Source organism: Azolla caroliniana, unplaced genomic scaffold (assembly GCF_043228905.1).
Source record: "Azolla caroliniana isolate FFs.n. ecotype wild unplaced genomic scaffold, voAzoCaro1.0.p SCAF_2, whole genome shotgun sequence".
NCBI lineage: Eukaryota > Viridiplantae > Streptophyta > Polypodiopsida > Salviniales > Salviniaceae > Azolla > Azolla caroliniana.
Window position 1 is genome coordinate 28137508 of NW_028230437.1, and position 72089 is coordinate 28209596.

Sequence of the window (72089 nt, forward strand, 5' to 3'; positions counted from 1 at the left end):
AAATTAATGAAGTTGCAGTGATCATTTAGAGAAGGGGAGAGTAAAACCATGATTACTAGTAGGTTAGGTGTAGGAATCCCATTTCTGGTACTTCACAACGAAAGGAAGTTTTGTAAGCGGTGAATAGATAGATACTTTGCACGCGATAAATAAACACGCATTGTAGGTTTGGTGCAGGGATCCAATTTCTGGTGCTTCACAAAAGGAAGTTTTGTATGCGGTGAATAGATCGATACTTTGTAAGCGATAAATGAACACGCATGTCAAAAACACTGATGACCGGCCCTGTCTGTTATATACGATCTAATGATCAGGCACAGTGACCAAATAATCAGATACTGAGACTGGCTTTCGGGCAATAGGTAACAAGCACTATATGGTTCCCACAATCAACTACAGTCGCTCCCACTATAAGTCCAGACAACCAGTGAGATTGGCGATCAGGCGGTCATCATCAATCTGCCAATACTGTCGATAGATTTATCGTAATCATTCATGTGTAAAAAGTGCCCAGCGAGACACATCACCACAGTAAAATCATGGAGCTTCTGCGAAGCATGCACCATTTCCTAATATTGGCTCACAGGACAGAATTATGATACATGACATGGCAGGACAGGGGAGGGCAGTTCTTAAACTCTCATCCCATGAAATTCCTGTTTTAGTCTCCACTGCCACTGCCTTCAAGACACCATTAATGATAAACTACTCCGACTTTTATTTTACGACCCTGCCACGAACCCTAAACCTAAATACGCAGGAGTCGAAACATTGTTACACCCCCTGAATACACAGTAGACACATCATTATGCTTGAAACACGCTATTATATCTTTAAAACACCCAAAAAACTCACAAGTGTCTACATATACAGAATCCAGACCCTCCCATTAACCCTAAATATCCAGCAGACACAGCATTATTATTCTGAGGGAAATGGAACTGTAAGATCTCGTGTAGAAGGAGACAAAGAAAAAGCAGAATCTCCATGGATCTGTTGAGATCTGTGAATAGATTACTCGCTATTGGCCTATCATGAAACCAAAAGAACCCATGACTGTACAGAAGAATCCTGGTCAATCTAGTAGGCCATTATTACGTCGAAGAACACATCAAAACCCTAAATTGATCCCCAGATCATGTCTGCTTCCTTCCATATCTCTAACTTCATCGGTTTATATTTTGAAGAACTGCGTCGATTAGGGCTTGACACTCTTGTTTGGTTTCACACGCATTCGCATGTCCCCAACTCTCCTGATACCAATCCCAAACCCTTCTCGCTGATGTTTCTGTCGGAGGATACGTGTTTGTCATTGACTCACTTCTCAAATCCCACATGTTTAGTGCATTGCAATCCAATCCTTATATCAATAGCAACAGAGTACATTATCGGGCTCATTGGCTATTGTGTTAATAGTCAAAGGTCGTTTGGGGGCTTCATTGCCATCTGATCCTTATATTGATAGCGGTAGTGTACATTTTCGGGCTCATTGGCTATTGTAGTGATGGTTGTTATTGGGCTCATTGGCTACTTCCCTTGACATTGCCCTTGACCTCGTGTTGGCTAACTTGGTTGTTTGATCCCTTTTTGGAGCCAATAATAAATAGTAAGGTTGTTTGTGGGCTTCCAAAGCCAGGGAACCATGTATCCCTACTCAATTGGATGTTTATTCTTGAACATGTTTTTGTATAGAGCTTTCATCACATGAAATATAAGTTGTTTCATTAAACAATTTTCAATGGCTTGTTTCCGCATCCCCGATGCTTGGCCTCTTTCGCCCTAAAACTGATTGAAAATAACTTCACCCAAATTATGAAGAACATTCGAGTTTCTCCTAGAGCTTCCCATTTATGTGTAGCATGAAGTCGCATATACAAATGATGATTTTGACCTTCTATATGAACTTATAAAACACATTGATATTATTATTAGTGTACGATAAGTTGGACATAATCAATGAAATAACACTTTGGGGCTCCAACTTTCATCCATGTGGAGCATGACATGTGACATGTTGTATGTAAGGATTTCGACAAAGCTCTTTTTCTAAGGAGAGGGCATCTCCCTTGGAATGGAAAAATATGATGATGATCCTCACTCGGGGATAGAAACATCTATCAAAATTTCGATGCAAACAAATTGGTGACGAAGAATAATTATTTGATATGGGAAACTCTTGGATGGAACTTCATGTTGGAATATGAAACTAGCATTATGTGCAAAGGATTGAGTTCACTTTAGAAGGAGACATCTTTGCATGTGTTCGATGCATAGCTAAAGAAGTTTACATAATGTACCATCGTGGTACTGCTTTTAATTGAAATCAACTACGTAGAAATATTTGAAGCAAAAGTTTTCAGTAGGTTAAGAACTACTTCACTTGATGGGAGGGCATCTTCTCGCATGGTATGATCTTTATATGTCTCAACAACTTCTTATCCTTTATATTTGTAATGGGTGTGCAATGTCATCCAAAAGTTGGAAATATAGGAAAACAAGGAGCCTCGATAGTGAATACCCTCAACTTTAGGTCATGGATTCAACTATGGTAACCAAAAACATACATAGCCCCTCTACTTTAGGTCTCCCATATTGGCAACTCTCAACTCTGGTCATATTTTTTTACATCACGTGTGTAATCACTCTATTTATAGCTACCCTCGCTCGTTGTTGTGAATACATATCAATTCACAATTCCACTACACACGTGTCACCACCTCTCCCACCATTCTCTGTTGGACGTGTTGATGTTAATTGCCTCACTCCTTGTTCACGTGTCAATAGCTCGCTATCTTCAAATTGTCATGGAAATATTTCCCTAGTCATCCATCCTGGTGATAAACATGCTTTGGCATGCAATAAACCTATACACCAAGTTTGATTACTACTTTCCATGTATGTTCACTTCACATATAACCTAGACTTGCCTTATGGTTTGTGATTATATTGAGTTGTATGTGCCTTATTATTGTTTTATTCCATTTGAATATGATTTTGGGGTGCATGTTCATGGAACACACACACACACCTTTTGAGTTATTCAAAAACAAATTTCCCATTGATGTTGATTTATCAATTTGATCTATAGTTTTGGAGCATTCGTAAAAAAAAATGTTGATTCATTTCTCTCTCAAATGACTACCAATTAATGTCGATTGTTTTTAGCACTGAGGTTTGAACAAATTTTTGTGGAAATTGGTTTGAAAAATTATATTTGTTTGGACAAATTGTTGTGCATTATCTCAAACTAGAAATATGAAATAAATTTTGCAATAAAAACTATACTTTAGTACTTGTTATACACTTAATTGCCATGGACATTTTCATGACGAACCATTGTAATGGAAGTAAGAGAACATGTAGAACCGAAGAAAGGGTCTTGTGAACCGATCATGTGAAAGGATATAAAAGTTAAACGATAAGATCGTCGCAAGCTTATCCTTCACATTCTCAACTTAGGCTAGAACATGCATGGACTCTCTTTGTCTCTGTCTCTCTCTGTCTCTCTCCATTGATCACTATCGTGAGTGGTACCCTAAGCACAACATTAATTGTCATAATGAGCAAAGTAAGCCTTATTGCATAACCTCTTATATAAACTTAGTTGTGTAGATCATTTTTTGAAGCTTGCTATATACTAATGATCATGGATAATTCAATGATGGCCCAAGGACAATGCCATTCATACTCCTACCTAGGATGCTTCAAAAGGAAGTTGAGTCATGCAACAAGACAGGATATATGATGCCCCAAACACCTAAAGCGCTACATAAGTCACAAGTGCCGATACTCAAATTCATGCATGTCATGATATCACTAAGAGAGCAAGGCCTTTGTCATGCAAAATCCAAGCAATTTTGGGTCCACTAAAATGTTTGGGCAAGGGCCTTTAGTAGAGCACCCTAAGTCACCACTAGCCCATCCCCCCACCAACCATTTCACCTCATCAACGCCCACTTCCTTGCATAAGAACTTGCTTTGTTGGGTTAAAATATGACCATCGAATTGATATTCAGGCTATGAGGGTCACCCACTCCACCAACCCAAGGAATCACAAAGCCATTGAGAGTGAGAAAAACACCCCCAAGTTTTCTCTCAATATACATTGGTAGATACTAAAATTTCTCGATGTACGGGTTGTGAAGTGAACAAAGGGAAACCAATATGTCAAAGACCACAAGGACCCCATGTTTGTTCTAAAAAAAGAGCAACTACAATGGACAATAGCAGCAATCATATATACTAGCAATTATCAATCAAAGTTTCACTCTCGATTGGTTAGGCATAGATTGCAAGTGTTTGTCGTAGCTAGGGATTGGAATTGTTTGTCACGGTGACCAAACAACTATCAAAGGTTCATTCCAACATATCATGCATTGATTGAGAAATTAAAAGATAGTTCGAGGCATGAATAAACACCCGAAACCATTAAACGTAATAGCAACAATAATTGATGAATGAAGGAACACATCAATAATCAAATCAAAGTTTTGCTTGTAGAGTCAAGAGCCTCTAAATGGAACAACAAGAAGAATGGATGAACCTCCACATCAATATTCGAATTGAATTAAAGTTTTGCTTGTTGAGACACTGGCCACCATTCACTCAGGTAGAATAAGTAGACACTACTCTTTGATTTTTTTCAAATAAATTTGGTGTTCGGAGGATTGTTTCTCTGTGCATTTAAACCTATGTATTCCAAAGATATGGATTTGCTCTGGGAAGAATTCTTCAGAGACCCGTCCCAGTTTTGGGACAATCGAGTCAACAAGGTATTGATAGTCTTATTACATTATTCTTGACTTTGACTTTTCGACCTTGACCTTGGACTTGACTCAGAAAAATGTTTTGTCCCCCACCCCCCCTTCAAACAGAGAAGTCCAAAATCCCCTGATTTTACACACAGATTGACCAGGAAGGCTTTGTGGGTCAATGGAAAGCAAAACCCACCTTGGGTCCCTGTCAAATTACGATTTAAACAACCCAATTGGAGAGGAAAGGTCAAAGAAGACCGAGTTTCTGTTTTGAAACTTATTAAAACGTGTGGAAAAGAGAAGGATCTATGCAAAGCAAGAAGAGTTCATGCCAACATTGTGAAGAAAAATCTCGTTATTACTAAGGACACTTATGTTGCTAGTGCCCTAATCAGTGCATATGCTAAATGCGGTGATCTCAGTAAAGCCCGAGAACTATTCGAACAAATTTTGGTTCGGGATGTGGTTACATGGAATGCATTGATTGGTGGTTATGCCCAACAAGGCATGGGTCTTGAAGCTCTACAATGTTTCCGACAAATGAAGAAAGAACAAATTTCTCCCGATGTTATAACGTATACTTGTATATTGAAAGCTTGCGGTATTGTAAGGTCACTTGAGATCGGTGAAGACATAAGTGAGGAGATTGTTAGGCTTGGATTGCTGCAGAAAGATGTATTGCTTGGTACTACTTTAGTGGACATGTATGCCAAATGTGGTGCACTTGAAAAAGCCGAAGAAGTGTTTGAACACCTTCCCACACGAGATATAGTGTCTTGGAATGCATTGTTATCAGGTTATGTCCAACATGGCTTTGGTGACAAAGCATTAAAAAGTTTTAGAAAGATGCAAGATGAAGGTTTTGTTCCGAATTCTGTCAGTTATATATGTAGCTTGAAAGCTTGTGGTATCATTAGATCTCTCGAGGTTGGGGAAGTTATAAATGCCGAGGTTAGGAAGAAAGGGTTTTTGCAAAAGGATATATTGTTAGGGTCTACATTGGTTGATATGTATGCCAAGTGTGGTGCACTTGGCAAAGCTCAAGAAGTGTTTAATGAGCTTCGAGAACGGAATGTTGTGTCATGGACAGCCTTGATTTCGGGATATGTTCAACAGGGGCATGGCCACCAAGCCCTAAAGTGCTTTGCTCAGATGCGAAGTGAGGGTATTTCACCTAACGAAGTGACTTATAGTTGTATTTTGAAAGCTTGTGGTTTGGTTGGGTCACTCCAGACAGGAGAAGAAATCGACTCTGAAGTGAGAAAGCTAGGATTATTGCAAAAAGACATTGTACTCGGTGCATCATTGGTAGACATGTATGTCAAATGTGGCATGCTTGAAAAAGCGCGAAAAGTATTTGAAGAGCTTCCAGTGTCAGATTCTCTCTCATCGAATTCTCTTATAGACGGATATGCTAAGTCTGGGGAACTGGAGAGCGCAAGAGAAATATTTGGAAGGCTCCAAATGAAGACACTTGTGTCATGGAATGCGCTCATAACAGGATATGTGCAAAATGGGAGTGGGCGTGAAGCCCTCGAATGCTTCAGGCAAATGCAAGATGAAGGAATAAGTCCCGATGTGGTAACTTTTACTTGTATTTTGGGAGCTTCTGGCATTGTAGGATCTCTCGAGGTTGGGGAAGATGTGCATGCCAAGATCCAAAAGCAGGGATTATTGCAAAACGACATGGTTCTTGGCACAGCATTGGTGGACATGTATGCCAAATGTGGAAAGCTTGAAAAAGCACAAGAAGTATTTGATGACCTTCAGACCCGAGATGTGGTATCATGGAATGTATTGATCTCTGGATATGCGAAGTGTGGGGCACTTGAGAAAGCAAGGGAATTATTTGATAATCTCTTTGAGCCTGACATTTCGTCCTGGAATGTTCTAATAACTGGATATGCTCAACATGGGCTCATTGATGAAGCCTTCAAATGTTTCCACCAAATGAAAGATGAGAAAGTATCTCCGAATGTATTAACTTATACTACCATTTTAAAAGCCTGTAGCATTGTAGGATCTCTGGAGATTGGTGATGACATATATGTTGAGGTACGAAATCAAGGGCTATTGGAGAAAGACACAGTGCTTGGTACGACTTTAGTTGGTATGTATGCAAAGTGTGGTGCCCTTGAAAAAGCACAAGAAGTGTTTGAACAGCTTCCAGTGAGGAATGTAGTGTCGTGGACTTCATTACTCACAGGGTATGCCCAATTAGGTCAATTTCAAGTGGCATTGGACATGTTTGAGAAAATGAGGGCAGAGGGTACAGTGCCAAACCTTGTTACCTTTTGTGTGTTGCTCACCGCATGTAGTCACGCTGGGTTACTTGAAGAGGGAGGGAAGTTGTTTGATGACATGTGTGCTGGATATGGTCTTGTTCCAACAATAGACCATTATACTTGTATGATCGATCTATATTGTCGAGCGGGAGACTTTGACAAGGCTAAAGCATTGCTCGAAAAGTTACCATCTTGTGATCATCTTCCAATATTCTTCATCATATTGGGTGCATGTCAGAAATGGGTAAATGTGAACCTTGGGAGATGGGCATTTGAGCAATTGATAAGGCTAGATGAAACAAATGCAGCGTCATATGTTTGCATGAGGAATATATATTCGGCAGCTGGAATGCAAATGGAAGCTGATGAAATTGATGCTTGGAGAAAGAAAAATGCTGCACGAAGGGCATCAGGATGTTGTTGGTGGACAGACATTAGCCGAAATGTACATTCATTTGTTGAGGATGATAAGAGCCATCCTCAAAGCTCATATATATATGCAAAACTCAAAGAAATCTATGAAAAGCTTGTTCAGGATGGTTATTCTGGGATAATATCACCTGTGGTTCAGGATGAGAAAATGGAGGATGTGTTGTGTGGACATAGTGAAAAGATAGCCATTGCCTGTGCTCTCATCAATACATCCGAATCTGCTCCTATTCGTGTTACTAAGAATACTCAGATGTGTGACCATTGCCATTCTACCATCTTGCTTATATCAATGGTAGAGAAGCGACGGATTCAAGTGAATGATGCAAATTGTGTGCATATTTTTGAAGGTGGAAGATGTATTTGTGAGAAAGCCCATTGAGATTTCAAGGTTTTATGGTCATGTCGGAACGACATCTCAAGAATTGGTCCAACGTTGTTCAATTCCTGCAAGCCAAACATGAGTTTCATTGATAAAAAACAAAATCATACACTCTGTCCTCTGTCCACTGAGAGATGGTTTATGGTATTTGATTGGATTTGTGAATTTGAACATCATAGTTGCTCCAAACAAAGGATCCCATTGCTTTGGATAAGGTACTTTACTTTACTAAAAGCCAATGCAACTAGCCAATTTGTATCATTGTCATCCCACAAGGAAATTGGGTTTCTACTTGAAGTAATCCTCTTGGGTGTCATATATACAAACATATAACCCACCGAAACGGAAAGGGTCTAAATATATCTTTCATGAAGAGTTTTTAGCTTGGCAATTGTGTCACCTTCTGGACTCTGTAAAAAATTCCATGGCAGTGTAGAGAGGATATGAAACCGGAACGATGAATCTACGCAAAGCGAGTTAGTCTAATTAATGATTTGGGGATTTCCTTGTAAGCGACAAGAGTTTAATTCTTGCCCATGATACTTGTAATGCTCGAGATAATTATGGACATGATGGAGAACTGCATTAGTGGAATAGTGCGATCTTTCCACATGTTCCTTGTTTTACTATAGCATACCTACGAGCTTTTTTCTTTATTTATAGTTCCTTGGATTGTCCAATGGTGCACGAAAAGATCATGTATGGTCATTGTTCGTCATGCCTATGCCATGGATGAGTCATACCAATGTCCCTTGCAAGAAACAAACTTTCAAAAGCTCGCCAAAAGATTACGCCCACGTTCATTTGCCAAAAGATTACACACATGTTCATTTGAATGCATTCTACCATTATACATGATGAACGTTGATTTAAGAGCAAATTGAACTGCTATGCTAGATTCAAACACACTAGTAGAGGAATTTATAAGTAATTAGAGGAATTTATAAGTAATTCTTAGTGTACCATGCATATGTACTTGTTTGGAAGAACAAGGGTGACATAGAATAACAATTGAAACAAATTCAAGTAGTATAAGAAAAGATAGTAGATTCTTTCCTTAACAGTATCTATTTATACTTGAAGATAACAAGAAAAGTATTAGTGCAATCACATGTATGCACATTATGCATAAGATGAAATCCTCCAAAATATTGCCTTCTTGTTAATAGACACAACTCCCATGGTAATTCTACGAAGTTTTCTATTGCATTTTGAATTACCACGGTGAGAAGTTAATGTATTCCATTATTTGATAAAAAATTTATATCTGTTTGTTTCTACTCGTGGATAAAAACTATAAACCTTTATAAAGGGCCCATGAAATTTATGCATGACTAAATACACATTGATATGATGTAGGGAGGAATTGAGTTGGTGTCAACACCATTCATGTCGACAACTTTTTACTAACCACTATAAAGATACCCACTTCATTGAAAATTTGAAATAGACTACAATTTGACAAGGGATGATTGATATCTTTAGACATGTTGTCACGAGATTTGCGCAATTGATGATGATTGGGAGGAGGTACTACTCAAGATAATGTTGGAAATAAATGTGATATTGATACTTTTATGATGTTCAAATGATTGTGGATTGTAATTAGTTGAACAACTACTTATGATAGGTTTATCTAAAGTCCGATAACTAGTCAAAGGATGTGTTAGATAAATCTATCTAAGGTCTAGTTGAATGCAAGGATGTGATCATACTATCGTTGTTGATACAAAAACACATTTCTATATTTTAAAGTATGGCAATGACATTGAGTAGTTGGTGATTCTATATTTTTGTTTATTTATGTCTCTTGTTAACCATGTGCATGCATTATTTTTTGAAATTCACTCTTAATCTATCATTTCTCGCATGACATTTTTATGTGAGTGGATTTCTTATGATTTGAATTGTTTGATTGATCTCATTCCTTACATGTTTAATACATCCACCTTTTTCATCTAGCATGGGATATATAGGTAGGGTACACACTGTGGATCCAAATGATGCTAGTGAGATGCACAAAACAATAAACTCTCTATTAACAAGAAGTATGAGAGAAAGGTAATTCGATGTCTATTGCATTATAATTTTTGAAATAGCTAGACTCTCAAATATAATGTTATGCCTTTCCATGAATCATAATTTCAAAAACAATTATTTTAAAATTACATGACTACATATTGACCTTTAAGGACCACCATAACCACCTTAATTTCTTTATGCATATAAATATGACACAATAAGAAGCTACATTGTAGGGAACGAGTGGATTGTCTCTAAGTTTTTGAAGAGAGGATGAGATTCCATGCCATAAGTAAAAAAGAAATGAAATTACAAAGTAGAGCGGTGATGACATAGTTGTGTACGTCAACATGTACATGAGTACCAAATCCAAGAGAGGTTCCTTAATGTTAACTCAAAGTTTTTCTCAAGGTTTGTAAGATCAAGAATAAAACAATACACTATATAATTTGCACATCTATCAACCACAAAACGTCTACAATTTTCATATCTACTCAAATTTGACATGCCAAGTCAATAGGAATATGGCTATTGGCAACACTTTTCTTTGTCAAAGAGGCACATCAACTTCATTTGTCATATGAGGAGACACTCGAATGCTTATAAGACCATGTAATTCAATATGTATATTAAAGTGAAAACTCCTTTAATGGATCATTTGAATAACTAATTGTTTATTTTTTTGTTGCAATTCCAATGATATAGGTGTACCTTTGTAGGCCTAGGTGGTGGTTCACACCATAAAAGGTTAATAACACCCATGAGCCTCGGGCCCATAAACCACCCATCCTAGTGCCCTATGGTAAAAATTTAGCGCCATAATAAGTGTGGAATCAAGTACATAGGCATGCAAATATATGCAGGTTGAGAGGGTGCGTGTGAGCCAATATCACTATCAAGGAACTAAGTGAAACGAGGCGTAAGAGCACACCACCAACCACTAGGGCCAAGGATAACTATAACAAGAATCAGGCGAGAACACAATCAACGGACGAAGGAAGGGGAGAGGACATGCGTGCGTGGGAGAGAAAGAAAGAAAGATATATTAACGTCTTCTAAGACCAAAATCGGCCCATCGATCGGTATGGAATCAAGTAAGAGATCAAGCATCAACATGGTCTATGGAATCACTATCGGATCGTGTCGGTCATGTACGGATTGGACAAACCCTAGCGGTATGTACGTAAAAGCTCTGCTTTTGTAATTGCTGCGTTTTGTCACTTCCTTCCTTCACTAAGTGCACCAATGGGGACCCTCCCCCAAAATAACTCTCTTCCCTCCATACTCATAGTACATACCACCAACATAACCATAGAAAGACCCTCTATCTGTCTCTGACAGAAGAAGAAGAAGAAGACGAAGAAGAAGAAGGAAAGAAAATGCTCTGTTTCTTTCTTTCTTTCATTCTTGACGCAGATCTTTGCTCACATGGATTAGGCCCCTCCCCTTGAAAGAACCCAAAATCTAGAAGAACCCCATTTCTTGGTTTCTACATACTACGAAGCCAAATGGGCGGTCAAATCAATCAATCTGGTCAATACGAACACAATGGGAGAGTCTCCTCTCCGAGCCCCCCTACCCCTGCGCTGCCTCTTGATCCCCGCCTTTTGCAAAATTTGCTCTTACAAGTAAGTTGGCTGTTACATCCCCGCCCCCCCCACCCACCTTCTTTCAAGCTTTTTCTTTTTTTCTTCCCTTCTGTTTAACTTAATGAATAAGTTATCCAACTCATTACGTAAATCTATCTTTATATCATTCCTTTGTGCATTTCAGCGGATTAACATATTCAACTTAGCCTAATTGTTAAGACATTGAACTTAGTAGCTTGAGGTTCTTAGCTCAATATCATTCTTAGACTATTTTATCAAAATTTACTCTTAAAGCCAATTTAAGTTGGGTCTTTTCCTCTCTTGACGTTTTTCGTTTGTCTTTAGTACAATGGGTTAGATATTAAACTCCAGTATAATGCTTTCTAATTAGTGTTACCCTAATGATTAAGTTATTAAACTTAGTACTAGAATTCCATGAGTTCAAACTTTCTTTCCCTCCTCTCTCTCTCTCTCTCTCTCTCTCTCTATCCCCCGTCTTTCTTGCAATGTAGCTTGAGTTTCTTCTGGAAAGATGGTTAATATATTGAACTTGGTGATATGTGATCCTGGGCTCAATATGCCTTTCTCTTTTGTTCCTTTTCTTGGTTTTAATTTTAGCGGTTGAAGGTATTTGTACAATGAAGTTTGGATTTCAATTTCCATCAATGACTTTTGTACAACGTGATTAATTTTTTCTGAGAGACGGTTAAGTTATGAATTGTAGTTAATGTGGTCATGAGCTCAATCCCTCTCTGTGTATATCTTACACAATGTAGCTAGAACTTATTTGAAGGAGATGGCTAATTGATTGAACTTAGTACCACAGGGTTCTGAATCCAAATGCTATATCTTTCTTGCACAATGTAGTTTGAATTTCTTTTGGCATTTAGCACCACCTCTCTCTCTATATATATGTCTCTTTCTTGCTCCTTCAAAGGCATTAAAGAGGTTACCATTGAGAATGTAATTATCATGCTTTCATTATTGCAGACGACGTTGCACTTTTAGCAATTACCTTAGGAGATACACAAATGCTTATGAATGTGCTGGAAAACTTTTGCACGCATACCTAATTGAAAATAAATTTATCTAAAACAAATGTTATGCTTGTGTACACTCAAATAAAGATAAACCATGTATTGTATACAATAGCGTGCCACTTAAAGCAATAGAAATCTTTAAATACATTGGTCTTGATGCTCTCTCTAATCATAGATGGAATGGATGTGCTACTTGCTGCTTGGAAGCTGGAAAGATATCTTAATATGCATTTGAGGGCATATGCAAGGGAGGAGAAATCAAATGGCTGGTTCTCAAGAAATATCTCTTTGACATTTTAGTGACACTAATGCTTCCCAATGAGGTTAAAGTATGGGTTGGTAGCATCTCTAAGTCCGCTTAGAAAGAGTTTTGGAAATGTATAAAAATGTTTTCTTATGAAGTTTTTAAAGTTAAGACACAAATGTTATACATGCTTTTACTTAGCACACATTTTCTTTGATGTGAGATGCAACTTTGGGCCTTAGATGAGAAGACTCATTGACTATGCATATTTTGTCATGAACGAGTTTTGGATGGATGCAAGATATGAAGAATATTTTGAAAGATGGGATTCATTAGACTTGCGTCATGGTGTTTGTGATTTTGTAGCTTTTTTCCTTATAAAATCCTGAAAACAATGCAGTATTTGTGGCAAAAACATAGCTTAGGTTAGGAAAACAGAGGAGATAGCTATACCTAAATCTCCATGTTTACTTCATATTTCCATCCTTTGCCATTATGTAATCCCTGAAAATGATGCAATATTTGTGACAAAAAGCAAGCTTCTGTTTGTGAAATTGGTTTCTAGTTTTGTTTTCACCTTCTTTCCTCATTCCTGAAAATGATGCAATATTTCTTATTCCAGGACTTTGCGAGGCATGGAGTGCAGAGTGCAGAAGAGAGGCAGAAGTTTGCGAGGCTCATGAAATCTATTGGCAGTGGCGTGGATGATCCTCCATTTTTCGGATCAGGACGGCATAATGGAATAGGAGGGTTTTCATCTCCTGAGCTTCGTGGAGAGATAGGTGGAGGGATCTTGGACTTGCATTCCATCGATGACATTGAACTGCTCTCTGAGGTGAGCTTTCCTTCTTAACCATACCCACCAAATTTGAAAAAGGTAGGATATTGACTGGCTTATTATAAAAGTTGACAAAGTACCTATACATGCAGAATAATAATTTCGAGGTGTATGAGATTTTAGATTCACGAAAACATTTCAGGAAATCTCCCAGTTATGTATTGCTGAATGCTCTCAATGATCTGCAGTGACACTTTATTTTAGAATTTTTGCTTCTGATAGCTGCATTGATTCCAGAAATATTTCATGAGGGTTTATATGAAGAAATGGAATACTTACTTAAATAATGGAAAGTTTAGCATCTGACTTATGATAGGGTATGCATCCTTTGCAGGAAGGTGTACACGGATCGCCTTTTGAGACATCTCCCTTTGTTGCAGAAAAAGGGTTTCAAAGTGAAACTGATGTGTTTTGGTCTACAAATAACCCAAGAAGTGGCAAGGTCAGGACCCATGATGAAGGCAGCCCAATGAGAGCAGCTATTTTTGAGAAAGACTCAATAGGGAAGGACAATACAAGTGGTCTTGCAAGGATCAAAGTTGTGGTAGTTGTTCAGTTTATTTCTTGCACTAAGTGCTGTTTGTGTTCAGTGGAGTACAGTTTCATGGAATTTTATCAACATATCACATGATTAGGTTGATGCCGTTGTGGGCGTGTATGTAGGTTCGGAAAAGGCCACTCAACAAAAAGGAACTTTCACGAAAGGAAGAGGATATTGTCAGCATTGATGGAAATGGTTGTTCTCTTATTGTTCATGAGCCCAAAGTGAAGGTATGTATATTTGGAAAGTTGAACATGCATACGAAGTCCATGTATCAAGGATGAAGGTTAGGACAAAGAAACATTCACTGTTTAAACTGCGTGGGATAGGAAGTAGTAAATGTAAATTTGCATTTGTTCTTGCTGGTCGCATTCTACAGGCTTCAAGTTACTATGAACAAGTATTCTATTACCAATCAACTACTCATTGTGCTTTGCATCATTTCTGACATTGGTACTTTGTGATGATTCCACACCTCCTGAAGATGGTCTTGTTGCAATGCAGGTGGACCTGACAGCTTATGTAGAAAAGCACGATTTCATGTTTGATGCAGTCTTAGATGAACAAGTCTCGAATGATGAGGTATTGGAAATATAAGTACACGATTATCAATTCATGAGTCTATGGAATTTTTCAAATTACATCATACCAACAATTGTTGAGGCATGCAGGTGTACAGAGTGACTATTGAGCCAATCATACCAACAATCTTCCAGCGTACTAAGGCGACATGCTTTGCTTATGGTCAAACAGGTTAGGTGATAATCCCTGATGACATAGTTAAGATAGCTATTGTACTTTTGCTACATGGCTTAACAGCTTCTAATGTTACAGGGAGTGGAAAAACATATACAATGCAACCTTTACCTCTAAGAGCTTGCCAAGATATTCTTAACATAATGCACAACCCATCTTACAGAAACCAGGGGCTGCAGTTATGGCTTAGTTTTTTTGAAATTTATGGTGGAAAGCTATATGACCTTCTAAATGAGAGAAGGTATGCATGAAAATCATCTGTAACTTTATGAGAGGATCAAAGTTTAATCGTTGCTGTAGGCTGAGCTCCATCCAATAGGTCTTATTCGATCTTCCGTATATGTTAATAATATCTCTCTTGCTCTCTGCCACCCCTGTGAACAATAAGCATGCCTTTTTTGCTTCATATATATAACATAATGTAAAGTTTTCTATTTTCTATATGCTATTACACCCTCCATGATCCATTCTTATTACCTGCTGGAGAGTGAGACCTGATCCCATTGTGTTGAAACTGGGGGGTTTTCCAAGTATTATGGTATTATGAGGAGTGGTCTTTTTGCCCTCGAATATTCTGTTTGACATTATACAAGAGTAAGAGAGAAACACAATATTAGTGTCTGCAAAAGCCCACAGTGATGCACGAGACCAAAACTTATACAGCCTTCATTTGATTCATGATATAAGCAAATGCAAAAAGGAAAAAATGGAAATCTGAATATTGAAAAGAAGCAGTTACAATGTTAATATATGCACACTGGCCCTTAAAAATTTCAGGAAGCTTTGCATGCGGGAAGATGGCCGGCAGCAAGTATGCATTGTTGGGTTAAAGGAATTTTGTGTTTCTGATGTGGACCTTGTCAAAGATTATATTGAGAAAGGCAATGCATCGCGGAGTACAGGTTCAACTGGGGCAAATGAAGAATCATCTAGATCACATGCGATTCTTCAATTAGCAATAAAGAAACACTCTAATAAGAAGGAAGAGAAAGGGGGTAAACTTGTTGGGAAGTTTTCCTTCATTGATCTGGCAGGTAGTGAGCGTGGAGCTGATACAACTGATAATGACCGTCAAACCAGGTAACATTATTTACAAATTTAAACCAAGTAAGTGGCATCTTTACATTGATTATGTGAAGAAAGTGATATTTCTTGCTTCAAGATTAGATATTTTTTTTTGCAGAATTGAGGGGGCTGAAATCAATAAGAGCTTGCTTGCTTTGAAGGAGTGCATCAGGGCACTTGATGCTGAGCAAGGTCACATTCCTTTCCGAGGAAGTAAACTGACTGAGGTCTTGCGAGACTCTTTTGTCGGAGACTCTCGTACTGTCATGATCTCTTGTATTTCACCGAATGCTGGTTCTTGCGAACATACCCTTAATACACTCAGATATGCTGACAGGTAATGCAGTCTTGTAAGATGTTTTTTTACTTAGATGTCATTAGACATTTTAAAAAATGGCCAAGTTTGTTTAAATACTCTTCTATATCCCTCAATATAAGTGAGTACTTTATGCCAAATGTAGTGTATTGTAATTTTTGTGATTCGTGGAAAACTCCAATCACCTTTGGTAGTTGTGTTATTCTGAGTAGTTCTAGCAATAAATTCTTCATCTTTCATCTTTCAAATTTCCAAGGTAGTTTTGTCTATAATTTATACAGTGAATTTCTTTGCATTGTTTCTCTATAAATATAGTTAAACTCTTCGTTTCAGTTCCAGAGAGATAGAGAAAAAGAAAGAAACAAAGAGGGTGACAGAAAGATTGAGATAGATTATTAAAATCCTCGGAAGCTATAATAATGTATGAGAGAGTGAGAGATAGAAATGCAGGGTTAAAGGGCTATCAAAAAATAGCAACTCAAAACGAGATCCAAGTCCAAGTATTGCAAACCAGATGCAGAAGGATCCATCTACTTCCTCCATCTCACCTGACGTTTCGGAGGACACCAAAAAGCAGGCGTTGGAACATGGAACCTGGCCATCTCAGCCAGATGTATTGTCATATTCATCGTCGAACCAAGGATTTGTAAGCAGAGAAGACAGTAGTATGATGAGTACTTTCTCAACAGACAGGGACTATGCTATGACAAGGGATACAATATCTAATCATCGTGATCTTGTTCCCGAGAGGAAACAACAAGAATGGGTTTCTTCACCACGTTGGAATGTGGTCAAGGAGGATAGGCAAGAGAATTACAAGGATTATGGTGGTGGGAATGAAGAGTACAAAGTTGAAAAAACTACCCTGATGCCGAACATAACTTCATCTTCATCTTCTTTCAAGGAGGAACAACCTTCAAAGTTGGCTCAGTCTAGCCCCAAAGATACATTAGAGAATGGATATGACAGCCAAATTACTGCCATTTTGGAGGTAAAACTAACCTATCTCACGATGTTAGTGAAGGTCTTTAGAATTTCTTTTTCTATTCACCAGTTTTCAAGTCAGATTGCTGTCATGATTTAAGTTTTTGCCAATGGCCTGTACAGAATATATGGTCCAGAAGAAAAGTTGCTAGCATTCATTCAAGATTTGTATGTCTCATTGTCTTTTTATTGAACTGTGTTATAAAAGACCTTTGCTTCAGGATTTGATTGAATTTGCTTTGTAATACGAACATTCATTTTTTGCTTGTTTAAATTGACTCGGTAGTTATTTTAGTGGTGTATAATGGAACAAGACTCAAGTATTTAAGATGTTTTATTTTTTGTGTGTTAAGCCTAGTTCTTATTTTTGTGTCATTTCTCTTTTTCTAGGAAGAGGAAGATTTGATTGCTTCCCACAGGCTGGAAGTGGAAGATACGATGGAACTAGTCCGAGAGGTAATATACTGTGTAAATCTGAGGACCATGAATTTCTCAGCTATGATATAGTCCATGTTCTTTATGATAATCATAATTACATATTGTTTCTACTTGAGTAAAACTAAATATCGTTTCACGTGGCACTTCATATGTTGAATATCCATTAAATGGATCCATGATACTGCTGTTTCATGGAGAGCATATAGGGAGACCTGAGTGCATGTGAATAAAAACTACCACTAGAATACAAAAGAGAAAACAAGTGATATCCGCAAGAGACTGAAATAGACCCCGTGATCATAAAACCAATCCAAATCAAGCTATATCTCCTATTTATAGAATACAAAACCAAAACCAATAGATATCCGCAAGAGACTGAAATAGATCCTGTGATCACAAAACCAATCCAAATCAAGCAATATCTGAATTTATAGGAAAAGAATTAGGTCTTTTTTTGTTACCCATCGCTATACTGTCTCTAGATGCTGAGGGCAGTGTGATATTTTTCTTTCCTTTTGGAGGTCAGTAAAAAATACTCCCAAAAAATAAGCACATGCTCATTGAGGCCTGAAAGTTTGATATTAATTTATGAGTATAGTGTTTGTATAATGTATTCATATCACTTAGTATGAATTCAGAATATAGTTTTTCATTGTTGAAATACTTGCAGGAGATGAGACTTCTAACGGAAGTGGATCGACCTGGGAGTCGCATCGACAAATATGTATCTGAATTGAGCTATGTCCTCTCCAGGAAAGCGTCTGGCATTGTTAATCTTCAAGCTCGTCTTGCAAGGTTTCAACGTCACCTTAAGGAGCAAGAGATTCTAAGTCGTGGTATTGTTGGTAAAAATGCCGGTGTGAATGATCGGCGATAATGTTTGGAGAATATATCTGCAAAGAATGAATGGAGAAAGGCTTCAAACTTGTAAACATTCGATCTTGTCTGAAATATTCTTTTTCCACTTTAGTAACAGTCGGACCAAATGAAAATGAAAGAGAATAATTGTCGAGAGTCCGTAGTCAATATCACACAAATATTCAACTTTCGTTCAGAGCTTAGATAGCAACATGGAGGGAAAATCTGGAAAAAGATCAATCCCAGCTATAATTATTATTATATAATTGATATGCTGTGGAGTTTTTTGACTGGTATTCCTAAACACAATGATTGGAATTTGGCATACAAAAACATCAGTGTGATGAAATATAAATCCTTTGGAATCATTGATAGTATGGGTTTCATCAAAATTTGTATTTTAGTCTTCTCCAATGTTTCAGGAGAAAAAACTACTAAAACCTTGTAATGACGTAGCAGGCACAAAATAACCCCAATAAGATTTGGATGATTTCTTTACTGTATGTACCCTTATGGAGATGCTCAACAGAACTCATTGCGCATAAGAGATTCTAATGTCACCAGATTTCACATGCCATCTTCTGCATTGTAGATGTTTCATTAGGTTCCCAACTTTGAAGATCTTACAAGCTTAGTCACTATGGTCAAGCTACTCGGGACCTATTTTATACATTGGAGTTATCTTGGCAACCAATATGTTCTTGGTACATTTGAAAGATATCAACGTGTGGATTTTCTCTGTATGTATGATTATCTTCCAAGCATTTAGCATTTAGTTCTAGGCATGCCATTATTTATTTATTACTTGCTTTGATGAATTAATGCAAAACAAGTCTGGTCTTTTAGCGGCACTAAAATTTAGTCTCTTTCTTCATAGGCCTTCACTCAGTATTGAAAATTTATTAGTAGAAGAAAAGATGACAGCATATTTGCCAAAATCCATTAAACATTAAAAAAAGCATTCTCTTCTATGCCCAAATACCAGTCTCAAAGCTTATTTTTAAATTTTGATCTTAGCAATCCCTTCTACTTAAGATTGAAAGGGGATCCTCTAATGGTGTATGAAGTTGCATCCCTGTTTGCTTGCCGCTAAATGATGTTGATGTTAATGTTGATGTTGAAATGATACATGTATCATATCAGCGTATGTTTTATTACTGAAAGAAGTAGTGTTGCAACATACATGGCCTTATTCAATGGAATAATACTACCAAAGGCTTAAAGTTGAGAATCCCAATATATGTAAGGTTGGAAGTTTGAACTATCGCCAAGAAGACATCATGTACGAAGAACAATGTGATGTTGTGTCTCTAGTTTGTAGATGTAGTGGTGGATTAACATTTAGAAAATTCCATGAGATATGTGTCATGGATGATTAAATTAAACAAAAAAGACCTTTTAATGTAAAATGGTAAAATAAAAAAACATTATTCCAACGGCACCCTTGAATGACTTACATTCTCATATAATGTACGAAGAACAATGAGATGTTGTGTCTCTAGTTTGTAGATGTAGTGGTGGATTAACATTTAGAAAATTCCATGAGATATGTGTCATGGATGATTAAATTAAACAAAAAAGACCTTTTAATGTAAAATGGTAAAATAAAAAAACATTATTCCAACGGCACCCTTGAATGACTTACATTCTCATATATGGAACTTTCCAAACTTGGGCCACTTAAAACGATAGATTCCCTTAGTAATCAAGATTATATTAATAAGTACACAAAACGACCAAACACCATTATAGACAATCCCCAAATTCCGTCAAAGACATATAGAGGATAACAAATCGATATTCTTCCATGCTATCTGCTTCCTTGGGTATTGGAGATAAGCAAACATTGCATGACTTTATTGTGGTGATGTAGGCTTGTATGACAAAGAAGTGAAAATTTTAAAGTTTGTAAGAAATATCGAGATCAATTGTGAGAGAACAACTAAGATGGCCATAGACCTTGTGAAGCTCATGCAAGCCGCCATCACACCATGTGCATTATGTATCTCCTTCTACACATCCTTTGATTAATAAAATCTTATGTTGGCATTTACACAAACCTTAAAAAGTACCTCTTTTCAAAAAAAGGTCATTGTGTCTGAATCCTAAAGATACGTGAAATCAAGCGGAAGGTATTGAAGGCAAGAAATATTCTAATGAAGAAAAAACTAAGAGATGGTCTAGTTTATTTTCTTTACCTCGTTCATTCCTAACGAGGATGGACAAGCCGTTCCATTGACAACACAACATCAATGAGTTAGGAGAAGTCATGCTTTGAGTTGTGGACACGTGAACACGAGGACAAGTTATGAGACGAGTGTATGTCTATGTGTGTGTTGTGGGGAGGGTGGGACATAAACTTTTAGAACTTGTAGTGCATCTCTATTAAGGGTCTGTCGAGGCCATTAGATTGACCAAAAAGAAGACATTTCCACTTCACATTCTTTTCTTCTTTCCTTGACCCGATCGGATGCTTGGGAGAAGAAGTTATATCACCCAAGTCTTTGCATTTTCCCGATGCCGATGAGATGAGAGCGAGGGGTCCATAATAATGTATATATACATATACTGTATACATATACATATACATACATACATACATACATACATACATACATACATACATACATACATACATACATATGTATATATGTATAAGGTATATATATGTGCATTTCACAATATGTACCCCACATTCATTCATTCATTCCTTTGCTTCATTCTAAGAAGACCTAGCTAGCTCTATAGAGATTCATAGTTAGTGTTCCTAAATGCCCACTCACATGACCACATCATCCTCTCTTTGTTACTAACAATGGGCTCTCTAATTAGGGTTTCTGAAGAAGTCGAAGAGGAAGAAGATGTTTGTTTGGCCATGGCTAATTACCACCGTCTCTGTGCGGATGCACCAAAGAAACTATTCCTCCTCTTTACCATCGCTCTCTTCTTTATTCAAGCTTCTGCAGATCAGATCAATCACAAACCCGCAGAAGTTGACGGCAATAGAAGCCTCAAGCTCAGATTGATCCACAAGAGTGCATTGAATTTGCCTCAGATCTCTGCAAAGGACGAAAGCTTTGCAGAGATCCATGGAAATCTCTTCTCAGGGGCTTCGTTTCCAGGTAATATTGGTCAATATTTCGTTGAGTTATATTTGGGCAATCCAGAGAAGCCCTATTTTTTCATCATAGACACTGGTAGCGATGTGATGTGGGTCCCTTGTTCTCTATGCCAAGATAACAATAGCAATAGCAATAACAATAACAATAACAGCACTAATGATACTAACACCAATACAAATGATAGCAATGGAACTTGTGTGGAGGCTAAGAATTCTTCATCAGTTTTCATGGCTAAGAGGTCTTCGACATTTGACCTAATTTCATGTCCCTCCGACACGTGCTATTATGTCCCACCTCCCCAAGGGGCACCCGCATGTCGTGCTAATAGCCCCTCTGTATGTACGTATTCATATGGTTATAGCGATGGTTCACATACGAGGGGCATGTTTGCCTATGATACGGTCCGTTTGGTGGCGTCTAAGTCCAAGTTGGGCTCTCAATATGAAACCAGACATGTTGTTGAGCTTGGAAAAGTTGCTTTTGGGTGCGGAACTGACAACTTTCGTCCTGGAAGCGTGGACTCGGTAGGTGGGGTCCTTGGCCTCGGTCTCGGTCCTATATCTTTTTCTAGCCAATTAGGAGGTAATAACATATATGGCCACAAGTTTTCCTACTGCTTTCCGAGCTTTTTCCACACTGCAAACCTCACCAGTGTGATCACATTTGGAGAAGATCTGGTGGCCTCAAATCTTAAGGTTCCAATACAATATACCCCATTCATTGAGAATCCATTTTCTCGGGGTCTATATTATGTTGGTATAGATTCAATGAGGATCAATGGAGTGACTCTACCTATACCACCTGATGTCTGGAGTATTGATAAGAATGGAAAAGGAGGTACTATAATAGACTCTGGAACCACGCTCTCATTTTTTCGAGCAGGAGCTTACGACGTGATAGTTAATGCAGTCAAGGAAGCAATAAACTACCCTTTGGCCCTACCCACTGCCGGGCTTCCTCTTTGTTATAATGTCTCAGGCATTGAGTTTCCAAAACTCCCGCGGATCTCCATTGTGTTTAAAGGTAGTAGTGAGGCGGTGTTTAGCCCACCGCCCAATAACTATTTCCTTAGGCCTGAAGAGAACCTCAGGTGTCTAGGTTTAATGGAAAGCTTGCCACAATCTCCCTCAATTCTTGGAAACTTGTTGCAACAAAACTTCTATGTGGAGTATGATAGGAAAAGTTACAGGATTGGATTTGCAAAAGCTCATTGTGCCACTCTTGTGGAAGAACTATAAAACATCATATGACTAGCTATTGTACACAGAAACCTTTGTATATTATCGAAACTATAGAGTTTACCTTATTATTTTATTCTTTTATGATCAATCATCCTTTTGTGTTTTTTGTTTGGAATGTAGCGAATAGAGTAAGAAAATGTCAAGTTCTCATTTCATAACGCAATAATTTTACTTAATTCTTATGAGAGGAAATTTCAAGTTCTTGTATTCATAACAGAACAATTATCCTTAATTCTTTTCACTCAAGGGAAAAAAATAAACTCACTCTATGAATAGATTAAATGATGTTTATAATTGTGTGCATGTTTTTTTAGACTTTTAGAAGCTTGAAACTGTCATGTGTATGATCACACAAATCTTACAATGATTGTCATGTAGATGCTGATAAAGTTTAGTTAGTTGTGTTGGTTCGATAGGCAGTCATTGATGATCAAAATCTATTGTCATTAGCCATACAAAAAGAACAAGCTAAATTATTTGACTGTAATCTAGAACTCAATATAACAATTAAAAGACCTCTGAGCATTAAGAAACAGGGATATTCTTGGAAGTACAAGTGGCTTACAATTTTTATAGTTTCTACAAAGTTTTTTGTTGATCGTCAATTCTAAGCTTTTGGATTTTGTACTGGTTGGTTTTGAATCTACATCTTTTGTAAAGGTATTAATAGAGGTGTGTTGAAACCATCTTTGGTGTAGAAGAGGAACTGTTTCTCAAAGCAACAAGGTTGCAACTTCTTTATCTAATTTACTGAAAAGAAGATAATGAGCATATTTAAATACAAAAACATTAAATCCCAAAGACAAATAATTTGATAAAAATAAGGTTGGTTATTTAAAACGTTTTGATCATCAACTTCTCATTTAATTATGCAATAATATAGTATGGACTATTTGATCTTAGTTTTGCTTGCTCCCCTAAAGATCCTTTGTTCTTAAGTTGGTTCCTAGGTTGGTTTGGTTTCGTTAAGCCATTGTAGTTCTTGTCACATGCACGCATGTATGTTTACGTATGAATGAGGCGTTCAAGTAAGAAAGTATTTAAAGATAACATTTCTAATTGGAAGTGTAATAAGGGGAAACAATAGGGAATGAAAGTAGTCCTATTGATCATATTAACAACTAACAAAGAAATTAAGAAATAGATTGAGATTCTAAAGGGCAAAGCAATGCAAATAATTGGTGCAATCCGAACCATATTATACTTATTTTAAGGTTCCATATATGCCATTAATCAATTGAATTGAAATCATTCCTTTGGAACACACATTGAAATTGCCCACAAATTCATTTTAGTTGATGTGCTGTATTTATAACAACGTTAAACTAGAGATATTTAACAAAAATGTAAATAAATATGCTCATTACTGTTGTCGGAAGTGAAGGAAACAAACACATGTGAGTTGATCTTTGTTGGTTTGTTAATTGATCTTCCTGAAAAGAAGCAAATAACCTTTGTTTCTTTATAAGTTATTTCACCTCAAAACAAGGAGAGGCTTCGATTGTATCTACAATAGGCTAAACTTCAACCTTACTCTTTCATAAACATTAATTCATATTCTTCAACTAGCATTAAGTTTACTTATAAATGACTTGTCATATTGTGGTGTGCATGTGTTCCTTTGTGCCACCCTTTTAGCACACCCTTTTTTGGATGCATGTACCTAAGTCGACCCACCCTTTTTAGCTAAGCCAACACAAATGGGAAATTGGGCATGATGTAAGAAGCTAAGTAGGCTGGTTTTAATATCTTATGTGCATTTCACATATTGGTGGAGATGCAAGGTACCAGTCCCCCACGTCCAAGCATCCACATCTTCCCCCTCACTTTAGGTTGCCCACTAACTTCTTGTCCCACGAGTTTCCTCGATCCCCCTTTGACATGATAGCCCTCCTGTCCCCCACCTCAGCCAAGTCCAGGTGGCCCTCAGTCCACAAGAGCGATTGATCTCCATTTGCCTATAGCCCTCATGTCCCCCACCTCAACCAAGTCCAGGTGGCCCTCAATCCTTAGGAGCGATTGATCTCTATTCGCCTATAGCTCTCATGTCCCCCACCTTAGCCCAATCCAAGTGGCCCTCAGTCTACAAGAGCAATTGATCTCTATTCGTCTATAGCTCTCTTGTCCCCCATCTCAGCCAAGTCCAGGTGGCCCTCAGTCCTTAGGAGCGATTGATCTCTATTCGCCTATAGCTCTCATGTCCCCCACCTTAGCCCAGTCCAAGTGGCCCTCAGTCTACAGGAGCGATTGATCTCTATTCGTCTATAACTCTCTTGTCCCCCACCTCAGCCAAGTCCAGGTGGCCCTAAGTCCACAGGAGCGATTGATCTTTATCCACCGATTGCTAGCTTGTTTTTCGTCACTAGCCCTGTCCAACTATCAAGGCCAGTAGTTCCGTGGGGATGTCCTCAACACTGTTGTAGCTCAACTCGGTGTCCAACAGATGTTTACATCCCCATACCATCCTCAGACAAATGACCTCACCGAACACCTCAACAAGATCGTCAAGAAGGAGATTGCCGCTTTCATCGATCCATGCCACAAAACCTGGGATAAATCTTGCCTTTCGTCACCCATTCCTACAATATATTTGTATAGGCGTCAACATGGATCAACCCTTTTCGAGCACTCTATTGGCGTAACCCTTGCCTCCCACCAGAATCGTCCATTGATGTCTATTCGAAACCTGCCAACATGGATGATGCCACTTGGGAGCTCTATCTCCAACAAATGCTCCCCCTCCTTCAACAAGCCACTGCTCATGTTCCTGTTCGTGTTCCTGCTCCTTGGTGTCTTGTTTCTCTTAGGGGGGAAACATAATATGTGAAATGCACATAAGATATCAAAACTAGCCTACTTAGCTTCTTACTTCTTGCTCAATTTATAGTTGATACAAAGGTACCCATTTGGGTTGGCTTAGTTAAAAAGGGTGTGCTAAAAGGGTGGGCCGGCTTAGGTAAATGCATCCAAAAAAGGGTGTGCTAAAAGGGTGGCACAAAGGATCACATGCACACCACAATATTTAACATATAAAGAACTAGAGAAAATAGTTTTATGTAGGGGAATAGTTTAAGATGTATGTGTTTGCTGTTGTTTATGTGTGTTAGAGGAGAGAAAGAGGGACAAAAGTAGACACAAAAGAAAATAATATTTGAGTTAGCTCTAGATTAAGATTTGTTACGATAACCTTAATGCTTATAACCAGCCCAAATTTTGATGTTCCATGCACACATGAACCACATTGAGAATGAAGATGTTGATCTCATAATATCTAAACAAAAAAGTAAATAACATATACATTTACCACTGAGCTTGGAGGGAACAAGTTCTACCCGGATCAAGGGGGACCAGGAAAGTAAGCAAAGATAGTCCAAGCTCGTTGATGATATGACTTAGATGAATAGGAAGGGACATGGTGACTTAACATGCTCCACCAAGTGTGTGAATGCACAAGTGATGGGAAAGTGTGCATTAAAGCTCGTCATACCTTGTCATATGTGTGTGGTCACCATCTTTGTTATATGTAAGGAGAGATACCATTGGCGTTCAACGCGCAAAATATAATGATAATATATCCTTTCTCATTTACGAAAATGTGCTTGGAATCCTACATAAATCCCCCACATTTGACGTTTCATCTTTATTTTCATCATCATTTTTGGCTATGTATGTTGGCCTACCTTAACAAGGAATTGTTTCCATCTTTTATCTTCTAAAACTTGAAGGTTAACAAAGTTAATATTACCGATAGGCTTTCCTAATCTCTCTATGCCATTGGAGGATGGCAACGATACTTTGAGTGATACCCAACATCGTCAAAATATGTTGTTGCAACAATTATCGTTTCTAATGGTTCATGGAAATGGTTTTTTTGTCATCTTAATTGGCACATACATCATAGTTGTTAATGTGGTGCCAGATGAAATTATGAGGTTCAGTTCAATCTTCTCTATAGAATCTTTTTGATCTAGTAAAATTAATTAAACCGATTGAGATTTTTTTTTGGCTTTGGACCGTGACAATTTTAACTAGAATGGTTTGATAATTTTCAGATCCTCTTATACATTATGTTAGTATTATGTATTCTTGCCACTTGGCCCTTAACTACAACAAGATCCTACAATAACTGTACTCCAAAGTAGCACCATAATGTCAATATGTACAATACCAAGTATAAAAAACTAGTTGCAACATTTGTGTGCCCAGGACATTCATAAGTCACAAAAACACTTCTTGTGATGCGTCATGTGGTTTGAGGCAGTAGAGTCAATGAACCCCATGTCTTTAGACTTGCTAGAGCTAGTTGATATGGAACGTGCTTTATGAAATCATAAAATCGCCTCCATAATCATCATGGTTTTAGGTTGTGGTATAGCTAGTAAGTAATTGGCCACTGGTCGAATCATGTTTCTTCTTAGGAGAATCTACCTCGATGAGATATATCTTGCTACAAAACCAAAAATCATGGTTGCTCTCTATTATAGAAAACTCCTTCTTCTTCTAGAGTTTCTTGCATTCGTAGAGGTTTTCTATATCTTGCTCATCGTTGTTTCAACCACCAATCTTACTTACTTGCAAATTGTCTTCCTTTGCTATGATCACCTTTGGAACTTCATCATCTATGACCACCATTCAAGTGGGAGTAGAATTTGTCTCTTAGTAGCTAATCTCATAGTGGGATGTCTTTGAATGATAAAATGAATTGGAGGTAAGAACAACATGTTGGTGTTTCTATTGTGATGGTGGTAGTTCTAAGTTGTTTAACCATTGTAATTATTTTCCAAGACATGTTTGCAACATCTCATCCTCATTATCCTTCATGTCAATGGATGCAAGATAGTTGCATAGGTTCTTAATCTTAATTGTGTAGTCTTTGATAGACGCATATATTTGTTTCATGTTGTTGAACTCTTACAATAGTTGCGCGCAAGTGGTCATGTTGGTGGCAAACATCTTCTGCAAGTATTTGCACCATGTCGATGGACCTAAGACATTCTCATGGGCACTTAACCTTAAAAGTCTACTTATTGATAACCATACTCCTTTGTTCCATGCCGTTGAACCCTCGCAATAGTTGGATCTTGCAAGCAATCATGTTGTTGTCAAACATCGTTTGTAAGTTGTTTCATGGGTCTTTCATTATCTTTGTATCTTACACACAACCACATGTGAATCTACATGCAAATCACTAGAATCTAATACACCAACACAACTTGTCATGTGCTTGTAGTTTGTGGGGGCGATGTTGTCGGTTTGATTTGACATATTCTCCAAACCTTTTTTGATACTTCCGTAAAGCAAATTTGGTGTGGTCTAGCTTCTTGTTTAGTGAGGTACCGATTAGTATATTCATAATGATGGTGATGATTCCTTTGACTTCAATATCCCTTGAATGTCACAACATGCAAACAATTTGTGGCTTCTCTACAAAAGTGTTGGTCAACCTCAAAAACATAGAACAAGCTAGTGCTTCAACAATGGGTTTTCAAACAATATAGAATCAACAATGAGGTTGTAAAACCCTCATGCACTTATAATACTATATGAAAGCAAGAGAATGTAGGTCTATGTAGTAGGAAATAATAAGAAAGATATCTTTACATTATGAGAGAGAGGGAGAGAGAGAAAGAGAGAGAGCCCAGATGGATGTAATTCGATTGGTAAGGTTGCCCAAGGGAGACCAGGTTGTCATGGGTTCCACCCCTACATTCCAGGGTGGCAACTTACCGATGTAGCTCAGTTGGTAAGGTTGCCCAACGGAGACCAAGAGGTCATGGGTTCCACCCTACTCTCCATAGTGGTAACTTACCCAAGACCAGGAAGTCATGAATTAAGAGATGTAGTTGAAGTAATAGAGAAGTGAGAAATTTGGGTTTCGAACCCAAGACGTAGTGCTAGGGTAAGCTAATTGCAATAAGAGAGAGAGAGAGAGAGAGAGAGAGAGAGAGAGAGAGAGAGAGAGAGAGAGAGAGAGAGAGAGAGAGAGAGAGAGATCTCGTTGCATCAATGCTCATGTAAAATATTGATTAAAAGATCACACTTGCAAGAATCTACGAGTAAGATGTGTCCACAAAGTCTACTCATATAATATATGCCAATAAAACTTCGTTGTAGAATGGGCAATGCATTTATATATCATGATGTGAGCCCATACTTACTGCTTGACCTATGTAACAAACACCACTCTTAGGACTATTTAACACAAATTTTAGTTTTTTTTTCAAACAAAACCTACTTCACATTAGTTAGCAAACAAAATACATCAAAGTTCAACACGAAGATCCATAGAGACTAACTTTAGTGGGATCAATATATACAACATGGAGGAGCAACTCCAAAACCAACAAAACTCACATTGTCCTTCTCCCCACGATTCTCGTAATAAACCCCACGCCCTCTTTTTTTTTAACCCCGCCGTACTATTTTACAACAAAGTTATCCGGGTAACACAACTACGATAACTTACTTGTGCCCCAACTACATTTATTGAACACAATTAATGTAGTCCTGCATTCTTTGAACGCAACTTCCCACACCTTTGATCACTTAGTTTTCTTTTACTTGTTCTCACAATCATATGAGCTTGTCTTTATGGGTAGGATTTCCATTGTAAGTTTGGCTTATGCCTTGTAACAACCATTTTTTTCTCCCTTAATTCAGTATATTTGACACAATAATTGTAACAAAATCAACTTTCTACAAGCCAAAAGGCAAGGCTAATAAGTGTGCACATCTATACTACAAGTATAATGTTAATATACATTTGTATCCATATTGACATTCTACTATATGAAATTGTCCATACAAGTATCGGAAATCGATGTTTCCGAATGTCACCATTCTCTATACTTCTAAAATCTTTGTGCGTTTGTTATTGTGCAACAAATGGTTTTCCTTAACTAAATTGCTTTACAATTTTTTGGATTTCATAAACTTAAAGGAGGTGCATATTTTGAAAGATCTAGTGTGGCGATAGGTACTAGGTACAATTTTGATGGGATAAAGAAAAGGTATCTCCTTAGTTAAAGAGGTTGAAAAAATGAAACGCCAGTAAATGCACACACCTACACTACAATTTTATAAGAGAAAAAACCAATGTAGATATGTATTTATTATTTTTGTTTGTCTATAAAAGTAAAAGGAAATAAGATCGCTGAATAGAAAATAGTGGGTATTTGAGATCCTACTTGGGTAACAAAAAATAAATTCCTTTCTTCTTCAAAAGGGTGAATAATGGGATTGTGTTAAAAGAAGACGGACACCTATGTGTGCCAAGATTGGTAGAACACAATGCATATGCTTACCAAAAAGCATTTCCCATCTACGATCTACAATTTTTTTTATGCCTTTGCGAGAACAGTAAGTGTGTGTTAAAAAAAGAGAGTGGTACATATTGGTGCCAAAATAATGTTTGAACACTTATTAACTAGGATAACATATATCCCTTCAATAGTTCACGACAAGGATAGACATACTTTACCTATTAACATTTTTACCTACATCCAAATTGTCTAGTAGCCTTAAAATTAAAGATGAGCATTAAAGCTCATAAATTTATATGCATATATGTATGAAAAGTGGATAGTACTTAAAGTAGTGAAGCAACAACAATGGCTAAAGTAGACAAGCCATATTAAAACTCATGGACCATATAAAATGACAAGTCGTTCTGAATTAGAGACAATAGTGCACAAATATCAAAGAGAGATTAAACATGGCAACATCTGTGGTTGAGGGGGTGGCACCACCAACATTCTTCCCGGACTTGAGAGATAAGGCGGCAATATTCAACGGCCAAGAAGAATTCAACCTCAAGACGGTCGAGCTTTTCCGAAACATGGGCCTCCCAGAGAAAATGCTACCACTTTGTGACATCGTAGAGGGAGGGTTTGTTGAAGAAACTGGTTTCTCGTGGATCATTGCACGTTCTGAGCAACAACACCATTTTGTCAAAGCCGATCGACACTGCTCCTATGATGAGGTTGTCACTTCAACCATCTCTAAAGGTCGAATGTCCAACATCCATGGTGTAAAAGCTAAGGAGTTAGGCATTTGGGTTCCAGTTAACGAGATTTATGTGGATGAATCTGATCCTAATGAGAAGAAGCTTGTCTTCAAAAGTATCTTGGGCCTCTCTCGCACCATGGCCTTCCACCTCTTCGAATGAATGACCTAATTATTCCTTCTCATCCTACGACCTATATTAAGAATATATTTTCATATCCAGCAATCCTCACCCACATGTACACGTCATTGCATAATTTGCATTTACAATGACATGATTCTGTCATTATCATTCCTCAATAACAATCATTTCCCTATATTAATGTTTCAAGCATATACTAAGTCACCATGAGTCAAAATATAGGAAGGTTTTCGATATGTATAATGCATTGTGTGTTCCTTGAATTTCTAGCACCTGAGTGGTTTTCTTTAGCAATCTTAGTATAATTTTCTTTTCACAATTATAGTAAATTGCTTGTGGATGCTCTTTTCCTTTATTTAAAGAAACTACCAAATAGTATACAGCAATCGACAATATGTTGGATGTTGTTGAAGTTCATCTAATTTGGCTACACCCCCTTCAATGCATCTAGAAGCATTAACACATTAATTTAGGCTTTCACATCATGACATTAAATGAGGAAGATATATCATTTCAATTTGTCTCTGTCATACAATTGGAGTCACAAAAATGGGCGCAATTTAAACGAAAAGTACTTGGCTTTCAAACCTTGCAAATCCAACAAACACTCCTACATTCTTCGCGAGACATTGACATCCAAAATTATATTAGAGGGTCTAATAGGCTAGAATTGCCTCCATTATTAACATCCATAATAGTACTAATGAAAGCGAGGATGGGGGATTAGAACAAGGTGAAATACTTCAGAGAACAAAGACACGACTAATACATTGCGTTTCATGAAGATAGGAGGATCCCTTTAAAGCTAGCACGTGCTACAAAATGTTGGACTCTTCATTAAATTCATCTTATATTCAAGGTTGTTGTCTCTCTGCATCTATGTTAAGGCATGCTTCATAGAGAAGTTGCATCTTAATGATCCTTTAGACATCCCTCTTTAGTCCACAAGTCCAAATTGAAATCTCAAACATTGAGAAAGTCAAGGTTGCTCAATTAAACGTATGGATTGTGAAAGTTGTTTTTGCCTAATATTCCTTGTGTTATTGGATGTAATCAACATTGGCCTCACTTTAACTCTAGGAAACGTTTAGGCTCAAAATTGGATATCGTAGAAGCATAACTAATTAGCATTTACACATGACCCTAATGTGAAGGAAAAAAGGGTCTAGCAAGTGTAAGTGGTGCATTTAAGAACCCTGATTTATTTATATGCACATAGCTTAGTGCGGCAATGCAACATATGGAGATATGACTTACTAGAGTTCTAGGTTCCATAAAGCATTGTTCTATATCACAATGTTTTGTAGCTATCTTTTACCAAGGTTCATCATAGCAACCGTCCTTCATTGCTTGCACCTATCACGATACTTCAAGTTTGAAAGTCATTGTGAATTGTTATTTTTGTTTCTTATGCACCTATCTTTTACCTAGAGGCTAGGTCCACCATAGCAATCGTCCATTGCTTCCATCGATCACGATACTTTAAAGTTTGAAAGTCATTGTGAATTGTTGTTTTCTTTTTTTGACCTTGCTAAAGTACAATTGAGAATAGAAGAGAGAAAGAAAGCAAGAAAAATTATTCTTGAGAGAGGTTTCTTGACAGAGAATATGACCATAATGGTCAAGATTATATCAATGACATGCTAGGAGTACAACATGAAAAATGAAGAGATTTTCTGAGATATGGGCCTTCAATACAGTTTTCTTATTGTCAAGGACATCATTAAGAGTAGATGGAAATAAATAGATTGTCTTGGTCCATAACACATAACATACTATGCCACCACTTCGTCAAACATCTTGAACAATGATGTTTATTTTTGTAATATTTTGAAAGGTTGTATGCCCAAGATTCATGATGTGAAAGCTTGTGGGACTTGGTAAATTGTGATGAACCCAAGGAGAAGAAACTTGTGTTCAAAAACTTCTTGAGTATCACTCACATTGTTGGCTTTCAACTTTTTGAATAATGCCACTGCATAGTTTTACCCGATGTATTAGTATTATTATATTATAAACATCTCACATATAGGCCGTAATTTCATCCTTAATATTATGTCAATGTCTCTTTTGTCGGGGTTATGCCACGATCCCTTGAACTTGCCTCGTTTTCATTTGTCATTACTACATTGGACCAACTTATCATCTTATAGCTCACCACCAAATCCATTGACATTGATCTGAAAACATCTCAATGTCATCAACTTGATCTATTATCATGAGAATCAATGAAGATTTTTCCTTGCAACATTAATCATTGCTAACGCTATTGGAGCTCTTGTTTTTTATGGTAGCAATAGTTTTTAGTTTTTCTTCATATGGAAAATGGCAATATGAGATTGAAACACATGTAATTTCCATTATGTGGCCAGAGGTTTAGTAAGGGTGGTTTTCGGTTTTTTGTTCCTTAGGTTAGCAAAGTCTTTCTAGACATATTAATCATTGTCTACATTGTTCAAGCTCTTGCCTGTGAATCGTGATGATGACACAAAGCTTTTAAGTTGTATTAAATTTTGGTTCCAATGTTAACACACATGTTTGAAGGTATGTGATCATAACCTATACATTTTCCATTTTTTGTAATCAATTCTCTAACATGTTGCATGTTGCTATCTTGATTTGCAACTAATTAGTATTTATTAACATGTCTTGCATCAATGAATATGAATTAAATGTTGAATGTTTTGGATGCATTACCATGCAAAATATATGTGAGTATGGTGTTGAAAATTTAAAACGTTTTAGGGTTAATTATTGCTAAAATGAATGGGGGCCATTTAGGACATTGGGTGATGCAAAACTTGTTTTCAACCCATGTAGACAAATTAGGGGAGATCCAACTAGCATGATATGCTATTGGTGTTTTTATGTGCTTGGCTAAAGTATTTAAAGTTCTAGAAAAGTAAATTCACATACAACTTCAACACACTCGTCGTTCCTATATTCCATGCGCATGGGGTTGGTTTTCATGTTTTCTCTCATTTATTAGAAAGGCTTTTAGTATGGAGTCTGGACCACACCTTACTGCCAATGCTTTTCATACCTTTCTAAGTTTGTTTTTGGAAATGTCTTTAAATAAACTCTATAAGTCCATAAATATCATGGGTAAGTGAATGAGCAAGTGTATAAATTCTGTCAATGCTTGCTTTTACCCATTGTGTTAAAACAATTATACTAAATTATTTATTAGTATTCTAATGTTGCATTTATATGTTATACTAGCAACAATGGGCACCATTCCACCACTTAGGAGCAACTATATGGAGAAATTTAGTTATTAATTAAATAATGAGGAGTTTGGGGTGCATGAAAAGGTTGCCCATTATGTCAACAAAGAAAACCCTTATAATCTAGTGAGGGAATATGAATCTAAAGTTCTATGCCAAACAAATGGGGTTGCAAGAGGTCCAAACACAAGCATTGGGAAGACCCAATAGAACATTAGTATTTGCAATCAAGCCATTGTATGAAATTGAGCCCTAATGTAGGGTCGATTTTTGGTTTTGCCAAACTCTATAGATTTTTTTCTTGAACATCGACCATTTGAAAAAGATATTAGTCAAATAAATATGTATAGCAAGCACTTGCTTGGCTATATTCCATTGAAAGCATATCAAAATACACTATATAAAGGATTTTCATACATAAATTTCTTATATCACTAGCATTGTAATAATAATCCAAAGGATGAAGATGTATAACATGGGGCATCATGGTAGTGTTAATAGAAAAACCACATATCAATAAATAAAAAATGCCAGAAAGATAACTCAAAGCCTTTCTAATTTAGACAACCATTCAAATTGATCCAATGGATCTCAAAACGACTTAGCATAGGTAACAACTAAGTTGTGGGAAAAATAAAATCCATGATGTGGTGGGTTCTCGTTGGTGGAAAGATCAAGTGCCAGAGGTGGCAACAAGCTCGTGCTAGATTTCATGACGTTCGAATGCATGAACTAGATCTTAATTAAACTAAATCTAAATTAGAAGTTATTAGATGGGTGGATGTGGCCTTCATTTTTTTAAATATATCTATATCTATATACATGTGTGTGTGTCGGTTGGTTTGTTTTTTGTGGTAATATTCAAGTTGAGGATTTACGATGTTTCCCAGAGACGAAAAAGGCTTGCCATGTGGCATAATGATGAGTCAATCGTATCTAATCATTTGGCATACGGAAATAATGATAAAAGTTAGTAAAAATTAAATAAAAGGAGAAAAGAGAGTAGTTAGGTGATGGTAGAATAAGAAGTTAGGTAGTTAAGAAGGCTTGAATTCAAGAAGGTGCCATAGAGAGGAAAACGGGGAGGGGGGCATATTGTAGGATCTATAAAAGGGTGAAGAGGGCAAGAAGAGGAGAGACACACATAGAGAATGTAGAGAGAGAATCTAAATAGAATATTAGTGAGAGTATGGCAGTTGTGGTAGAGGAAATTCCTGTGTTCTTCCCAGAATTGAGAAAGAAGGCATTAATATTCATCGGCGACACTGAATGTAATGCGAGAACATCTAGGTATTTTAAAGAGATGGATCTCCCTGAGGGACTTTTACCCCTCAAGGACATCCTTGAAAGCGGATTGGTTGAAGAAACTGGCTTCTCATGGAATGCTTGTCGTAGCAAGCAAAAGCATCACTTTGTCAAACCTGACCGACATTGCTCATATGATCAGATCATCACATGCACAATCACTAAAGGTCGCATGTCCAATATTCGTGGTGTGAAAGCTAAGGAGCTCGGTGTTTGGGTTCCACTAAATGAGATCTATGTAGATAATTCAGACCCTAGTGAGAAGAAAGTCGTGTTCAAAAGCTTTTTGGGATTGTCTCGTAGCATGCCCTTCCACCTCTTTGAATGAGAAAACCCCTAGGTTGTAATTTGATAGATTTAGACATTTTGCTTTTTTGGATGTCATAATATTGTGGGCATCTTCTGAGCCCTCTCCCTAACTTATTGCCATTGAATTGTATTATGATTAAGTAATCATCATATGGCTCACTACCACCACTTTCATCCATATTCATAGTTCAACCCATTGTTATGAATCTAACAAGTACACATTCCAACATGATCTTGATCATGTATTCAATGTTTTACCACCATCACCATTGTCACTTGCATTCCCATTGTCGATGTTATGTCATTTTGTCATTAGCATGATGTTCACAATCCCTTTTTGAATCTATATTGCATATGTTTTTTAATTACCTTGTGCTTGATGAATGCATGTCATATTTTGATCCCAAATGTCATGATGTGGTGTTGATATTTTCCCCATTGTATTGATCACAAATATCCCATAATCTATCTCATATTCCTCTAGCTATTTGTCTATGTTAAAAATTTGCATCAATCAATTATATATAACTCGTAAATAATACAATTCATATATTGACTAAATAAATCATCAAATATCATGATTGAGAATAGCGAGGCACTATCAACTTTAGGACCATCATTTTTTATGTTATTGACATGATCATGATATTTTTCTCTAGTGTCATGTATGTGTACTTAAGGTGCTTCTTATAATCAGTTTTCTTCGCTTGTAAAGAGAAAGACAGTTAAATCAATAGAGAAAGAGAAGGATTGAAGTGGTTTTATCTCACAAGTCTTACTTCCAAAAGAAGAGCTAAGTTTGAGTCTTGCCAAATAAATTTTGGCAAACAAATATTGTAAGTGGTGTTTCTTTTTACAAATAAATATCTTTGTCGCATCTATCTTGTCATCACACCATCCACGAATCACGATTACGCCTTGTCATACCGATTTCTTGGAATTGCGCCCCATTGTGGAGGGATCCCGATTTTAGATGTGTAGATGCAGTTTCTAATGTAGCTGCATGAGAGCTTTTGCTATTCGCCATGTTGGTTGTGTTTTCATGTACAAGTTCTTTGTAGCCTTTGGGCATCTTTCCGCAACATCTAGGGCGTGGGAAACATTCACTTTGAAATGGGGTGGAATGTCAATGTTGCGATTGCAAGGCAACAATATACAATGATGTTATCTCTCGCCGAAATGGCTCTTCCCACCAAGGACTCCCCCCGTGCGACATCTCCCACCGTCCTTGGACTCCACCATCCTTGGACTGTAGAAGGATTCCTCTACTTTAGAGTTATTAGAAGCCACGAAGCTCTATAGGAGGCGTGTCCCTTGTACATATGATACCTCCTGTATTTCTTCCTAACTAATGGGTAGAATATTTTTCGGGAAAAAAAGAAACAATCAATGAACTTTAAATTAAATTTCAACCTCAACACACATGCACAAATATGTGAAATGACAATTTACTTGGTATTAAATAGTGTAAATGTGTCCAAACCCAATGCAACTATTATTGTTGGCATACTATTTGACATGATCCTATGAGTCCCTCTTGTTTTTTTTTCCTAAACAAAACTCCGTCCATTGGTTATAAAATTTTACAGCTGCCTCTTGGTTTTATTTTGAAATAGAGCTACAAAAATTCAATCTCACATTAGTCGTGTCTTCCTTAGCCAATGCTTAAACATTGTTTTAAATGTTGGGAATCCCAAATAAAGCAATGCATTTGGGGGGGGGGGGTACTTAGCCAAGTCATATATCCATCCTTTTCAAAAGAAAAATAATTTACCTCAAAACTAAAATAATCTACTTATAAAAGTCAAGTAAGTTTTATTTTTGTCCAAAATAAGTTTCAATGACCACAAATCTATGGTCAAAATCAAGCTCGGGTCATGGCAAGTTGTTTGCTTTCTCTAATGCAACATTGTTACCACATATCTCTCCAACATAAGAAGGAAGCTCATTGTCAACCTAAGTAAAGGCTGCAAGTATTGCTTACAATAATTGTTTTAAAAATTAATCAAAGTATGAAGGCTCAAAGGAAAATTTTACCTAGAGTCTGAGGAAAAGGTTTCACATTTAGGTCTAAAATTCAATAACAAAACATGTCCATAAAAGAGAATATGGCTTGTTTTCTGCCTAGATGGAAAGAGAATTTGAAAGACCCAAATAACCATGAACGTTATATTTAGTTTTTCTTCAATAATCATGTTGGTGATGTTGAGATCAATCTCAACATGATCACATCATACAATATTGATTACACATGAGGGGTCAATTTGATTCACATACTCATTGGAGGGCAACTCAAGTTCGATAATGCCAACATTTGAAAACTTTGATAAAACATCTAATACACACAACATAAAGACTACAAATATAGATTATCGACAACTTGCTCCCTTTCACAAAAACCATCTTCATACATATATTACAAAATGCGCCTCATAATTTTAGTTTGCTAACATGAACACTAGTATTTTGCTCCCCAAAGAGCATCTCATTTTAGACCATAATCACGACTAATTCCCCCCTAAAACAATGGACTTATAGCAATATAAAGAGTGAATGGTGGCATTGCCCTTTAGAAGGTAACATCAAACTAGATAATTCATAGGTCAAATTGTACATAGTTAATTAAAGTTTTTGTTGATTAATGTTCGTCAAAGATAACCATATTTTTTCAAAAAAAAAAACTACTTCCATTAGTTAAGCAATGTACAAAGGATAATTTACAACTCATATCTTACACGACATCTTGCATGTCAAAGGAAAACAATAAGTGTAGATGAAACACCAAAAAAATAAACAACTCCAAAGCACCACATCGTTCGATGTGTATAGCATTACTCAGACGCATATTCTCCACGTGAGCCTCATATAAAACAGAATTCAGCATAGATGTCCGCCATTCACTCCTCATGGCATCACCCATCTAGATGTTCGGTACACTCGGAGGGAACAACCATCGTGGTGGTCGATAATTCCACTTCACTTTACCATCTATTATCTGCAACAACGACAAACCGCGCCATTTCAGAAGGAAACGAGCTCTAGCTTCTTCAGTTGCGTCAGATGACCCTTGAAGACTTTCAAACTCTCCTCGCAACGTAGAAATAAGATTAAACCAGATCATCATTAAATTCTCAGTCGGTGGGGTTCGTTTACCTGCGAAAGTCTCCTTGCACCTAGATACCCACACTTGCTAGACCGTAAGGCCGACCACTAATACCCATATGTCCACGTTGCGTTCCTGTAAGAAGAATAAACCTCCTTGCGCTGGTTGCACAGATCCTTGCATCACTTTTAAAGAATGATTGTTTCCATTCCACCCTTGAAACCACGAGGCCGATTCAGTGGCCAACCAAGTGATTGCTGCGCTCGATACATGAACCTCAACCCCGAACCGAGCCAAGATTCGTAAGCTCCTCAGCCAAATTTCTTGCGCTCGTGGGCAACACCACAAACAATGAGCGATGTCCTCCAAGCTCGCACTACAGGCCTTGCAGCCACTCATGCCGCCTCTATTCCCAAGCCACTCTCCCGTTGGAACAACCCGATGGGTGATAAACTAGAAAAATACTTTGATCCGCTCGGGAAGGGATGAGTTCCATATCCTGCTCCTGGTTCTATCCACGAAGACTGAATCAATAGATGCATGGGTCCACTTGTTGGCACACTTCTCACGATACGAACCTAGCTTCCTCCCCAAGCGCGTCGAGTATTCGAAGAAACCTAATGATTTATCTTGTTCTCCCTTCCACGTATATTCAACAGGATCCCATTCTACGTGCTCGAGAGGCTTGCCTTCAACCACGTACAAGATCCAGTCCTCCTCAACCTCTTCGACTGGTGGATTCACCTTCCATTTCTTTCCGTCTCTTGCCACAATTCTAATCGGGTACCAGCCTGCACTTTCATCTAATAATCCCATTTGGACAGTCTTCCCATTCTTTCTTAGACCCCTGACATTGATAATTTTTCCGGTATCATCACATTGTCCGGACCATTCACCCTCTTCCTCATTACCAATAGGAAGTGAGGAGACAGCTGTATTGACTACGTCAAGCATCTTTCTACCATTTCTGACCTTTCCCATGTCTTCATATAATTGATCACGATTATTGCCGGACAACCGCATCCAATCAGCCACTGAGTGTATACCTAGACAATACAATGTAGCCCACGACATGCGCTTGCTTTGTCCAAGCATCGTTCCTTCTGGCGATTGTACGGTCTCATTCCACAATAAGGGTTGGCGCATCCATTCAACACTAGTACTTGGACGATTCCAACTTAGATGCCCTTGGAGCACACTTCACGCCTACATCACTAACATACAAGTACGATCAGCCAACCGGTTAGATTTCCTCAACTTTAAGTCCATACAAAAAGGCCATGCTTTGTGTGACTTCCATTGCCCACCCAGTCTTGGACTCCAGAGAATGCTCCTATTATGTATCAATGTTTAGTGCTTTGAGTAGTATGCATAGGAACGCATAAAAGGTTACTCATATTTAGTGCTTTGAGTAGTATGCATAGGAACGCATAAAAGGTTACTCAGAAAGGGGCTCAAACAAGTTGACCTAATGATCAAAGGACTCAATAACTACAACTTGATATAAAAGCCAAAACTCTCTACGTTAAAAAGATATGTCTTAAATGTCTTCCTCATATTTTAATGACTCTTGTCTTTAAAGTTACACCATGTTTTAAGTTTTTGATTGCCATGAATAACTAGATAAGAATGTTTATAGCATCTAAGATTAGAACCAATAAACTATTTCCTTCTTCCGTTTCTTTAAAGAACAAGAAGCAAGGGTTTACATTAGTGTACAAAAGTTCTATCCAAAAGGATATTTCAAGCATAAAGTAATGAAATATACAAACACCATTTGTTAGATATGTGTGGAAACACTAGGAAGAGCCCTCCAAGAGAAACAATCAAGGGGGGCATGAACAACCATATAAGTTTGATCAAAGGGACCACAACAAAAGTTTATATACAAGGAAATCAAAAGAAAGGTGAGAGTGAGTCGTGACCCCAAGCAACGAGATAGGCCTACCCCCTTTTCCTAATAGATCTACATTTTCGTTATTTGAACACCCATTAGTGTATCAATACCTACCTTAAAGCATAAGTACACGCAATTAGTTCACAACTTATTCTCAATGTTGGTTTTATTTTATGTACATGTGATTAATATAAGCTGATTTCATTATTAGTTACTTAGTTGTACAAATTTAAGGCCACATTAAGTAGGAAAATTTGATCCCTTTAGAAATGTGAACGGCTTTTTGGTAATTTGGATTGCATAATTATAGTGGTAATGCTTAATATACTCTCTAAAGCTCACACAATTGCAAAAAACTCGGATATGTGTCACGGCAACTAACATGTTAACGACGTTGAGATGTCTAACTAGATGAGATCTCTCTCCCTTTTTTCTTTTTATTTGGTAAAAAGTGAAGCTTTCCAACAAATATTTATATATTGTTATCTTGTCTATCCTAAATTTTTTGTAATAAAATGGAACTTATATCTTAAAGACATTTGTCTCTAATATATCTGTGAATTTATGATATAAAGTCAAACTAACTGGTAAGTTTATTTGCTGCATCCTAAAAAATAAGCTTCCTATAAAGGTTAAGGATCCACAATCACACTAATGCAAGATTCTTGTTTTTTCATAAAATCAATTTCTACAATGGAACAAAACTCTAATAATAAAAAGCAAGACTAGTAGGCTATATGCAACAAAAAGAAATCGTATATAAGGCCCATAACAATGGTAGAAAAGACTCAGAATTTGGTGTGTTTATGTTTTGAAATTTTGAAAACAAATATTTGAAACCTGGTTTGCTCCTACCATTTGAACCTCTTCGCACACCATGAAAGGAAAATTTGTGGTTTATGAGAATCCTATAGCATGTGACAAACAATATATTCACAAATGAGACTTGAAATTGAACAACACTTCAGAATTGAACATACGGTGCAAGTGACATTGGAATATTATAATGAATAGTAATATTAAAGATCTATTAAACAAGTGGCACATGAATCAAACACGATTTAGTAAATTAGGTGGTTTTAATGCTACAAAGAGTAGATGGATGGGTGGCAAAAAAGGGAAACATTGAAGGCATGGTGGGTGACAAATGCCATCGATAAAAGGGGCTCTAAGATCCACCAAAGTTAAAACACAAGAGGCATAGAGAGTGGGAGTGTGAGAGAAAGACAACAAGAAGAGAGTGAGATATGGGAGAGGTAGAGGAAGCAACACCATTCTTTGCTCATTTGAGAGATACATCCCTAATATTTCAAGGCGATGAAGAATGTATTCCTAAATCCATCGAGCTTTTTACAACGATGGGCCTCCCGAAGTCTCTTCTACCCCTCAAGGACATAGTTGAGACTGGATGGGATGAAGCATCTGGCTTCTCTTGGACAATCACACGCGGTGAACAACAACACCATTTCGTCAAAGCCGATCGTCATTGCGCCTATGACGAGGTTGTCACAGCCACCATCACCGAAGGTCGTATGACCAATATAAGTGGTGTGAAAGCAAAGGAGTTGGGCATATATGTCCCAGTAAATGAGATCTATGTCGATAACTCTAACCCTGATGAAAAGAAACTCGTGTTCAAAAGCATCCTAGGACTCTCTCGCACCATGCCCTTTGACCTCTTTGAGTGAATGCCCATCTTCAATGTACTATGGTGAAGCTATTGATGTTCCACTCTTTGCATTGCGATATTGTGTAATCATCACATAGTTCATCACCTCTTCATTGTAACTCCTTCCCATTACATGCAATCTCATCGCCAACATCCATCATCATCAAACAATATCATTGCTCTAAACATCATTCCCACAATCATTGGTGTTCCTTTGCATCAATTTGTTTCTATATTGTCCTTGCCAATAATGTATTGTCAACTTTCATAATATCCATTATTTTTCATGCTATATTTGCAATTGGTGAATTCATCAATCTATTTTGTGATTTCAGTTATTACCTCCATGAAATAACCTTTTTCCACATTTCAATAACTTCAATAAGGCTTAATAATCTTGAAATGATTTGTTTTATTTCGTACTTGGTTCTACTTTAATTTTGCAAAATGTCTGTATCTCTTTTTCTCATTTTAGTTTTAATCGGTTTTTCTTCACAAGTTCTAACCACTTGTCAAATATGGTCACTACTTTTGATCAATCATTACTTTGAGGACTTTTTTGATAAATTTGCATGAGCATCTTAACACATCAATAGGCCACTACGTTTGAGCAATCATTACTTCCTAGACTTTTAACTTTTACTAGGTTGCGTTGATAAATTTGCGTGAAATTTGAACATGTTAACACATCAATAAGTTGTCGTACAACGACTCTACAACCATTAAGAGTTGCATATACAATTTACTTTCTTGGTCCACCCTTTCCCTCATATGTTTGTTATATCAAAAATGATTTTGGGTAAATAGAGATGGTATCAACAATGGTGGTGGATATATTATCATTTATTATTTTAAAATAAAGCTATAAGTGGTATACACAAGTTTTGGATGGAAGATGCAATGTTATGATTTCGTAACAATTCTTCTTGTCATTCTAAAGAATATTGAATGTTGGGTGGATCTACCAATATTGTTAGTGACTTAGACTTTCGAGCACACATTTATGGTCCATATTTTGTATACTAGTAAACTATGTTTCTACAATGATTACTATTTTCCACGGGCATGTCCAAGAGTTGTCATAGCAGGAAACATCACATTTTCATTTTTGTCTTGCTTACATTTGTGCTTCTCCATTCAAGGAGCTTATTGGTTGAATAATCGGTATTGGTTTGGTTGTTCAATGTCAATATTTCCTCTCTCCATGCCCACTATCGTCCAAGAATTCCAATTTTTTGACTTCCATTAGTGTTACTGAATTCTGATGATTTCTAAATTAGTGCCTCGATAATTTGTACTAGTTTGATTGTTCGGTGTCAATATCTCCTCTCTCCATGCCCACTATCGTCCAAGAATTCCGATTTGTTGCCTTCCATTAGTGTTACTGAATTTCTGTGTATTTCCATCGATTGTTAATGTTGTTGGCTTTCACTTTGTTGTCTTAAGGAGACATGTTGAGCTTTTGTAGCTTATCCACTATTTTTTTTCTCTTTTAAATTTATTTATTTATTTATTATTATTTAAAATTTTTAAATTTAAATTTAAATTTTAAATTTATTATTATTATTATTTTAATTTTTTTATTGTTTGAAGTCAAGATTCACCTTGTTATTAATGAAATGCCCAAAGGCTACAAAGAATCCATACAATAAATTATAACCTTGCTACATACATCAATCAACATGTCTAGTAGCGGAAACCCTCATGCATGGTCCTTCCAAGACAGGGGGCAAAAAAAGCCATCTTGGTGGAGCATATCTCCACTTTATTCGGTCCCCAAAAAAGGTGAAGACATTTGCTTTTTTTCCAAATTTCTCGAAAATGTTGTTGCTTGCGAAACACAACATTAGGCTCACTAGGTATTGCCTCATATTGACCTCTTAGAGTATGCATGAGCATCAACCATATCTCCTTGACTAACTCGACCGCATTCTGTTTGACTTTCTTAAATACACACTTACATCTTGCCTTCCATAATACCCAAATTACGAAAAACTATATTGTAGGCCAAACCTTGTCCTCTTCCAAACAATGGATTGGTGTAGTATAAGAGGCCTCCAATACATGTCTTCCATCAGAGAGGAGAAGAAAATCAACATAGTTCCTTTCATAATTTTGTATTTCTTCAGCCAACCTTCTGTCACGGATGAACAATTGGAGATAAAGAGATGGGGAAGTTGATGAGATAGGGAGATCGAGAAGTTGACGACAATGAGTAAAAATATCTATTCCATGAATGGTGTTGATCTCCTTGATGTTAACAAGGGAGATAAACTCTTTTTATACATGTAGTGATGCATTGTAAGCATGCTCATGCCAAGTCTTATATACTATAATATCAAGCATACTAATTCTTGCATGCCAAGTCTTACATACTGAGTCTTACATACTGGGTCTTACATATTGAGTCTTACATACCACTCTTTATACAAAGGTTTGAAGTCTAAAGTTTTTCTAGGAAAAATATGTACATACAAGGGCCTAAGGTTCACATTCGAGTCGATGTTCATGACATTTATTGAATTGAATCCCTCAATGTCGGGAAGGTTGGTGATAAAATCCGTCGAGATGGAGGCCCATGGCCTACTTGGAATTGGCAAAGGTGCAAAGGTTGAAGTAGACCGTAGGGATGATGATGTACTGCTTTGGCGGGGGCACATGTATCACATGTTTTCACAAATTGTTTTTAAACAAGTTTCCAAGGTTGAGGCCACCAATAACTTCTAGAGATTAACTCCAAAGTTTTTGCAACACCAAAATGTCCACCTAGGGCGTCGTCATGGCATTCCTTCATGATATGACTAAGACAAGGACCATCTAGGACATACATTAAGTTGTTTCGAAAAAGAAAACCATTTTGAAACATAAATTGGTCTTGACTATTCAGTACCTCCGTTATGGTTGATTTGTTGACTCGACTCTCCTTAATTTCGTTTGCAAATTTCTCGGTGGCAGTATCTATGGCTATTGCGTTGAGTAATGATTCATCTGCACCCATATAAGTTGTAAAGAGTTGAATTTGATGTGGCTATAGGAGACAGCGTGATTGTTGATTGTAGGTCTCATCTCCCGGTCGGATTTCGAATTCCGAACACCGAGATAGGGCATTGGCTTTACCATGTTGGGCACCGGGACGAAAAACAATTTCAAAGTCATAGTCCACCAAGAAGGTCGACCATCGCGCTTGCCTCCGGTTCAAAATATGAGTAGTGGTGAAGTAAACAAGGTTCTTGTGATCGGTCACCACTTGGACACGGTGTTGGGTGCTTGCTAAGTAAGGACACCATTCTTCAAAGGCTGCAATAATGGCAGAGAGTTCTTTGTCATAAACATGGTAGTTGATCTCTGGAGGTGTGAACTTTCGAGAATAAAAGGCAACAGGATGAAGAATCATATTGTTATTTGATTGAGAGAGAATGGCACCAATGGCAAAGTCAAAGGCATAAGTTTCGATCATAAATGGTTTGGTCAGATATGGGTGTAGAAGTATCAGAGTTGAGGTAAAAGATTTCTTTAGTGTCTCAAATGCTAGTTGGGTTGTAGGAGTTCAGCAAAAGGGGAATCCTTCTGAGTGAGTGCTATAAGTGTTTGCGCCAATGTAGAGAATCCTTGAATGAATCGACGATAGAAATTGGCAAAACCCAAAAATGATTGCACATCCTTGACCTTGGTGGGGACTTCCCACTCTTGAACTGTTTCGACTTTCTTCTCGTCCATAGTGAGACCATCAGATGAAATGAAATACCCGAGGAATTCAACTGAGGTTCGATCAAAGTCCATGTTCCTAAAGTTTGGATAAGATAAGTCGAACGTGCTTGGTGTGCTCTATATAGTTCTGTGAGAAGATAAGTATGTTGTCGAGATATATGACAACAAATTGGCCTAGATATTCTCAGAAGATGTCATTCATCATATGTTGGAACGCCAAGAGCATACGCCAAGAGAACGTTGTCGTGAAGAAAACCGTCCCTTAGCGCAATCGGTGCATAGCGCGCGTGAACCGGCTCTTCACGCGTGCGCGCCCTTTAATGTATATATTAGAGAATTAGGTACAAAGGTATATCCTAGGTAGTTAGATTCGGTAGGTAGGAAGTTAATGAGGGAAACAGCTCCCTTCTTGAAGCTATAAAAGAGAGGGAGACGCGGGGAGAAGAGCAGGGCATTATTTCTGAGGAGGACGAAGTGCTGTCGGACCGGAACTGAACGCTGTTACCCCGTACGAGCTGTACGGAGAGTCAAGTGTGATGAGCGAGGGTCGAATATTATCATGATGATGTTGTATATGTGTAGGGAACATAAATGTAATTGTGAGTCGATATGTATGTGAACACATGCACACGTGTGTGCATGTGGAGGGATACGATGAGGTGTGAGTGAGTGTCCAATATGAATGCTCTAGGGGGGTTACACCCCTTTGTATCTACCCCCTCTTGTACTATTTAACCCCTTTATGGGGAATGAATGAGAAAGGAATCATTTCTCTCTCTCTCTCTCTCTCTCTCTCTCTCTCTCTCTTGTCATCTCTCTTCCTATCTCTCTCCCTCAACGTTGAACCCCTTAGAATGGCTCCACCCCCCACCCCACAATGCTTCTCAACGATTCTCAACATCTTCATGCCAATCTCTCTTACCATCATACTCTCCATTATCTTCGCTATTACGCCATGTCTATCTTTGTCATTGATAATCATCATCGTCCTTAACCCTAACCCTAAAACATACAACACCTTTTGGCGACCACTAAGGCGACCCCCCTTTGAAGATGAAGTCGAAGATGAATATGCGGCAAAGACATGGCGACAACGAAATGTGCGATAATGGTGACAATGATGTACAAAGAATCTAATTGACGATGTGCAACAAATGGCAGTCACAATATGTGAGACAAAGTCGAGGAATGAGATGGTATGATGATGTGAAGGAAATGGTGATGTTGATGGGAAGTCATCGAGGAATGCAAAACAATGAAGTTGTGCAAGAGGAAGTTATGAAATGATATGCAACAATAATACGCGAGAAATGGTAGAAATGTGCGTGTAATAGCGATGATGATGAAATGATGACGTTGTGCGAGACTACAACAATGGCAATGACCGTGTGCAAGAGATGGGGAAAAGGTCAAAGAAACAGGAGTAAAATACAATGATTACGATGATTATGATGTTGTGTCATTAGGGTTTCGGTTTGCGTCTTCTCCATTTCGAATCTTATCGATGAAAGAGATTCTGAAGGATGCAACATGATTAAGGAAGAAGACAGAACGAACTACCAAACTATAGAGACTATGGATTTCTGTTTGAATGGCATTCTCCCAATCATTCTATGTTCCCATCTTAGGAATTTCGAAGAGATGAATCTCTAGTGTTTTATGAGCAAACTGACACAAGCAAGCAAAATAGACTCAAGAGACACAACCGAAAAGAGCCGAAAAGACACAACCAAACCACGGCCAAGACGGTGATACGGAGATGGTGATAGAACAAGAGGCGATAGAGCACCTGTCGGAAAGCGACCTAAGAACGGTCCCAGTGGCTGAATGGCGTCAGAATGGAGGCGGCCGGACCTGATGACGCCAAACAACGACAGTGATGGAGATTGCCGGAAGCGGCCAGACAGCAGCCAAACAACAACCGGATGACGACTGAAGAGTGGCCAAGTGACGGAGCTCAGCCAAAACAGACGGCCACGCGACTGCAGACCGGCCGGACAGGGCCGGCGACGACGAGAGGGGCTTCAAGAACGGTCATCACCAACCGACAGAAGCCAGAGAGCGGTCGGAATGGTCGAACAAGACGACAGTCGAACGTCATTCGGACGACGATTGAATAAAGTGGCCGGAGCAACCGACGTGCTGGCGGCTAGACAACCAATGGTAGTAAGGAATAGAGATAGCCAGATAGAGATGCCAGCCCAAAGAATGGCTGGACAGGGCCGCGAGAGACGGCAACGACGCCACACGATGGTAGAACAACAACAGAAAGTGGCGGCCGGACAGCCACATCCGAACATCGGAGGACCCTGACTGCGACGGCGACAGAACCACAGCCAAAGACGGAAACAGAAACAAAAATAAAGACCGAGACGGAGATGAACAAAGAAGGCCATACAAACACACAGAGTGACAGCCACGAACAATGGACATAGTAGTGGTGAATGAAGAAGAGAAAGAAGAAGATGATGAAGTCTGAGAAACAGAAAGAAGAGAGAGAAAGGCATAGACGGAAGAATAAGGAAGAACGGGAAGAAAGAATGAGGAAGAAGAAAGCAGGTGAGAAAGAAAGAAAGAAGTAGTAACAGAAATGAAAAAGAAGAGGGAAAGAAGAGAAGGAAAGAAGAAAAAGAAAGATGAGGGTATCAAACATAATTGTAAAAACTTGAGGGTATATAAGAATATTTTAAAAATCAAAGGGCACCTATGAAATTTTGAAATCTCATCCACCTAAAGAAATGGACGTGATCGACCACGACATCTCACAAAATCAACAAAGCATAACATACATACACACAACATTTTTAAGGACCCGAAAGAGGATACCAAAGTTCGTAAGACGACAGAATGAGAATGTTCATGTCGCGGAAAAGTCGCTGACCGATGGAGATGATCGAGTCAAGCGCTCCGATCGAGGGAGTCGATCGTTGAAAGGACCGATGGAAGTTCCGGTCGAAGAGATATCATCATCAAGGCATGTGGGATCGACGTGCAAGGCACTTTCCCACGGGCGTGCGATATTGTGTTACCCCGTACGAGTTGTACGGAGAGTCAAGTGTGATGAGCGAGGGTCGAATATTATCATGATGATGTTGTATATGTGTAGGGAACATAAATGTAATTGTGAGTCGATATGTATGTGAACACATGCACACGTGTGTGCATGTGGAGGGATACGATGAGGTGTGAGTGAGTGTCCAATATGAATGCTCTAGGGGGGTTACACCCCTTTGTATCTACCCCCTCTTGTACTATTTAACCCCTTTATGGGGAATGAATGAGAAAGGAATCATTTCTCTCTCTCTCTCTCTCTCTCTCTCTCTCTCTCTCTCTCTCTCTTGTCATCTCTCTTCCTATCTCTCTCCCTCAACGTTGAACCCCCTTGGGAGGGGGGTGGAGCCATTCTAGGCACCACCCCCCACCCCACAATGCTTCTCAACGATTCTCAACATCTTCATGCCAATCTCTCTTACCATCATACTCTCCATTATCTTCGCTATTACGCCATGTCTATCTTTGTCATTGATAATCATCATCGTCCTTAACCCTAACCCTAAAACGTATAACAAACGCTTCTCCTCTGTTCGTTCTCCATTGCTCTTCTCTGCAGGTTTTCGGGAGGCTCGCGCTGCTTCGAGGAACGCCCGTGTGCTTCCGGCAGCACCTCCATCCTATCCCCTTTCGTGCGCAGACGAGTAGGCATCGGCATATGTTCGTCGGCCTGTTCGGTTGTAACCACTCGCGTGCTCTATTGTTTATTTGTCATTCATTAATATACAAACATTCGTGTCTCTCTGTCTCTGTGTCCATTCGTGTCTTCTGCATTGACAGGGCCGTGTCCCTGTGTTTCTTTGCTCATACGTAACCGAGCGTCTCTCTCTTTCTCTTTCCCCTTCTATCACCTGCTCTTCGGTTCAAGACCCCGGTGGTCCCGCCTCGTTTCTCCACGCACGCGCATAGTAATGCGACATCTTTGGTGAACCCGACGTGAACAAGGCGGGAGAGGAGCAGAAGATGAGGGGGTCAGATCTTGCAGAGGCCATGGCTTCGGCCGTGCACCAGATAGTGAGCGCGCACGAGGGCGCCAGCGCCCTTGACAGGGCTATTGAGGCGATCATCGGTACGATCGACCGGTTCAGTGGAAAGGATGCCACGAGTTATTTGGCGTCCTACCGGGCGGAGATGTTGATGAGGGATATTCCGGAAGAGAGGCGTCTTGCCGGATTCCCTCGAGTGGCGATGCCGGGCATCCATGCAGAGGTGCTCGAGGTCCGGGCGGAGAGCCGGACCTGGGAGGAGTTCGAAGTACGGCTCCTGGAGAAATACGGGCTGGATGACGCCCTTCGGCTTTCGAAGCGGGGCTTCATGGAGTGGGTGGAGTCCCCCAACAAAGGAAGAAATGCGTCGGTACTCCTCTGGGAGTTTGAAGAACGCTTTGCGCACCTTTCGGCGCTCGATCGGACCGTTCTGGACACAAGTCGTGTCCTACTGTTTGTCAAATCGGTTGACGCACGGGATCAGGGGCAAGTGGGCTCCTTACTGGAAACCGAAGACGGGCTGACAAACGGTGGGAGTGGGCTGATACAGGGGCGACCGGGGCGGGTCCTGTCGCAATAAGGAAGCTCGAACCGATACCACAGGCGCGAAGGGTGTTGGGAAACAGGTCCCTCCGGATGGGAAGGGAGAAGATCAGTGCCGATGAACAAACTCGGCCGAGGCCGAAACCGTATGAGGTGGACCCGGCCACGGAGAGCCGGATGATGCAGACCCGGTGAAGACCGGATGAGGAGTACCTGGCTACGGAGAGCCGGATGATACAGACCCGGTGTGAACCGGATGAGGAGTACCCGGCTACGGAGAGCCGGATGGTGTAGGCCCGGTGTGAACCGGATGAGGAGTACCCGGCTACGGAGAGCCGGATGGTGCAGGCCCGGTGTGAACCGGATGAGGAGCACCCGGCTACGGAGAGCCGGATGACGCAGACCCGGTGCGAACCGGAGGAAGAGACATATTCGTAAATATGTTTCTAAGAGCCCATCGAGGCTACATTTGTAAATAGCCGAAAAGTCATATTAGTATAAATATGACTTAGGGCAAACTTTATGTGTAGTTGTTATTTTCTGTTTTGCACGAGATCAGTGTGCGTAACTGTACAGAGAGAGAGAGAGAGAAAGAGGTCGTTGCCTCTGTTGTAACCGCCGCCTGTGGCGAAGATTTGTGAGCACGAGGTCGGTGCCTCAGTGAACTCACTGTTGTATATTCCTACGTAGTGACAGTTTGCAGCCTGTGGGCTGCCGTGGTTTTTCCCCTAGTTTGGGGTTTTCCACGCAAACCTCCTGTGTATTCTCTTCTTCTTCTTGTCGTGTTTATTTCCCGTTTTCTATGTATGAAAAGAATCTCGGTTGTGGCCGAGCGTTGGACATAAGGAGCCTTGAGTTCTCGTCAAGTCGGTTGTGGCCGAGCGTCGCGCATAAGGAACTTAGGGTTCACGTCAAAGGGAAGAGACCCGGGAGTGGCTCAAAACCGGTTCGGCTTCGACCGGCGTGGTCAGAGGCTAGTCCGGGGGAATAGCTTTGGAGGAGTTGACACGGGAAGTAAAGGATCTCCAGATCGCCCAGGCTCGGAGGGAAGGCGGCGAACAGGCTCGTGACCGACGGCCTCCGGCAGGAAATAGGTGCATGTGGTGCGACGAGGTCGGCCACATCTGGAAAGATTGCGGGGAATTTGCGGAGGCTTTGAGAAGCCGGGTAGTGTACCTGTGGGAAGGTTGGGTGCACGCCAGCGATACCCGGAGGGCCCTGAACCGAAACGACGGGCGAGGAGGAATGAAAAGGCTGATGGAAGAGGCGGCGGCCCGGCACGCGAAGAACGTCCACTACTCGGCATCATCCGGTATTCGGGTCGGAGGCAGCGAGGCCCGGAAGGAGAGCAAAGCCGGGTTCTGGCCGACAATGCTAGAAGGCCTCGCCGGTGCCCGACTAAGGAAAGACGAGGTGGACCGCACAGAGAAGCGGGTCCAGGAGGTAACCGGGTGGAGTGACCCGGTCGAAGAAAAGACGGGTTTCGTCGAAGCAGCTTGCCAGAACTACGAGGCTCTGGTTGAAGACAAACGGGTAGGTAAAACCGGAGGGGCCGGACCCTCACAGAGATACGAAACCCGATTCGGGCCGAAACAGAACGAGGCCGGTGAGACTAGTGCCCGGGATAACCACAAGAAGGGCGGATACCTGTTGGGCACGGAGATCGAAAGGACCACGGACCTACGAAAGGTCCTGGAAGAACGAATCCTCAACAACAAGGTGGAACTGTTGTTGCGGGAGATGCTCGGAATCGCCAAGAAGGAGTTCCACGACTCCATCGTAGACTTGGTGAAGAGGAAGAGGCTGTCGACGGAGACAGAACCGGAAAGGCCGGTGGAGGTGCGGACGACGCACATAGAGGACATGGCGCTGGAAGACGAGTGGGCGGAGAGCCACTATTCGAGGCCACACTGGGTCCGAGCGACCACGGAAACCCCGGTGAAGATCGGAGATGTTTAGGAACCGGTGGTGGCGCTGGTGGACCACGGTTCGGAAATAAACCTGATTTCCATGGACTTCTACAAGAAGGGGAAATGGCCGATCAACACCAAGCACGGGTGGAAGATATGGGCGGCGACGCGCGCCACCGAGGAACTACACGGGGCCTGCCCAAACGTGCGAGTCAAGATCGGCGACGTCGAGATAGACTAGCACTTCTTTGTGCAGGAGATGTCCTCGCACCCGGTCATACTGGGAGAACCGTACATTACGGCAGCACGGATGGAGACTAAGGTGCTGGACAACGGGTCTGCTTACACGAGGGTCAAGAGTCAGGACGAGCGTCATTCGGTCCAGTTCCTGACGATGCGACCGAACCACGAGCGAAACCGCGAGTCCCTCGGTGGCGAGAACCGAGAGGATTTTTAGAGAGGGCTGTCAAGGAGTGGGGCCGCAACAGTCCGGACACTCCAGGAAAACCCCATAAATGTACGATAGAGACGAAACCAAAGAAACCTTGTACCATAAGTAGGAAGTTTTGTTTCTCCGACAACGGAGGGTGTACGATAGTCGGCGTCGTTGGTCGAGAAAAGACAAGGGCGGATGAGCGACTTCGGGCGTGCGGAGTTCTCGGGCCCAGCGAGGAAATCAACGGAGCTGTAGAGGCGGTCTCCTTCGACGATACCTTGGGAATACTGCAAGAGGTGGTCGGAGAGGGCCTTAAAGAGGACCGGACGATACCGGTTTGTTTAGAAGAGATGTACGAAGTCATCGCGGACTTCAGTCGAGGGCTCGAGTCGGATCGGACGGCCCGGTGTCGTGAAGAAAACCGTCCCTTAGCGCAATCGGTGCATAGCGCGCGTGAACCAGCTCTTCACGCGTGCGCGCCCTTGACGCACGGGACCGGGAGCAAGTGGGCTCCTTACTGGAAACCGAAGATGGGCTGACGACCGACTAGGCCGTGGTAAAAAGAGTCTGCGGCCGTTTTGACAAATGGTGGGAGTGGGCTGATACAGGGGCGACCGGGGCGGGTCCTGTCGCAGCAAGGAAGCTCGAACCGATACCGCAGGCGCGACGGGAAGAGACCCGAGAGTGGCTCGAAACCGGTTCGGCTTCGAACGGCGTGGTCAGAGGCCCGTCTGGGGGGACAGCTTTGGAGGAGCTGACACGGGCGGTAAAGGATCTCCAGATCGCCCAAGCTCGGAGGGAAGGCGGCGATCAGGCTCGTGACCGACGGCCTCCGGCAGGAAATAGGTGCATGTGGTGCGACGAGGTCGGCCACATCCGGAAAGACTGCGGGGACTTTATGGAGGCTTTGAGAAACCGAGTAGTGTACCTGTGGGAAGGTTGGGTGCATGCCAGCGATACCCGGAGGGCCCTGAACCGAAACGACGGGCGAGGAGGAATGAAAAGGCTGATGGAAGAGGCGGCGGCACGGCACGCAGAGACTGTCCACTACTCAGCGTCAGCCGGTATTCGGGTCGGAGGCAGCGAGGCCCGGAAGGAGAGCAAAGCCGGGTTCTGGCCGACGGTGCTGGAAGGTCTCGCCGGTGCCCGACTAAAGAGAGACGAGGCGGACCTCGCGGAGAAGTGGGTCCAGGAGGTAACCGGGTGGAGTGACCCAGTCGAAGAAAAGACGGGTTTCGTCGAAGCAGCTTGCAAGAACTACAAGGCTCTGGTTGAAGACAAACGGGTAGGTAAAACCGGAGGGGCCGGACCCTCACAGAGATACGAAACCCGATTCGGGCCGAAACGGAACGAGGACGGTGAGTCCAGTGCCCGGGATAACCACAAGAAGGGCGGATATCGTTTGGGCACGGAGATCGAAAGGACCACAGACCTACGAAAGGTCCTGGAAGAACGAATCCTCGACAGCAAGGTGGAACTGTCGTTGCGGGAGGTGCTCGGAATCGCCAAGAAGGAGTTCCACGACTCCATCGTAGACTTGGTGAAGAGGAAGAGGCTGTCGACGGAGGCAGAACCGGAAAGGCCTGTGGAGGTGCGGACGACGCACATAGAGGACATGGCGCTGGAAGACGAGTGGGCGGAGAGCCACTACTCGAGGCCACACTAGGCCCGAGCGACCACGGAAACCCCGGTGAAGATCAGAGCTATTCAGGAACCGGTGGTGGCGCTGGTGGACCACAGTTCGGAAATAAACCTGATGTCCATGGACTTCTACAGGAAGGGGAAATGGCCGATCAACACCAAGCACGGGTGGAAGATACAGGCGGCGACGCGCGCCACCGAGGAACTACACGGGGCCTGCCCAAACGTGCGAGTCAAGATCGGCGACGTCGAGATAGATCAGAACTTCTTTGTGCAGGAGACGTCCTCGCACCCGGTAATACTGGGAGAACCGTACATTACGGCAGCGCGGATGGAGACCAAGGTGCTGGACAACGGGTCGGCTTACGTGAGGGTCAAGAGTCTGGACGAGCGTCATTCGGTCCAGTTCCTGACGGTGCGATCGAACCACGAGCGAAATCGCGAGTCCCTCGGTGGCGAGAACCGAGAGGATTTTTAGAGAGGGCTGTCAAGGCGGGGCTTCTCAAAGCCTCCGTAACCGGCTACTCAAAGCCTCCGTAAAGTCCCCGCAGTCTTTCCGGATGTGGCCGACCTCGTCGCACCACATGCACCTATTTCCTACTGGAGGCCGTCGGTCACAAGCCTGATCGCCGCCTTCCCTCCGAGATTGGGCGATCTAGAGATCCTGTACCGCCCGTGTCAGCTCCTCCAAAGTTGTCCCCCCGGACGGGCCTCTGACCACGCCGGTCGAAGCCGAACTGGTTTCGAGCCACTCCCGGGTCTCTTCCCGTCGCACCTGCGGTATCGGTTCGAACTTCCTTGCTGCGACAAAACCCGTGCGTCAACCGATTTGACAAACAGTAGGACACGACTTGTGTCCAGAACGGTCCGATCGAGCGCCGAAAGGCTCACAAAGCGATCCTCAAACTCCCGGAGGAGTGCCGACGCATTTCTTCCTTTGTCGGGGGACTCCACCCACTCCATGAAGCCCCGCTTCGAAAGTCGAAGCGCGTCATCCAGCCCGTATTTCTCCAGGAGCCGTCCTTCGAACTCCTCCCAGGTCCGGCTCTCCGCCCGGACCTCGAGCACCTCCGCATGGATGCCCAACATCGCCACTCGAGGGAATCCGGCAAGACGCCTCTCTTCCGGAATATCCCTCATCAACATCTCCGCCCGGTAGGACTCCAAATAACTCGTGGCATCCTTTCCACTGAACCGGCCGATCATACCGACGATCGCCTCAATAGCCCTGTCAAGGGCGCCGGTGCCCTAGCGCGCGCTCACTATCCGGTCCACGGCCGAAGCCATGGCCTCTGCGAGATCCGACCCCCTCATCTTCTGCTCCTCTACCGCCTTGTTCACGTCGGGTTCACCAAATATGTCGCGTTATTACGCGCGTGCGTGGAGAAACGAGGCGGGACCACCGGGGTCTTGAATCGAAGAGCATGTGATAGGAGGGGAAAGAGAAAGAGAGAGACGACCGGTTACGTATGAGCAAAGAAACACAGGGACACGGCCCATCAACGCAGAAGACACGAATGGACACAGAGACAGAGAGACACGAATGGACACAGAGACAGAGAGACACGAATGTTTGTATATTAACAAGTGACACAAAAACAACAGAGCACGCGAGCGGTTACAACCGAACAGGCCGGCGAATAGATGTTGATGCCTGCTCGTCTGCGCACGAAAGCGGATAGGATGGAGGTGCTACCGGAAACACACGGGCGTTCCTCGAAGCAGCGCGAGCCTCCCGAAAACCTGCAGAGAAGAGCAATAGAGAACAAACAGATGAGAAGCGTTCGTTTACGATCTGACAGCACTTCGTCCTCCTCAATGCGCAATCCCTTCTCCCTGCGTCTCCCTCTCCTTTATAGCGTCAAGAAGGGAGCCATCTCCCTCATTTACTTCCTACCTACCGAATCTAACTACCCAGGATATACCTATGTACCTAATTCCCTATTATATACGCGCGCGCTATGCACCGATTGCGCTAAGGGACAGTTTTCTTCACGACAACGTCTGATTATAAATCAAAATAGAATGTTATGACTCACTTAAATTAATGAATATTCGCAGCATTTAAATTTTATTACAGGTTTGAATGATAAAGATATGGCTATAATGTATATTGATTTAAGAATACCGCAAATACTAAAATTCCTCTTGAACTATTAATCTTGGAATTTCCATTGTATTATTGCATGGAACATGAATATTGGCAAATCTAATATTAATGTGAAATGCAGATAAGAGATCAAAACCAGTCTACTTAGCTTCTTACTTCTTAATCAATTTATAGTTGATACAACGAAACCCATTTGGCTTGGCTTGGCTAAAAAGGGTGTGCTAAAATGGTGGGTCATTTTGGGCACACGCATCCTAAAAAGGGTGTGCTAAAAGGGTGGATCAACTTGGGTACGTGCATCTAAAAAGGGTGAGCTAAAAGGGTGGCACAAAGGAACACATGCACACCACATTTCCCCCCTGCGAGAAACAAGAGATTGAGGGGCATGAGTGACCATGTGTGGTTCTTGCCGGGAACTGGAACGGTCCTCGCTCAGAGTTGCAACACGAATACCAACGGGCGTGAGCAACCATGTTGTCCTCACCGAGAATTGGAACACGAACAGGTGAGTGACCATGTGGCTCTCACCGGGAACTGGAACATGAACAACAACGGGCATGAGCGACCATGTCAGTCCTCACCGAAGACTGGAACAGAAACAGGAGTGAGCAACCATGCGGCCCTCACTGGGAACAGGAACACGAACGAGAGATAGGGGCCATGTGCGGCCCTCATCGAGAACTCGAACACGAATGGGCGTGAGCGACCATGCGGCCCTCACCAGGAACACGAACACAAACACGAAAGAAACTAAAAAATAGAGACAATGAAGCGATGTTGATGATGAAGCGGTGGATATCAGGAGGCCTAACTAGTGAACTAAGGCGGTGCTAATAGAAGAGATACTACTACAAGAGACTAACAAGAGTGTCGGTGATGGTGGTGAGGGCGATGCTACCTACGAAGCGGAAGAGGCGGATGCTTGGATGTGGGGGACTGGTACCCCGTCATCTCCACCAATATGTGGAATGCACATAAGAGATCAAAACCAGTCTACTTAGCTTCTTAGTTCTTAATCAATTTATAGTTGATACAACGAAACCCATTTGGGTTGGCGTGGCTAAAAAGGGTGTGCTAAAAGGGTGGGTCATTTTGGGCACACGCATCCTAAAAAGGGTGTGCTAAAAGGGTGGGTCAACTTGGGTACGTGCATCCTAAAAAGGGTGAGCTAAAAGGGTGGCACAAAGGAACACATGCACACCACATTTCCCCCCTGCGAGAAACAAGAGATTGAGGGGCATGAGTGACCATGTGTGGTCCTTGCCGGGAACTGGAACGGTCCTCGCTGAGAGTTGGAACACGAACACCAACGGGCGTGAGCAACCATGTTGTCCTCATCGAGAATTGGAACACGAACGAGTGAGTGACCACGTGGCCCTCACCGAGAACTGGAACATGAACAACAACGGGCATGAGCGACCATGTCGGTCCTCACTGGGATCTGGAACACGAACAATAGTTGGAGTGAGCAGCCATGTGCGGTCCTCACCGGAGACTGGAACACAAACGGGAGTGAGCGACCATGCGGCCCTCACTGGGAACAGGAACACAAACGGGAGTGAGCGGCCATGTGCGGCCCTCATCGAGAACTCAAACACGAACGGGCGTGAGCGACCATGCGGCCCTCACCAGGAACACGAACACGAACACGAAAGAAACTAAAAAATAGAGACAATGAAGCGATGTTGATGATGAAGCGGTGGTTATCAGGAGGCCTAACTAGTGAACTAAGGCGGTGCTAATAGAAGAGATACTACTACAAGAGACTAACAAGAGTGTCGGTGATGGTGGTGAGGGCGACGCTACCTACGAAGCGGAAGAGGCGGATGGTTGGATGTGGGGGACTGGTACCCCGTCATCTCCACCAATATGTGGAATGCACATAAGAGATCAAAACCAGTCTACTTAGCTTCTTACTTCTTAATCAATTTATAGTTGATACAACGAAACCCATTTGGGTTGGCGTGGCTAAAAAGGGTGTGCTAAAAGGGTGGGTCATTTTGGGCACACGCGTCCTAAAAAGGGTGTGCTAAAAGGGTGGGTCAACTTGGGTACGTGCATCCTAAAAAGGGTGAGCTAAAAGGGTGGCACAAAGGAACACATGCACACCACATTTCCCCCCTGCGAGAAACAAGAGATTGAGGGGCATGAGTGACCATGTGTGGTCCTTGCCGGGAACTGGAACGGTCCTCGCTGAGAGTTGGAACACGAACACCAACGGGCGTGAGCAACCATGTTGTCCTCATCGAGAATTGGAACACGAACGAGTGAGTGACCACGTGGCCCTCACCGAGAACTGGAACATGAACAACAACGGGCATGAGCGACCATGTCGGTCCTCACTGGGATCTGGAACACGAACAATAGTTGGAGTGAGCGGCCATGTGCGGTCCTCACCGGAGACTGGAACACAAACAGGAGTGAGCGACCATGCGGCCCTCACTGGGAACAGGAACACAAACGGGAGTGAGCGGCCATGTGCGGCCCTCATCGAGAACTCCAACACGAACGGTCGTGAGCGACCATGCGGCCCTTACCAGGAACACGAACACGAACACGAACACGAAAGAAACTAAAAAATAGAGACAATGAAGCGATGTTGATGATGAAGCGGTGGATATCAGGAGGCCTAACTAGTGAACTAAGGCGGTGCTAATAGAAGAGATACTACTACAAGAGACTAACAAGAGTGTCGGTGATGGTGGTGAGGGCGATGCTACCTACGAAGCGGAAGAGGCGGATGCTTGGATGTGGGGGACTGGTACCCCGTCATCTCCACCAATATGTGGAATGTACATAAGAGATCAAAACCAGTCTATTTTGCTTGTTACTTCTTAATCAATTTATAGTTGATACAACGGAACCCATTTGGGTTGGCTTGGCCAAAAAGGGTGTGCTAAAAGGGTGGGTCATTTTGGGCACACACATCCTAAAAAGGGTGTGCTAAAAGGGTGGCACAAAGGAACACATGCACACCACATTATTATAAATAATAAAACAAAACAAAAAGAAATATGGGAATTAGTGTTGGAGATTTTCTAGCATTGCTATAATAATAATAATAAAAGAAATTAGGACGTTTCTGTCACATGAATCTAACATCTACTATATATGTAAGAAAATATAGAAATTCAAGGGTGTCAAAAATATAGGGGCGAGACCATTGGTGCCTTGAACTATGGAAGATTATCGACGTGCCTAGATTTGTTGGAGCCAATGTATAAATTGTCATGTTCTAGTGCTATTGATTGTTTCCCCTCTTCACCTCATTTGGCCACATGGCATCGTTGCCCCTAGTTTTAGGACTTTATTCAGTTGTCTGCAAACTCTGTGTGTGTGTACATGTAAATGTGCATTCATGTTCTATGTGTGTGTATATGTATATGTATATGTATATTTGGGTTCTATGTAGGTATGTGAGTTTTGTGCTTAAGTGGTTTACATGTATTAGAGGATAAGCATGATCGTGTAATGATGTGTTAATGTGTGTGATTTTGCTCATCTAGGATGTGTATATATATGTGCTTTACATGTATACTAATGTATGAATAAGCATAACCGTGTAACGGTGTGATAATATTTTATTGGTGAATATATGTGAATGTGTATAATTTGTATGGACATGTATGTGTATGTTTGTAAGTTTCTAGTAACAAAATGGAGAACTTTAGGAATTACATGAATGTGGATAGGGGTATGTATATATGATTTGGTTTTTATGGTTTAATGTTGTGTTCTAGTCTACAAAATTCAAACAACTCTAAAAAATCGCAAGTGACGTTTACCATCGCTTGCATAAGAATGTACAAGCATGCATGTGCATGTTTTTGCAATTGGATGAATATGTACATGTGAATTTGTGTAAATGCGGATTTGTATGTATAATAAGTATGTATGTATAATAGTATGGATCTCAATTGTGTATATTTGTATGTCTCTAGAAACAAAATTGAGAACTTTAGGAATCACGGTGTAGGGGTGTATATATGTGATTTAGTTTTTATGGTTTGACATTGTGTTTTATAGTCTAAAACCGGCACTAAAAATTTGCAGTTGATATTCAACGTCACCTTTTTAGTAAAAAGGGTTTGATGTTAATTCCCCCTATGTTGTGTAATGATGGGGATGGAGACGATGATAAAGATGAAATTGTTGTTGTTATTGGAGATGATAATGACAACAATGTTGACCACGACGACGATGTTGATGACAACAGATGATGAACTCCATGATGACAATAGCGAACAAATAATGATAGATGGTAATGATTATGATGGTGTCAATGAAGTAATGAAGCATGATGAAGACGATATCGGTGTTGGAGATGAGAAGGATGACGACGACAATGTTAACAACAGTGGACAATGTTATCAATGAGATGTTGATGAAGACGATTCCGTTGTCGAAAACAAGAATCACAATATTGATGATGATGTATTCCTCCCAATTTTTAAATAAAATAAGAAGACTCTCCTAAATTCTAATTTTACCTTAGGCATTGTTTGAAGTTTTCCAAAATTTTATTTTGGGACTTTTTATATTAATCAATTCAATTAATGCTCATTGATACCAAACATTTCTCCCTTTTTTTTGAAAACTTATGTTTACGTCTTCAATTGGTCTTTACTTTTAGACCGTATTCTCGACTCCATGTGAAACCAACTATACTTCACTATTTCTCCATTTGCCCATGCCATGACATTACATAGGTCTAGGAGCCTAAGAGTTCAACTATAAAAAGACATTCTTCAAACTTTATTATGAATCAAAGCTATCATATTTTTGGATCCATTTATTGGTTAACTTCAAGGTATAACATAAGGCCATATTCCGTGACGTGAGACATGGATGGGTTTTTGTGTTCACCTCTTGTTCATTGCTCAAGAGTGATTGGTCTATTTAAGCCCCCTTTATTGATCATTTTAATTAATTACTTATCATTACTATATGCTTGTGCTATTGGCCTTCCCACACATGGGGAAACCTTTACAAAAGCAGAGCCCCATGGACCAAACTTTTACCCCGCACATGCTCAAGGGATAGCATAGGTTCAATCCACCATATGCAAAATTGCATAATTGAAGTCACAAAAGTTATAGACTCCCAAACACAATCTTATCGAATATAATGAACAAAAGGTATCATCATGGCTCTAAGTTCTAACTTGAGCAACATAATCATCATATTAGTACCTAATAATCAATAATGATTATATTCACATTGTCAATCAAAACTATTAGAAGTATGAAAACACTCAAAGAATTGTAAGTTCTACACAAGAATATTGTCCATTTTTTTATGTTACATCAATTTTTTTGAAATGGTTCTCTTTTTTTTGGTACATTTTGAAAGCCTAAACTATTGCATTTGCAAGCCACTATCTTTAAGCAAACTGGCATCAATAAACAAAACATGCTTGATAAATTTATATCAAGATCCATAAATTTTGCACTGTCAATCAATTTTTTTGTGTTAAATCAATTATGGAAATACTATTGTATATAAGGGTCATGTCCTACTAAGATTTTAAATCATGGAAAGAAGTAGGTTGGGTTGCACTTTCTATGGTGAATAAGAGTCTTGCAAGAAGAGACAAAAGCTGATAAATGACATGGTGTTAACAAACAAAAGAATGTTGTCAAAAACTTAATACAATCATCACATTAAAGGAACATAGGAATTCTTGTGTGTGCAATATCGTGCCAAACCTCAAATGCTAAAATGTTGTTAAATTGCAGCCATGTATACAATTAAAATTGGACAAAATTGAAGAATGATTAAAGCATGTTGCAATTTCTACTTGGAAAATAAGAAGAAATTATATGGCTTACCGCAGTTTAAATTCTTAACACTCAAATCTTTTGGTTTTAGTGGTTCTCATCAAAATCAAGAGTTTTGATAATCTTAAACATTTTTAACATAAAGCTACCACATGGCTCAAACAAAAATTTCGCTATATTGTCAAAATCATGTAAATCGATGAGGATGTTGGCTCTAAGCAATAACAATACTACCTAGTACTTGTAGGAAAGATGATCATATTTTCTAGACTAATTGGTCGTAAGAAAAATATCTGTGTTATTTTATAGATTCATTATGAAAAATGATTGCACCATCTCACAATTATATTAAGAACGGTAGTAGCGTTGTGTAGTCATTGTCAAGAAAATAGCGAGCTACACCATTGAGTAACTCAATTAAGAAAAAGAAGCTACACAATCCAAGAAAATAACTACACCGCCCATTGGCATTGTCCTTTGAGAACGTCCTATAATGACACCTGTTGGCAGTTGGGGCTGCAATAATGACACCCTCTAGTTTTCTGTTTTGGTAAATTAGAAATTTTGTATCATGTGTTGATTGTTTTTCTCTCCCATGTAATGGTTTTTGCCATTCACTAAATTCTCTCTCTCTCTCTCTCTCTCTCACACACACACACACACACACACACAACAAAACCTTCATCACAAGAACACCCTCTTACCTATTGCTATAGATATTTGATCACTAATTAATTTAAAAGGCATGTCAAGCCTTGCGGGTTTTTCATCCTATTTCTATCGAAAGTTACTCTTGAAAGTTACCAATGAGATTAAAGAGTATCATAGGAATTGGATCCCCTCCCTCCCAACCTAGACATGGTAACAAAGTAATGGCACCTGTCATGGTAACCAAGTAATTAATGGCAACCTAGACATAGAACAAAAAATTGTGCCTTGTAGGGTACATTTTAGCATCATTCGTACTTCCATATATTGAAAATCACCCTTAAGCTAGAAAAGGTTCCACCTTTCTATGTCCCTCCCTTGGAATCAAACACCCAAGAAGATTGGTTTTAAACAATATTGTGCAAAACGATTCAAAAATTTGTGCTTGCAAGACTCGTGATGCGTGGGACATCACCGCGACTTTGCATTCGGCATCTAACATAAATATTTGGTAAAGATCGATGGTACTTGTCGGCTCATCATTGGCCATTAAAAGGGAGCTCCCAAGTGATGCGGATGGCCCCAGATTAAGAGAAAGAGAAAAACAACAAAACAAAAGACATTATATATAGACGTCGTTAGGTATTACTTAAGGTCAAATTTGGTAGATAGGTGGCAAAGGCATTGAAGGGGGAGGGTGAAAGACAGGTGAGGAAGGCCTGGATAAAAGGAGTCTGATGAGAAAGAGAGACAGAGAGGAGCATGCATAGAAGATAGATAGATAAATAGATAGGTAGAGAGATAGCACATACAAAAGAGGGAACTTAGAGATTGAGTGAGTGAGAGTGTGTGTAAAAGAAGCTTGTAGAGAAAGGGCATGGCAACGGAGGTAGTGGCGGCGACCGAGGTGGTTACAACGACGACAAAGCGCCCCTTGTTCTTTCCCGATGAGAGAGAGAAGGCATACATATTCGAAGGGCAAGAGAATTGCTCGAGAAAGATCGAAGAATTGTACCGTTCCATGGAGCTCCCCACTGGGCTCTTACCACTCACCGACATTATCGAGAGTGGATGGTCCGACGAGTCGGGGTTCTCTTGGATCGTCACCGGCCGTCCACAACGCCACCACTTGGTCAAATCCGATCGCCATTGCTCGTATGATGAGGTGGTCACGTGCACCGTCACCAAAGGCCACATGAGCAACATCCGTGGTGTGAAAGCCAAGGAATTCGGCATTTGGGTCCCCATCAACGAAATCTACGTCGATAACTCTAAACCCAACAATAAGAAACTGGTGTTCAAGAGCCTCATGGGTCTCTCTCGCTCCATGCCGTTCGAACTCTTTGAATGATATTGCAAAAAACCATGTTCACCATAATGGGCATTCGCGGTATCGCATATTATGGCTTAAAACAAACAACAGGAACAATAATCGCATATCCCCCTTGTCCTAAACATCATATTAGTATAGAAATAAACATGTCTCCTTGATAGACTAATCTCTATGTCCATGTTTCATATCATCCACATCCTCGTGCCTTCCACATATCTATCGCATTGCATTCATTGGTTAAACTTTCCTCCATCAATATTTTCAATCCATATCATGCATTCTCATCATGTTCGTGTCATCAGTATCATGGCTAAAATTTGCCCATGCCAATCAATCATCATATTTTTATTAGCACCGATACCAAATGTTTAGATTGCAATAACATCAAAGGTTCTTGCTTTAAAACTCCATTATCGCCCAATCTAGTGTTCTCGTTTAAGTTTCTATGGCTATCATGTCTTCTAATGTTATTTATATGGGGTACCACAACTTTCCAACAACTTTTTGCCTCTTTGCAATTGTTTTGAAAAATGACAAGCTATGCACTCTTTATATTGCACTTGACAAGACATATCTTAAATGCACTACTCATTGGTACCATATTAACCCTTGGAAAACCATATTTAGGTTGTTTGCGACTAGTATTGAGATGGCATATCTTAAATGCGCTACTCATTTCCATGATATTATTAACCCTTGACAAACCATATACGATTAGGTGGTCTTTGACTTGTATTGAGATGGCATATCTTAAATGCACTACTCATTGTGCCATATTAAACCCTTGACAAAATCTGTATGGAATGTATGGAGATGGCATCATCTTCAAATACATCATAAATTGGTACCGTATTAACCCTTGGATTTACGTCGTCGTTCTAGTAATTTGATCAAATTTTACATTTTTAGTTGAATTTACAATTTCCATAATGTCTCTTCCAAAGTTCAAACTATCGATCATTGATCCAATGGAAAAAACATACGTTTCAACTAGTGTGTTAACTTGGGGCCTTGTGCGACAATGTTTAGTACGAAGTGTGTGATTTCTCCTCACCTAATTTTGCACATGGTCTTATACCCTGGAACACCCTTGCCTTGCATGCATGTTGTATATTATCCGATGTACTTTTTCTTAACTAATGGAAGTAGAAATGTTTTTTTGGGGAAAAAAAAAACACCCTTGCCTTGCATGCACCTTTATCTTCATTTATAAATTAGCATCCATATTGTATCTAACTAATAAATGTACCTCCTTTTAACCCAATAGACACCCACGTTTTATGCGAACCTAGAAGATAGTACAAAGGAAAACAAATACCATAATAAAAAGAAAGGAAAAGTACTAGGATACCCCTAAAAGTTCGTCTATTTACCAGAATGCCCTTGGAAGTTTCAAATTTACTAAACTACCCCTATGTCCAAAAAAATACACTTTATAAAGTAATTATACACTCAAATCTACAAGCCCTATTTACCAAAATACCCTTCAAACACAAATCTACAAGCCCTATTATACGCTCAAATTTACAAGCCTTATTTACCAGAGTACCCTTAAACCTAAACTTATTTACCATAATGCCACTATATACCTATTTTGACCAATTTATACCACTTTTATTTTTCAAAATACATCATAAATCAAATTAAATTTCAAAATTATATTATATATCAAAAATTTCAATTGAAAGGTCACCTTAAAATCTAATTCTATGAATTTACACCGAGTTATACTGGCTTAATCCCATAAAACCAAAAATTGTGAGACAAACAAAGCGAGGAGCAATGGCTGAACAAAGACGGATACCTGATTCAACGCACAGAGGGGGTTCCGATGCAACTCCCCTCGATCTGCCTTCTAACTCTCCCCATATTTCAAGTAAGGTCGTCTCACTCTCCTTGTCAGATTGTTATAGGACCATTGTGTTGACAGAAATACATCGGCTAGAGGCGGTCTCTCTGGTGGCGCATATGGAAGGATCAAGGCCGAATAGGCCTGAGTTACGTCGAATGTTGTACGCATCCTTCCCAGAAGAAATCAGTACTATTGTGGACATCCAATTCATGGGTAAAGGATGGTGTCATTTGGAGCTTACAGATCCTTCGTCAGTTGATCGTGTGTTGAAGATCAAACATACATCGTTGCATGGTAGTTGGATATCTTTTTATAGGTGCACTCATAAAGTGGTTGCAGACGAGATTTTGCAGCACAAAGAAGCCTATATGATATTTACGACCGTTTTTCCAAGATTAAAGAAAGAATGGCATCAAGTATTAGCCCAAATAGGCTCTCTTTTAGGTACTGTAATGTTCTCCGAGGATGATCGTATATGAGGAGCACAAACTGTGAGAATTTTGGCACCCAAGAATAACGTTTTACCATCTTCAGTTTTGTTGCCAAATTTGCAAGAAAATAAAGAGTCGTTGCCCCAAAGGATTATGTATCAAGTAGGGATCGGCAACGGTTCGGTTTAGGCTTAGCCAGTTTGGCCTAATCCAAGCCAAACCGGCTAAGCCTAAACCGTTTACGGGATCTCAAACTTGAGCCGAACTGAGCCGAGCCGGTTCACAAACCGGTTCAGGCTAAACTGGTTTGTGAACTAGTTTGGTAAACGGCTTGTAAACCGGTTTCCAAACCGGCTTGGAAAGCGGTTTAGAAACCTCCCTCCCTCCCTCCCTCTCTCTCTCCCTACCTCCTTCTCTCTCTCAGATGATCCACTATATACTATACATTGTACAAGCTCTCCCTCCCACTCTCTCTCACGTCTGTGGTCTCGACTCTCTCTCTCTCTCTCTCTCTCTCCCCTCTGTGTAGTCTCTCTCTTTTTTCTTCTTTTTTTTCGTAAATAATGGCTTTCATTACGAAAGAAAAAACACCACCATGACTAACTTACAACAAACTATAGAACCCCTTCTATCTAGGGATCTAAAGAAAACTACGACACCAAACTCAATGCCACCCTACACACCAATTCAAATGGCGAATATGATGATATGTGACCTTGCAGAGTTCTCTCTCTTCTTGGTTGAGATTTTGTGACTTCTCTAGCACTGTCAATTGCCACAAAAGAAGTCCTTTTAACTTAAGAACATATTTTCTCACCCCAACTTGCGAATAAAAAATGAAGGCATTCCGCATATTCCAATTGAACCATAGCCCCCAATACCTCAAGAACTCAAAAATAATTTGAAAATGAGGCATCGATTCATTGTTCTCCATATGTGCAAAAACCCAACTGAAGGAAGATAGACTTACTCTTGTTAGAGACATCCACACTAAACTGATACACCTCCAAACCATCCTTGCCATCGGGCATGAAATAAATCGATGCCTACTATGTTCCAATTCCACCGAACAAAAGAAACACAATCATTTAGTAATGTTTCTTCTTTTTAATGCATCCCCTAATGGTAAAGCTCCAACCATAACTCTCCAAATAAATACCTTGGCTCGTAGCATCAATCGAGAACACCAACCTGCCTTGATCACATGAAACCACCAAGTAATGGGCTTATGAAAACCCTATATCTTTATAACCCTTTCTTCCAACCACTTATGTTTGTCAATCAACTTGTGATAAGCAACATTCGTTGAGATCATAGTCAATCTCTTATTTCCAACAAACCTCCAATCAAGCTCTTGAGATCGCCCATCTAAATCAGGAATTGGCTCATGCGAAGATAGTGTTTGTTGCAACTTATCCCAAATAAAGTTATAACCTTTTGGAATACGAAATGTTGATCTTATTGTTCGAAAAGCCATTAATCTTCTTTGTGAAACCAACATAGCATCCTTAACTCTTACCAAACCCAATCTAGCCATCCGATTAAATTGAAGGTTAAGAATTTGTTTACCTTCCCACCTCAACAACCTTGATGTTGCCAAAACCTCCATTTGTAATGAATTGGCACATCCCCTTTCTTGTGGGGGATGCCATTCCACAAAATCCAACATACTTTGCCAAGATGTCAACAAATGATTAACTATCATAGACCCTGTACATTTGACATCCCTGTCAGAATTAATTACATTCCACCAATTCGCTTCAACCTTCATGTTTCCAAGCTTTATTCCGTTCTTCTCTATAAAGTATGCCACCATTTCGGTCCAAGGTTGTACACCTTCAAACATGAATCGAATGAAAGTAAATCGACGAGCCACCATATGCTCATATAGATTCAATATTGATGCCCCACCAAGACGCTTCGGAGTACAAACATGATCCCATGCCAACCATGACAAGGCACTTTTCCCTTTTCTTTTCCATAACAACATTCGCATCGAGTGTGACAACATTTCAAGAGCTTTCTTTGACCATGGGAGCAAAGGAAGATAATAAGATACCATAGAGACCATAATCGATTGGACCACCTTAAGTCGTACATGAAAAGGCCAAAATTGAGACCTCCAATACATAAACTTATCCTCCAACCTTTTGGATACCCACTCAATAAGTTTCACATGAGAAACTTCCACCCCAATTGGATATCCAAGATGACGACAAATCATACCACGATGTACTATCCTTCTTGACCACCCCAACCCTAACACATCTTGTTCTGTACATGAAATGAGGACAGATTTATGTATATTAATTCTCAACCCCGAAGCATTTGAAAACAATTCCCACACATCTCTTGTCTTACTAATATTTTCCCGATTAGGTGCCAAAAACATAATATGGTCATTTGCGAGAGCTTGAACAATACAGGGCTTCCCTGATGGTAACCTCAGTCCAAGCAATTCTTCCCCCATAGTCATATTGTGTAACTTAACAAGAATAGGATGTGTCACAATAGTGAATAGTAAAGGACTTACTGGGCATCCTTGTCTAACTGACCTCCGAATAGAAATCGGTTGGGTTACTCCTCCATTAAACATCACATGTGAAACCGAACCCTCCCCTAATGTGTATATCAACTTAGACATACGATCACCAAAACCCATATGAGACATCAATTGATTTATAAATGACCAATCCACATTATCATAGGCTTTCTCGATATCCAATTGTAGCAACACTAATTCTTGTTTAGACTCCTTTGCATAGTCAATTGCCATTTGAACATTTAAAATATTATGTAAAATGTCTCTTTTTGCTAAAAACTCATATTGAGCATTATGAATAATAGAAGGTAAAACCTTATGCAACCTATTGGCCATCACTTTTGCAAAAATCTTGTACATTCCCCCCATCAATGAAATAGGCCTCCATTGAGCAAAGGAAGATGGAGAAGGCACCTTCGGCAAAAGCTTGATCAAACCAATCTTCCAAGAATGAGGCATTTCCCCTGATGTCCACACCTTCTGAAATAAAATCGTAAAAGGCCCCTTTAACTTAATCACATATTTCTTAAAGAGTTCATGTGTTAATCCATCCCACCCAGGACTCTTATCATTAGCAAGATGTGACATGACATGTTCCACCTCATCCTCTGAAATATTAGCATCTAATGATTGTGCCACATCATGCGATACATGATTTTTCACTCCATTAAAAAATACATCTCTATCCTTTTTAACATTATCATTGATACACACTTGTACATCCAACAATTGTGTATAATATTCTATGCATTTCTTCACAATTTCTTGAGGATCGGAACACATGATACCATTTTCCTCTAACCTTACCACATTATGTCGTGCATGTGATTCATGAAGGTCATGGAAAAACTTACGTGATTGACAATTAGCATCATCCACTTCTTGTCTTAGATGATGTAGTCTAGCATGTTGATAATTTTTTGCCGTTAGGTCATGCATCGCAGAAATTAATACCCCTTGATATCCCATCAACTCTACATCCGTTGGCCAATAAGTTAACAATCAGTTGCATTTATCAAGCAAATTAACTAGGAGACTTAATTTCTTTCTCCTTTTAAAAGCATGGTGAATTCCATAATATCTAGTTAACCTCTGAATATTTGCAACAAATACTTCCCACGCTTCATACCCATCAAATTGAACACGATAGGCAAATGCATCAATCAATTGACACATATAGGCATGGAAGATCTCATGATCCAAAAATGATGAATTAAAAATCAACGGTGGTTTTCCTAAAAACTCATGAAAACCTCTAATTGAGTGGTGATTGAACTCAAAAATTAATGGGAAATGATATGATATAATTGACCCATAAGACACTGAAATATCCAAAATCTCTGGTAAAAAACCTTCGGTATGCATTACATACATTCGATCCAACCTACTCCAAGTATCCTTATATTGAGCCGATTGAAAGGTATAACCAGGTTCATCTCCCTTGATCCATTTCCATACATCCCTTAACATGACTTCAGTCTCAAAATCTCCCCATTCTTGAGCCTCTGGTCCATCCATAATAGAGTGGATAGATGTTGATTGATCTGTCTCACAACAAACATTAAAATCTCCCATCAATAAACCCGGTCTACCATTATGAAGCACTGAGTTTAGAGATCTCCATAACAACTTTCGTTCTTGTGAAACATTTGATGCATACACACCAACTAACCAAATAGCTTGCCCTTCATAACATATCTCTACCACAATAAATCTTCCAAATTCATATGAAACAATTACTTTTGGGTGAAATTTATCTCTTATAAACATGACAATCCCAGAATAATCCCCATGAACCTTGCCAGCATAACATAATGTATAACCCTTAGAGTAACTAATTAAACTAGCATTCCGATGATCTTTATGCTCTACTGCACATAAAACATCCCATTGATCACTTAACACAATCCTCCAAACCTCATGCATTCTAAATCTAGAACACAATCCCCTCACATTCCATGTGGTGATCTTCATACTTTATTTTTTCCTTTTATTCGAGAAATCTCCTTCTCCTTCACTGCTAATGTTTCTGCCATATCCTGAAATAAATCCCCTAAGATTGCATATGAATTACTATGGGAATGCAAAACTCCAGACCCCGATGGCTCCTCATGTGAACGAGGCACCGATTTCCGTTTATTCCAAGGAACATACCAATTACCTTTATTACCAAAAGATAATTTCTTTGGATAGTCCTCTTGACGAGCCCATGGTTTATTCCGGGTGGGATGTGTCGGTGTGACCTTCTCCATAGATACATTATGCCCAACATTTTTATTAGACTTCTTCATCTTTCCAGAAACTATTGACCATTGTCCTTCATCCTCTAGAGTCTTTCCATCCTTCTCATTCACAATTTGTGGTTCCTTTGTTTGCTCTGAAATTGTCAAATCTTGAATCTGATCATGAGTTGTAGGCTCTTCATGTACCACTTCCACTACATTATTTCTTTTTGAGGACATTCAGCCATAAAATGCCCCAACACACCACAATGGAAACAATGTCCTGCAAATGTATCCCTCTATCTCTCTCCCCTCTATGTAGTCTCTCTCTCTCTC

General features: G+C 40.1%; 6 protein-coding genes across 6 annotated transcripts; all 6 read left to right on the forward strand.

Moving 5' to 3' along the window:
* Window positions 1–4607: 4607 nt before the first annotated feature.
* Window positions 4608–8236, forward strand: LOC147868037 (pentatricopeptide repeat-containing protein At3g03580-like). Its single transcript, XM_087315968.1, has 2 exons — window positions 4608–4772; window positions 4875–8236. Exons 1-2 carry the CDS (start codon window positions 4692–4694, stop codon window positions 7848–7850), a joined length of 3057 nt encoding a protein of 1018 aa, XP_087172094.1. The 5' UTR covers window positions 4608–4691; the 3' UTR covers window positions 7851–8236.
* Window positions 8237–11229: 2993 nt separating this feature from the next.
* Window positions 11230–18913, forward strand: LOC147868038 (kinesin-like protein KIN-13A). The gene is made up of 12 exons (XM_087315969.1): window positions 11230–11500; window positions 13368–13580; window positions 13918–14127; window positions 14247–14354; window positions 14629–14706; window positions 14796–14877; window positions 14959–15121; window positions 15658–15960; window positions 16064–16282; window positions 16712–17252; window positions 17636–17701; window positions 18354–18913. Exons 1-12 carry the CDS (start codon window positions 11381–11383, stop codon window positions 18558–18560), a joined length of 2310 nt encoding a protein of 769 aa, XP_087172095.1. The 5' UTR covers window positions 11230–11380; the 3' UTR covers window positions 18561–18913.
* Window positions 18914–21300: 2387 nt separating this feature from the next.
* LOC147868039 (aspartic proteinase nepenthesin-1-like) lies at window positions 21301–22992 on the forward strand. The gene has a single exon (XM_087315970.1). It carries the CDS (start codon window positions 21357–21359, stop codon window positions 22899–22901), a length of 1545 nt encoding a protein of 514 aa, XP_087172096.1. The 5' UTR covers window positions 21301–21356; the 3' UTR covers window positions 22902–22992.
* Window positions 22993–30570: 7578 nt separating this feature from the next.
* On the forward strand, window positions 30571–31225 carry LOC147868040 (uncharacterized). Its single transcript, XM_087315971.1, has one exon. It carries the CDS (start codon window positions 30619–30621, stop codon window positions 31069–31071), a length of 453 nt encoding a protein of 150 aa, XP_087172097.1. The 5' UTR covers window positions 30571–30618; the 3' UTR covers window positions 31072–31225.
* Window positions 31226–35404: 4179 nt separating this feature from the next.
* On the forward strand, window positions 35405–36141 carry LOC147868041 (uncharacterized). The gene has a single exon (XM_087315972.1). The coding sequence runs from the start codon at window positions 35467–35469 to the stop codon at window positions 35908–35910; it is 444 nt and encodes a 147-aa protein (XP_087172098.1). The 5' UTR covers window positions 35405–35466; the 3' UTR covers window positions 35911–36141.
* Window positions 36142–42064: 5923 nt separating this feature from the next.
* Window positions 42065–42852, forward strand: LOC147868042 (uncharacterized). The gene has a single exon (XM_087315973.1). The coding sequence runs from the start codon at window positions 42139–42141 to the stop codon at window positions 42577–42579; it is 441 nt and encodes a 146-aa protein (XP_087172099.1). The 5' UTR covers window positions 42065–42138; the 3' UTR covers window positions 42580–42852.
* The last annotated feature ends 29237 nt before the right edge of the window (window positions 42853–72089 follow it).

Bases quoted from the DNA above. Each gene is read 5' to 3' on its own strand.
- LOC147868037 (XM_087315968.1), top strand. From the start codon at position 4,692: ATGTATTCCAAAGATATGGATTTGCTCTGGGAAGAATTCTTCAGAGAC. The intron at 4,773-4,874 runs GTATTGATAGTC...CCCTTCAAACAG, and splicing joins GGGACAATCGAGTCAACAAG to AGAAGTCCAAAATCCCCTGA.
- LOC147868038 (XM_087315969.1), top strand. From the start codon at position 11,381: ATGGGCGGTCAAATCAATCAATCTGGTCAATACGAACACAATGGGAGA. The intron at 13,581-13,917 runs GTGAGCTTTCCT...CATCCTTTGCAG, and splicing joins ACATTGAACTGCTCTCTGAG to GAAGGTGTACACGGATCGCC. The intron at 14,707-14,795 runs GTATTGGAAATA...TGAGGCATGCAG, and splicing joins AACAAGTCTCGAATGATGAG to GTGTACAGAGTGACTATTGA.
- LOC147868039 (XM_087315970.1), top strand. From the start codon at position 21,357: ATGGGCTCTCTAATTAGGGTTTCTGAAGAAGTCGAAGAGGAAGAAGAT.
- LOC147868040 (XM_087315971.1), top strand. From the start codon at position 30,619: ATGGCAACATCTGTGGTTGAGGGGGTGGCACCACCAACATTCTTCCCG.
- LOC147868041 (XM_087315972.1), top strand. From the start codon at position 35,467: ATGGCAGTTGTGGTAGAGGAAATTCCTGTGTTCTTCCCAGAATTGAGA.
- LOC147868042 (XM_087315973.1), top strand. From the start codon at position 42,139: ATGGGAGAGGTAGAGGAAGCAACACCATTCTTTGCTCATTTGAGAGAT.